Source organism: Microtus oregoni, unplaced genomic scaffold (assembly GCF_018167655.1).
Source record: "Microtus oregoni isolate MIOR12 unplaced genomic scaffold, Mior012 000024F_ref0000369, whole genome shotgun sequence".
NCBI lineage: Eukaryota > Metazoa > Chordata > Mammalia > Rodentia > Cricetidae > Microtus > Microtus oregoni.
This window is the reverse complement of record NW_024543083.1, coordinates 1,884,305-1,955,119: the sequence shown is the minus strand read 5'-3', so window position 1 is coordinate 1,955,119 and position 70,815 is coordinate 1,884,305. Positions and strand designations below refer to the sequence as shown.

At 45.5% G+C, this 70,815-nt stretch overlaps 4 protein-coding genes across 4 annotated transcripts in view; 2 read left to right on the top strand and 2 right to left on the bottom strand.

Annotated features, from left to right (window-relative positions):
* Positions 1–636: 636 nt before the first annotated feature.
* Positions 637–20,069, bottom strand: Dctn6 (dynactin subunit 6). Its single transcript, XM_041673824.1, has 7 exons — positions 19,953–20,069; positions 13,711–13,775; positions 6,250–6,355; positions 4,965–5,053; positions 3,696–3,743; positions 2,650–2,792; positions 637–1,068 (listed from the first exon to the last, which is right to left on the bottom strand). The coding sequence occupies exons 1-7, from the start codon at positions 19,976–19,978 to the stop codon at positions 970–972; spliced, it is 576 nt and encodes a 191-aa protein (XP_041529758.1). The 5' UTR covers positions 19,979–20,069; the 3' UTR covers positions 637–969.
* Positions 20,070–23,141: 3,072 nt separating this feature from the next.
* Mboat4 (membrane bound O-acyltransferase domain containing 4) lies at positions 23,142–31,101 on the top strand. The gene is made up of 3 exons (XM_041674046.1): positions 23,142–23,326; positions 26,850–27,074; positions 30,109–31,101. The coding sequence occupies exons 1-3, from the start codon at positions 23,208–23,210 to the stop codon at positions 31,073–31,075; spliced, it is 1,311 nt and encodes a 436-aa protein (XP_041529980.1). The 5' UTR covers positions 23,142–23,207; the 3' UTR covers positions 31,076–31,101.
* A 9,294-nt stretch (positions 31,102–40,395) lies between these two features.
* Leprotl1 (leptin receptor overlapping transcript like 1) lies at positions 40,396–53,510 on the bottom strand. The gene is made up of 4 exons (XM_041673963.1): positions 53,061–53,510; positions 44,531–44,606; positions 41,778–41,964; positions 40,396–40,684 (listed from the first exon to the last, which is right to left on the bottom strand). The coding sequence occupies exons 1-4, from the start codon at positions 53,074–53,076 to the stop codon at positions 40,568–40,570; spliced, it is 396 nt and encodes a 131-aa protein (XP_041529897.1). The 5' UTR covers positions 53,077–53,510; the 3' UTR covers positions 40,396–40,567.
* A 6,550-nt stretch (positions 53,511–60,060) lies between these two features.
* The window catches only part of Saraf (store-operated calcium entry associated regulatory factor), a 16,816-nt gene continuing 6,061 nt past the window's right edge, over positions 60,061–70,815 (top strand). The window contains exons 1-2 of the mRNA XM_041673496.1: positions 60,061–60,317; positions 66,530–66,708. Of these exons, the coding sequence (XP_041529430.1) occupies positions 60,212–60,317; positions 66,530–66,708 (285 nt within the window). The 5' untranslated portion in view covers positions 60,061–60,211. The remainder of the gene's footprint in view (positions 60,318–66,529; positions 66,709–70,815) is intronic.

Genomic DNA, 70,815 nt, shown 5'->3' with positions numbered 1-70,815 from the left:
AGGACAGCTTGCGGGAGTCACTTCTCTCCTACTGCGCGAGACTTGGTGGCACGTGCCTGCAGCTTTCACACACTGGGCCACCTCCCAGCCCTCACACGTATTATGATTTTCTTAGACTTAGTCACTTTTTATGTGTGTGTGTTTTGCTTACAAATATGTATGTGTCCCACTTGCATGCCTGGTACCCTCAGAGGTCAGAAGAGGCTATCAGATGCCCTGGACCTGGAGTTACAGATGGTTGTGAACCACCATGTGGGTGCTGGGAATCAAACCCAGGTCCTCTGGAAGAGCAGCCTGTGCTCTTAATCACTGAGCCATCTCTCCAGTCCCTCACCTCCATTTTCTAAACAGCTATAAATATACAAGACGTAAAGGAAAGAATCTCAGCTTTGATGTATCATAAATATTAATAATAAAAATTGAGGCCGGGCGGTGGTGGCACACACCTTTAATCCCAGCACTTGGGAGGCAGAGGCAGGCGGATCTCTGTGAGTTCGAGGCCAGCCTGGTCTACAAGAGCTAGTTCTGGGACCGGCACCAAAGCTACAGAGAAACCCTGTCTCGAAAAACCAAAAAAAAAAAAATAAAATGAAATAAAATAAAATAAATAAATAAAAATTGAGGCAGCAATTTGGAAGATTAATGCAAGTAGCTAAACCTTTATTTAGTTATTATGGTTACATTAGAATATAAACACATAACATGACATGTCATCATGGGCAGTCTTTTACAGAATAAATGCATGGCTAATATTTGTATCACAAAAGAAAAACCGAGTCTATAAATGACCAGAACAAGGATAGGGAAACAATACAGTCCACATAAATTAGATAAACAATTCAGTCCACATAAGTTACAACGGGGCCCACCTCTCTCCTTAACTCAAGTGTCCAACATAAAGTCACCAGGACGTAAAGTACTGGGTGTTTTCAAAAGCCAGCAGAGACGGATCGCCATCTGGACCACCTCTTAATTCTTAACTGGAGTTGAGCCTCCCTTCATTGTCTTCTTTAGGTGGTGGTAATTGGGCAGGATTTTCATCAAGAAGTCCAGCTGCAGTGTCTGGGGCTGAAAAGAGGAGAAGATGAAGATGGCAGAGGCACAGTACACACCACCAGGTAGAAATGCTATGAGTTGTGGAGTTCAACATGATTTCATTGACTGATTTTTCTTTACCCGCCCGTTTGCTGTCTTAAATCTCTAATGGTCATGTCTTAAGACATACAGCCCAAGACTTTACCATATAAAAACATACAGGAACACCTTTTTGAATTTCTGTCTATACATTTTTATTTGGCTTCTAAACATTAAGAGTGCTTCCCACACAGCCTGTGATGCCCTCAGCTGAGCTCCTCTCTGCATGGACCAGCACTGGCCATCTTCCGACTGTCAGCTCACATGCGGGAAAAGCAGGGGTTCCACCCTAGAGACCGGGTCAGAGTCTGAGGAACCTGTCCTAATAAACGGTCATTATGTTACTACTGGTGACACTCCGGAGACCACACCTACAACTAGACTTCTGATGTTCCCGTTCATGTCACTAATTCCTCCAATTCTAGCTTTATCTCTCCTCCTTTAGTCACTTTTGCTATTACACAAAAAGATAATTAAAAAAACTTAATTTCCCCTTTAGCCTATGGAATACCAGCTAATAATAATAATAATAATAATAGTATTAATAATAATGCCAAGACTACAAAGGAAGAGTGACCCACGGGGGTGAGGAAGTCAGTAGCTCGACGCTTAGCATGTAAAAACCCTCGGTTTGCTTCTCAGCACTGCATAAATCAGGCACAGTGGTGCATGCCAGTAATCCCAGCTCTAGGGAGTTGGAGTCAGAAGGACAGAAGTTCAAGGTCATCCTTGGCAGTAAGTTCCAGACTGGCAGGGGCTATATGAAACTCTGAGAATGGAAAAGTGGAATCATCTAGAAAGAACTGGTTTTAATTTATGATTAAAAATATGGTTAAGAAAGGTCAAGTATCAAATGTCTTGAAAATATTTTCTTTGGGGGGAGGAAAGGGAAGCTCAAGAAATCTATACTGAGCATGCCAAGAAACGGGTTTACAATTGCAGCCTGCACGTCTGTGCCTACGGGACGCCCAAAGGCCTAAGCCTTTCATCTCCTAGTCTAGCATTACTCTCCATCTGGGTTATTAGGAGGGGAGGATTTCTTGTAAGCCTGGGAAATATCTAGACATACTTCCTTTATTCATAAGCTGTGTTTATGATCCAGTCACGGTACTTTCATAAACTAACTTGGGAACCCAGCCTGCCATAGTAGGGTCATTCCTCATCTTGAAGATTTGTATTTTGGAAGTGATTATCCGTGAATTAATATTTTGGTGTGAGGGTCAGTGGTGCATCAAAATAACAATTCCCGATCCTCCCCACCACACAAACTTTCTATACATTTGATGTTAATCTAAAGATCCTGATTGAATTGCAAATAAATCCAAATTTGGGGACTGTTTCTCTAATGTTTTATTCATTTGCCTTTGGGAATGGAGCCCAGGGCCTTGTGTGCTAATCAAACCAGAGTCCCGCCCCCAACCCCTGATCATCTGGTGCCCACTGAGGCAATCACACGGACTCTGGGAAAGTTAGTGGCCCTGGATGAACTCCTTCATTAGCGAGAGGTCCTAGTACCTGTGGCCGCTCCGTCTGCACCCTTCGCAGGCAGTCTGCACCGTAGATCACCGTGTTCTCAGGGATGACTTCGAAAGTGTTTAGATTGCAGCAGGCCCCGATGATGCAACCACTGGTCAAGATTACGTTTCTGCCCACGTACGCTGTGATGAAGATGGAATTACAGCTTAAGACAGCAAGTGAGTTCTGACATTTCTCACTGTTTACTCTTTCCCACAAACAGTAGGAAGAAACTGAAAGGCAACGCCTAGGTATGGAGAAGGCAGACAGCACAGAAGCAGGCAGGGTGTGAGGGCAGGTGGGTTTATTAGAGTCCCTGCCCGCAGGCTGTGGGGTGCTGGGCACGTCAGTGTAGATCCTGGAGCAGGGAGTCTACCCTCCTTCTCTGCTCCTTTAAGGATCGACAGGCGATGAGCATACAGTGCTGAGCACATGTCTGACCCTCAGAAATACAGCAGAACGGCCGTTACCGCTGAGCAGGTGAGTGTTAAGGGCACTTTCGCTATTTCCGAGAAGCGGCATTCTCGTTCATGTCAGTCAGGGTCAAGAAAGCTGAGGCAGTGTTCTCTCTGAGCCTCGGGGCGAGCTGTGGGAGCTGGTTCCCACCAGGGTTGGGGACCTCACATAATCCCCTGCCTGGCTCTAATTTTGGTAAGTAAATGCCGCTTGTCTCTGACTGGCTAGAGTAAAGCAGGTCTGAAATTAAAGAAGGCAATTCCTGGCGAAACTGCCATTTGTCTCTTTATTCTGCAAGAATGCTCATCAACTACAGCACAGCCAACACCTTTAGCAAAAGCCCATCTCGGGTCTTTCAGTGGAACCTTAATCCAGCGTACACAGCTGGCCTTTCAACTTAATGCAGTTATAACCACGTTATCAGATGACCACGTAACTAGGTTAGGGTCCTTTGAGGCAAAGAATTAAAGTGCCAGTGACTCTGCTCCGACCCAAGCGTTCCACCTTGCTTGTACTTAGGTCGTTTCCCCGGACACAGCAAAGAGAAAGGCGGCAATTATTCTGAAAATAAAACTCAGGACACAGCTTACCTTTTGATTCAATGACATTATTGTCTCCCATTTTCATGGCTTGGGAATCTGTGAGCCTGAATTAAGTAAACACCTTTTCCCATGAATGCAGAATGTCCTCACAGTGTACTGAGGACAGAGGCGTGAGGAAGGCTGCACAGACTCAGTCTTGCCAGAATTCTCTGCTTAGGGCCAATCTACAGCACAGCAGTGATTCCCAAACACAAATATCCCCAGGTATAAAGAAATGACCCATAAGCCTTAAATATTTGATTACATTTACTTATTTACTACATTTACTTATTTACTGCATATATGTGAATATTTGTGCCTGGGCACGTATGAGTGCCAGGTCTATGCGTTTAGATCAGGGACAAACTGAGGGAGTCAGTTCTCTCCCTCACTTTGTGGAACCGGGGACTAAACTCAGGTGGTCGGGCTTGGGGGCAAGTGTTCTGACCCGCTGAGCCAGTGTGCCAGCTCTTACTTCAGACAGGAGCTAGAATTAGCTTCTCGGTGTCTAACGAGCAGTCCTTGTCAATGACTTTCAAAGTGTTAAATCCGCTGGGCGGTGGTGGCGCACGCGTTTAATCCTAGCACTCGGGAGGCAGAGGCAGGCGGATCTCTGTGAGTTCGAGACCAGCTTGGTCTACAGAGCTAGTTCCAGGACAGGCTCCAAAGCCACAGAGAAACCCTGTCTTGAAAAACCAAAAAAAAAAAAAAACCATCAAAGTGTTAAATCCGTGCGTGTGCGCGAGCGTGTGCGTGTCAGGGTCAATATTTACCTTCCTGAGGGACGTGTTTCCTGTGGTAACAGGGATGAAGCACATGGTAGCCGTGTGTCCTACACACAGCCCCATCCCAGAAAGGCAGATCCATCTCCACCACTCTGTCCCCCTCACTCGCCCCTTTCCAAGGAAAGAATTCTTTTTTAAAATTTTTAATGATTTATTTTTATTTTATGTGAACTAGTGTTTTGCCTGCATGTACTATCTGTGTGAGGGTGTCAGGTTCCCTAGAACTGGAGTTACAGACAGTTGTGAGCTACCAAGGGGGTGCTGGGAATTGAACCCAGGTCCTCTGGAAGAGCAGTCAATGCTCTTAAGCCATCTCTCCGCCCCGAGAGGATTTCTTAACATACCACAAATGGATATGCTGTTTAAAGTCTTGATGGCCTAGTCTATACATATTTTAGTGTGTGATAGATAATTATGTCAGTTTCTACGTGGGGAGGGATCTGAGCAACAGAATCATCTGGAATGACGTGTGGCAGATTACAGCAAAGGATACGACAGCCAACTTCAAACACATTGTTGGTGCCAATGATCATTGGCTTGGGGTCTGGGTCTTCAGTGTCTGGGATGATATTATCTGGATGACTGAAAAAAGAACAGACAGATCATTAGAGACCAGTCACACAGTAAACAGCTGCCACCCTTTCAGAATCTGGAGCAACTGTCCCAATTTTACCTGCATCAAACTTCAAATCCACAGCTGTGTTTATCTAGAAGGCTGGGTTCTGAGGTGTACAGTACAGAAATGTAAGACGTCACAGACAGAAAAACCACCTCAGAAGAGGGTGCTACACCTTTAATCCCAGCACTTGGAAGGCACGGGGAAGTGGGTCTCTGTGAGCTCCAGAACAGCCTGGTGTATAAAGCGAGTTCCGGAACAGCCAGGGCTACAGAGCAGCCCTGTGCCCCCCATTTAAACTGTGAAATGGAAACAGTCCCCCACATGAAGCAATGACTTTGTGAGATGGGTACTTAGTGAAGTACGTGGAACAGAAACTCTGCTGTAGGAGTATGGCTTTATCCAACGGCAGACTCACCGCCAAATAAAGGGTATTAATATGGGGGGGAGGGCCTCACACCGTAAGAAACGCCCACATGTCCTGTGTAAGTGTCAGACAAATCAGTCTTTTTATCACAGCCAAACATTTTCCCACGCAAATTCCATACATGGCTGCAACAAATTAGGTAAAAGCATGAATTTCTTGCCAAAATTTTATCTAGAAAAATTTATGCCCACTCTTGAAAACAGACTGGGTGCTGCAGCCCAGCTCACAGAGATTACACATCGTCTAACACCACGTTTTTATCTTGAAAGTTTACGAATCGCTACAAGGATCCCACACTGTGTGAATGTAAGTCTGGGTGTCACCCATGTGGAACATGGGAAAAGAGTTAAATTCACATAGGGACATCAAAAGAGAGCCAACCAAAAATGTCTTCAGCATGGCAGGCACAACAGAGGATACTGGATGGATCAGGAAGAAACCACTGCGGGTTTGATGACGGATAAAAAAGTGTCACGCTGGGAGACTGCCAGACCCAGGGTGGCCGCTCTGGTTTCTCACCTTGGGCAGTTTTTTTTTTCTGGTCTGGGTTTTGTTTTGTTTTTTTCCAGGGTTCCTCGCAAGCCTTAACCACCCCCTCTAGCTCTGACGGTTGCATTTCTGAGCTAAAGCTGTGAGAGGCTCCCGTGCAGCCATGTTGGAAAACGCCCCCCCCTCCACCACCACCCCCCCCCCCCCCCCCCCGGGCGCTCAGGTGGGAGCACCTGCGAGCCTTACGCGTTTATGATGAGGGCCTGCTCTTCTATTAGGTTACCTTCGCCGATAATTATGGGCCCGGCCTCGGCAATAATTCGTGCTTTGGGGTGGATCACCGTCCTAGGGCCTGTGAAAGGGGGCAGGTGAGAAGAAATTGTGGGTGTAGGCGCTGCTTCCAGGGGGAGGGTGGGAGGTGATGGAGCTGGGTGAGGCTGCTGGGAGGAGCATTCTCTAAGTCTGCGCCAGGCACCATGCTAGGTACCTTACCAGTGCCATCTCCGACTGTTATCAGCAGCGGGCAATGCCAGATCTAGAGCCAAAGTGAGCGGAAGGGCACATGCAGCGGGGCAGACAGTCCAGCCTCCAGCCTTCGGTGGCCTCTGCAGGACATGCGGGGGACGAGGGCAGCAGTCCAGCAGGACTGTGGGAAGGGCCAGATGCTGGGACACTGAAGACACTGTGGCTCATGGCGCTGCTAAAACTAATTCCCATCTTTTCTTCAGACAGGCCAGGCCCTGCTTATAACACAGAACTTCCATCTTTAACCACGTGATTTAGATCTGTCTCTGGCTGGCCACTGGTGGTGCACACCTGCGATCTCTGAGCTGTAAGTGCACACCTGCGATCTCTGAGCTCCCAGCCTGGCCTACAGGGCTAGTTCCAGGACAGGCAAGGGTGCGCAGGGAAACCCCATCTCAACAGCAACAACAACAACATTCTGTCCACGGTCTGTGTTATCTTCAGCCTAGTTCTGTGTTATCTGAGCACAAGCGTGTTGCTGGAAGCCGGCAGGCTGTGACCGGACAGAAGAGGAGGAGCTAGAGATGAGTGCTGGGCCAGCCACACTGAGGTCGGGAGACCTGAGACAACTCCAGTCTCAATCTAAGGGCACAAGTAGGGCGCCCTTGGAGAACTGTGTGGAAGTGAGTGGGCACAGACACACCCGCACCCCCCCCCCACATACACACACCACACACACAGACAGGCATACACGCATAAACACACACACACACAGACACACACACACAGACACACACACACACAGACAGGCATACACGCATATACACACACACATACAGACACACACACACACACAGACAGGCATACACATACACACACACACACACACACACACACACACACACACAGATACACACCTGCCCTCAGGCCTAGTACACTGGTAACGGAGAAACCACTGATAAGAAAGCATTTCTAACTTCAGGCCCACACCCACCCACCCTTATCTCAGCATCGAAGCTGTTTTTCTTCCCTGTTTTGTTCTGTCTCTTAAGGCAGGCTCCACTCTGCAACCCAGGCTGGCCTGGACTCTGCCCAACCTCCTGAGCCTGAGCGCTGGACTATACTCTGAGGCCATTTCTATTTGGAAACAAACAGTAACTCACTCACAAAGAAAGGTGGACAGAAGGATCAAGGGGGCAGAGGTGACACTTCCCAGGGCTTTGTGGTATAAACCGTTAACTTTTAGATAAAAAGTTACTATCGGCTTATAAAAGGTAAGACACAATGTTGTATGTCACAGGGCAACAAAAATTAACATATGACCGGCCAGGAGTGCAGCTCAGCTGGTGAGCAATGTGGGTAGGGCAAGGCCCTGGGTAGGTTCCCAGCACCAAATCTCTCTCTTTCCTCTGTCTCTGTCTCTGTCTCTCTCACACACACAGAATGAACACAAACTATTTTGTCCCTTTGTCCCTTTGAGCTTCTCTTGGAAACTGGGAATACTTAGTGCACCAGCTCCCAAACCTTCCTGGAGGCCTTCCTGGTGAGATCTGGAAGGGACCTCAGCGCACCTCATCTTTTTCCTAAGACGAAGAACTAAGGGGAATTGATAAAGAGGGTGGGGGTCCAAAGCAGGCCTCAGAGCCCCACAGCACGCAGTAAGAAATAGCATAAGTAGTCTTGATAGTCCCGTGACACCTTCACTACTAAATTCCCAAATAAAGCCTGCGATTCAGGAGAGAAGATGGGGTTGCTGAGATCCCTGGGAAGATTCCCAAGTCGACCACGTGCCTTTTCCCCTCATGTGTATCTGTACATGTACATACATTGCACATACGCTTGAGACCTGCAAATACCAGTACATACAAAATCACTAACGAGTTTAAAAAGAAATAAAACGTGGAGGAAAGTATTCAAATGCTTCTTTCCACGGCTACAAAACATCCCACATTCCGTTAATACAATACCACCCACCGACTCATTCCTAGCAATGGCCGCTCAGATTTGTACAGTCTCCAGGTGCTCAACAGTGCGATCACAAATACTGGATTCTTCCGAAATAACAAGTTCTAAATCGTCCAGTGGCACAAGCCAATAGAGAGCTATAGCTCCCTCAATATGGATTTCTATTTTGCTTCAAAATATTCAAAATATAGGGCCGCAGTCTATTGTAGGCTCTTTGTAACTTGTAGTAGGCTCCATCACTGGGCTCTGTCACTCCTGCTATGAGCCTGCACTCTGAGGGCCCACTTTCACGTCTACAAAAGGATGAGATCCTTAACAGCCAACCTACTGGGTGGAAATGCGGCTGTATACTAGAAACAGTGTTTGAAAGGGGGTATCACAGGTCCCGACCTACAGTTCCTAAGGTGGCATTCAGGGGCTGACACAGTGGCCCAAGTAAAGACACTGCCGCCAGGCTAGTGACCTGCATTCTGTCCCTGAAGCCCACACGCTAGAATGATTCCTGGGGCTGTCGTCTGACCTCCACACGCTTGCCCACACCAACAAACAAACGTTCACAATGGGAAGTCCACCATTTGCCACAAGTGCTAAGAACTTCTGAAGAATAAACAAAATGGTTAAGTTAGGCCTGCTTTTCTCCTTTACGCAGGCATCATGGGAACGGCTGTTAGCTCAGGAGAGCTCCGGTGAGTGCTGGCTAAGCAGCCGGAGGTGCCAGGCCTCCTGGTTATGAAGATGAGGGGCCGATGGGGACATGTGTTCTCTCCTTTTTAACACGCCTCCAATGTATACCTTTGGAAATAAATGGCACTGTTTTTTCTTTCAAAAAACACACGACACAGAACTGAGAGCTCGGTCGGGTTCTACAGCGTGAAAGGTGGGTGCCTGTGACACCTGAGGTCGTCCTGATGTTCCCGGCATTCAAACACACACTCGACACCCTCCCATACACAGTACAGCCTGGCATGGTGGCACTGTAATCCTGACACTTAGGTGACAGGCCAGCCTAGACTGCGTGAGACAGGCTCAAAAAAACCCAAAGCCAAACAAGCAAAATAAAATGAAGCTATTATATAACAAAACCAAATCAGGATGAGTTTTTTTTTTTTTGAAGCAGGGTAGTCCTGGCTGGCCTGAAACACTTTGTGAAGACCAAGCTGACCTTGAATTCAGAGATCTGCCTGCCTCTGTCTCCCCTCCCCGAGTGCTGAGATTAAAGGCATGGGCCACCACTGTCTGGCGTCAGAGCAGTTTAAACTGGTGTTTTATTATCGTCAATATATATATATATATATATTTTTTTTTTTCTTTTTTTTTTTTTTCGAGACAGGGTTTCTCTGTGGCTTTGGAGCCTGTCCTGGAACTAGCTCTGTAGACCAGGCTCGTCTGGAACTCACAGAGATCCACCTGCCTCTGCCTCTGCCTCCCGAGTGCTGGGATTAAAGGCGTGCGCCACCATCGCCATTATTATTTGTTAATCATTAGTTAACAACACGTAACTGGAAAGCACCTGGTTATAAATCTCAGGGACTTTCCCGAGGAGCTAACGCGGATACAGCTTAGGTTAGGCGGTTGATTTTGACACTACTGCCACCAGCTGGTGTCACGGCCCAACTGCAGGTTGCGGCACAGGGCTGGAAGAGCCTGAGGTAAACCAATCTGCTTTGAATTGAGCGATGAAAACAAATGTCGGGGGCAGCGATAACTGATCAGAGCGTGGCTGGCACAGGTGACAGCTAAGAGTGTGGTCTGGAGAACGGGAAGGAGGCACAGCTGTCTGCAGTTTCACGATTGCGGCTGCAGAGCGGAGGCAGTTCGGGCAGAACCGGCTGTATGCTGTTCTCTGGGTTTTCCAGTTCATGAAAACTTTTACCTAGACTGGGTCTGATTTAGAGCCATGTTTAAGGGTCTTGAAGTTAAAATGTTTTAAAAGACAAACAAACAAACAAACAAAAAACTAAACTGTCACCACGCAGAATCCCTTTCCCCATCTAACTCCGGTGCGGACCTTCTTGGCGCTGCTCCTGGCAGGGCAGCTTGTGTGTTTTCCTACTGAGTGTGCCGAAAGGCCCTTTGGCTTATCTCCTTGTTTGGACAAATGTGTCTGGAGTCGGAGCTGCCTTAACTGGCGGATGAATTATTTTTCTAAACGGCTGGCCGGGCTTCCGGAGCACGGCCAGGAAGACATTCCTGCACCACATCTCCTTTTCCCTCATTTGGTAAAGGGCGCTCTTCACCTTTGCCACCGGCGGCAGCCATCTCTGGGTACGCTCTCATATGTCAATAAGTGGTTTTTAAAATAAACCCACCATCTTTCTTTTGAAAATTAAACAACCCCCGTGACAACTGCTCTGCAAACTGAAAAAGACTCCAGCAAGGAGGCTTGGGTCTGAGTGCGCTGGCTCCACCGGGGACAGTTTCCCACTGTGCCCAGTCGGCCCCCTCATGCCCACAGTGGGAGTTCACTGGCACAAGCCTGCGGGCCAGGACTCTCCTCACATGCTAGTCAGCTCTCACAGGAGGATTTACAGAAAAATAATTTTAGAGGTCTAATGAAAACCAGGCTTGAAGCTATGAAAATTAGCAGGACTCTTAGGTCTAAGCACCCTCCAAGGGGGGGTGTGCTTCCTCAGAGCCTTAAGCCAGAGCCTCTCTCTCTCTACCTCTGGCATAAGAGCCCCCCCTTCCCTGCTCATTTCCAGACAATGTGCTGTAGGGAACTCTGACATCCACACAGATAACTAAATCTCTAGAAAACCGCAGGTCTGATTTAAGGTTCCAATGACTTTAAACAGGGCAAAAGACACACCTGCCCTCTTTAAACTAGTCAACATGTGAAAAAGGACAGTCCAACACGGAGCGGCCGGCATGGATCACCTGAACACAGTTCTGTGACTGCTCCTGAGCTGTCTGTAAGCAGTCTATCAAGTGCCCAAACTGCCATCTCCACAGCACAGCAGGAAGGATACATCAATTAAGCCAGCAACCCGAGCAAAAACCAAAAAGCTTGAAAAGGAAAACCAAGACCTGGTGGGAGAGCTGGAGCCAGATAACTCCGCTCTGATTAAACTTTATAACTGTGTCGTCTCTCAGGAAGGTTTGAATCAGAGGTGTTATTTCAAAAAAATGACTAGCTGCCAAAAGACTAGAGATAATGTAACGATAGAAATGGTTATCTAAGCACAAACTCTGGGAAAAACATCCTCATTTATATACACAACCAAAAACACAAGGCTTGAGTACAGGGTGGAGGAAAGATAAGAAACATTCAAAACAGGGCTGGAGAGATGGCTCAGAGGTTAAGAGCACTGACTGCTCTTCCAGAGGTCCTGAGTTCAATTCCCAGCACCCACATGGTGGTTCATAACCATCTGTAATGAGATCTGGTGCCCTCTTCTGGCCTGCAGGCATATATGCAGACAGAACACTGTATGTACATAATAATAAATAATAAAAATCTTTCAAAAAAGAAATATAACAAATATGAGATAAGCTGTGGGAGACGACACTGTAGAACTACATCACGACATCCCTCTCTTGCATCCTTCCCTTGCTTTAATAACAGAACTGTTTGCTGGGCAGTGGTGGCACACGCTTTGAGCCCAGCACTCAGGAGGCAGAGGCAGACACATCTCTGTGAGTTTGAGGCCAGCCTGGTCCACAGAGTTCCAGGACAGCCAAGACTACACAGAGAAACCCTATCTTGAAAAACAGAGGCTGAGGAATGCATCCGAGGAACCCCAGCACTGGAATGGCAGGCTGTCCCGGGTCTACGGACTCCAGGGTGTTAGAGTACAAACCCCACACAGGCAAGTTCTTTGTTTGGCTCACGGCTGTCGCTCCAGGGCAGGCAGTGCTGGCACATGTCAGGTAAACAACAGCTCTCTCTCAAGTCAAGCAGTGTCTGAGCCACACTGACTCACTGCTATTTCCCACAGAAATTCTAACATGGCCCCCATCACACCGTATCGTTTTGTAAGTACTAAACACTTAATAGAAGTAAAAGAAATTGCAGGCTCCAGTGAAACAAACATGGAAGACAGGAAGTAAAGGTGGAGCACTAGAGTCAATCACACGGCATGGAGCACTAGAGTCAATCACACGGCATGGAGCACTAGAGTCAATCACACGGCATGGAGCACTAAAGTCAATTGATCACACAGCATGGAGCACTAAAGTCGATCACACGGCATGGAGCACTAGAGTCGATTGATCACACAGCATGGAGCACTAGAGTCGATTGATCACACGGCATGGAGCACTAGAGTCGATTGATCACACGGCATGGAGCACTAGAGTCGATTGATCACACAGAATGGAGCACTAGAGTCGATCGATCACACGGCATGGAGCACTAAAGTCGATCACACGGCATGGAGCACTAAAGTCGATGGATCACACAGCATGGAGCACTAAAGTCGATCACACGGCATGGAGCACTAAAGTCGATCGATCACACAGCGTGGAGCACTAAAGTCCATCGGTCACACAGCATGGAGCACTAAAGTCCATCGGTCACACAGCATGGAGCACTAAAGTCCATCGGTCACACAGCCTGGAGCACTAAAGTCCATCGGTCACACAGCATGGAGCACTAAAGTCCATCGGTCACACAGCATGGAGCACTAAAGTCCATCGGTCACACAGCCTGGAGCACTAAAGTCCATCGGTCACAGAGCATGGAGCACTAAAGTCGATCACACAGCATGGAGCACTAAAGTCAATTGATCACACAGCATGGTGCACTAAAGTCTATCGATCACACGGCATGGAGCACTAAAGTCAATTGGTCACACAGCATGGAGCACTAAAGTCGATCCCACGGCATGGAGCACTAAAGTCCATCGGTCACACAGCATGGAGCAATAAAGTCAATTGGTCACACAGCATGGAGCACTAAAGTCGATCACACGGCATGGAGCACTAAAGTCGATCGGTCACACGGCATGGAGCACTAAAGTCCATCGGTCACACAGCATGGAGCACTAAAGTCCATCGGTCACACAGCATGGAGCACTAAAGTCGATCACACGGCATGGAGCACTAGAGTCAATCGATCACACAGCATGGAGCACTAAAGTCGATCACACGGCATGGAGCACTAGAGTCGATCGATTACACAGCATGGAGCACTAAAGTCGATCGGTCACACAGCATGGAGCACTAAAGTTGATCACACGGCATGGAGCACTAGAGTCGATCGATCACACAGCATGGAGCACTAAAGCATCACCCTCACAGCATCCTGTCTAGAGAATCAACACGAATAATTCTTACCTATGGTCACATCTCCTCTAATTTCACTTTCCACACACACAACGGCTCCAGGAGCAATCTTCACACTGCAGGGAGAAAGAGATAGGTGACACTCTTCCTCAGTAAGGTGTAACTGTCGCGGGCTGGTGAGACAGCGCCACTGATGAAGCATGGCTGAGCCAGCCTGGTGACCTGGGTTCAATTCTTGGAACATTAAATTTCAAAATGTATTGTTATGGAAAGTGTGCTGGGGCCGACAAGATGGCTCGTGGGGTAAGGAGCTAATTAAGGAACTTACCGCCAAGCCTGATGACCTGAGTTCAATCCCTAGGTCCCACATGGTGACAGGAGAAAACCAACTCCCCATAAGTTGTCCTCTGAGCACCACATGCACACGATTGCATGTGTGTAGCCCCAAACATGTAAACAACCCCAATAAATAGATAAATGTATGTACATATGTGTACGATTACTTTTCTGTTGTAGAAACACCTTGACCAGAGAAATTATTGGTAGAAAAAATTTGTTTTGGCTTAAGATTCCAGAGGGATAAGAGTTCATCATGAATGGCTCCGTGGTTAAGAGCATTGCCTGCTCTTCCAAAGGTCCTGAGTTCAATTCCCAGCAACCACATGGTGGCTCACAACCTTCTGTAATGAGGTCTGGTGCCCTCTTCTGGCCTTCAGGCATACAGACAGAATATTGTATACATAATAAATAAATAAGTAAATAAATAAATAAATATTTTAAAAAAAGAGTTCATCATGGGATGGGGGTGGGGGCTGAAGAGATGGCTCAGTGACTAAGAGTACAGGCTGCTCCTCTTGAGGACCTGTGTTCAATTCCCAGCACCCACATGGTAGCTCACAACTGTCTGTAACTCCAATCCCAGGGCAAAACACATACAGGCAAAACACCAATGCACATAACATAAAAATAAATAAATCTGCTGGGCAGGGCTGGTGCACCCTTTTAATCCCAGCACTTTAATCTCTGAATTCGAGGCCTGCCTGGTCTACAGAGTGAGTTCCAGGATTGTCAGGGCTACACAGAGAAACCCTGTCTTTAAAAGCAAAAAAACAAAAGAAAAGAAAAAAAAGAAAGAAACGAAGGAGTCCATCACAGTGGGGGAGGGCAGCAAGTGGCAGCAAAACTAGAAGCCGAGACATCACACCTGGAACCAAGTGTGCACCTCAGTACACAGAGACAGACAGAGTGAACACGTGCAAGCACTCAGTGTCAAGAAATGTCAAGAACCTTTGAACTCTCAAAGCCGTCCAGTTGTTGTGGAAGATTGGTTTAAGGTGTGTTACATCTGTTTATGCTGCAGAACATTTCTTTCATGACGCAAAGATGTGCTGCATTCTTTTATGTTGCATTTGTTTAACTCTGTAGAGCTGTGTTACTTTACCTGCCTAAAACTCCAGACTGACCTAATAATGAGCTGAACGAGCAATAGCTGAGCAGGGGAGAGACATAGGTGGGGCTGGTGGGCAGAGAGAATAAATAAGAGGAGAAATCTAGGGAAGAGGGAGGAGCGAGACAAGGAGAGGAGGACACCAGGGACAGACAGACACACAGCCAACCGCTGAGTAAGAAGGAAAGAAAGATACCCAGAACAAAGAGAGGTAAAAAGCCCAGAGGCAAAACGTAGTTAAAGAGAAATGGGATAACTTAAGTTAGAAAAGCTGGCTAGAAACAAGTCAATTTTGTTTCTAAGGCTCGGCATTCATAGGTAAGAATAAGTCTCCCTGTGCGCTGGGCGGTGGGTCCCTAAAGAGTTAAAAAAAAAAATCCTCCCACAAGGTCACGCCCCCCAAACCTTCCTAAGTGCACGACCAACTGGGGACCAAGCATTCAAACACAGGGGCCTACAGGGGATGGGGTCAAACTACCAAAAAATAATAATAAAAATTCTTTAATGAAGGTATGCTGACTCTGTAGTTAAGAAAAAGATTTTAAAAATTCATAGAAAAATTGGAAAATCAATGTTTACAGGGCTTCATATATTACAAGCTTCTCAATGCACACATAGTCCTGTAGGCCAAACTCACATGCTTAAGAAAACAGCTTTGGATCTTTTCTTTGAATTTAAGATCGGCGCTGTGTCTAAACAAGAACCTAACCCTGCTCCCGAGATGTCCATCAGAAGGGGCTGGCTAAGAAGTTATGATTTGGACTAATAAGCAGTGGTCAAAAAGAGCAATTCCTCATATGAAGATTTGGACACGGTAGGACACGCACATAATCCCAGCAGTGGGGAGAACAAGACAGGAGGATTGATCGTAAATTCATGGGCCAGCCTGAGCTACGCAGCGCAAGAAAAGAGGGGAGACAGGAAGGGAGGAAGGGAGGGAGGGAGGAAGGGAAGAGAGAGAAAGAAAAGGAAGAGGGAAAGCGGAAAAAGGCACGGGCAGGCAGAAGCACGCTGGCAGGATGCAATGTGCCATTGTTTCTGTAAACGGGTGGTGGTGGTGTGCATTCTGTTTAATAGGCAGCAAAGCAACAGGTCAGAAAGGTAAAATTAGCAAATATTTCTATTAATTTCCAACAGGAAATAAAAGTTTTATCTTTTATTTATTTTTTATGTATACAGTGCTCTGCCTGCATATATGCTGGTTGGCCAGCAGAGGGCACCAGATCTCATTTTAGATGGTTGTGAGCTACCATGTGCTTGCTGGGACGCGAACTCGGGACCCCAGGAAGAACAGTCAGCACTCTTAACCACTGAGCCACCTCTCCAGCTCGACAAATGCAAGTTTTAAAGCTACCTACCAAATAATAAAAACTATAGTACAAACTGACTAAAGACTAAATTTTAGTCTAATTTGAAGACAATTTCTACAGAACTTGCTGGTGCTTTTGGATACTCTGCCAAGACCTAGCTCTGGCTTCCGGGGCTGATCACTATTAAACAGGCCTCAGGAGACTGTGCCTCTTCGTCTTATTCCCAGTGGCGGAGGTAATACTTCTGTAAGCCACTAACCCTGGAAACCCTCTTAGGCCCGGAGTTTCATGATTCCCAGGTGAGGACCTGGTAAGTCCAACAGTCGAAGCACTGCAGGTGCTGAAATCATCAGAAGGTAAGTTTCCTATCGGGCTTGAGAAGAGAAACCACGCGTTCTACCTGTCCTAGCTCGCTTTTCTGTTGCTGGGAGAAAGACCATGACCAAATGCATCCTGGGAAGGAAAGAGTGTGTTTGCTTTACACTTCCTGGACCCAGTTCATCGAGGAAGTCAGGGCAGGGATTCAGGCTGGGGGTGTGAGCAGAGTCCAGGTGCGAGGCTGCTCTCTGGTTGTCTTGCTAGTTTCTTACACAGCCCAGGCCTGGCTGACGCAGGCGGTACTGCCCCCCAGTGGACAGAGCCTCCCATACCAATCATCCATCAGGACACTGAGCGGACCATCCTGATCTGGGTAGTACCTCAACTAAGACTCCCTCTTCCCAGGTGGCAAAAAGTAATCGGGCCATTAACCCTAGTATTTTTAAAGATGATCAAACGGAAATGCATACCAGAACTTTCTGGAAGCAAACCCATTCCTGGGGCACCACTGTTCTCTCAAGGGTATTCTCTGCTGTCAGCGAGAGTTGCCCAGAAGCCCCCGTGCCTGCAGATCTTAGTCCTGTGGTAACTGGATGGCTCTCTGTGACGGGCCCACTGTTATTTATTTACTACTTAGTTTGTGGGTTTTTTGTTGTTATTGTTTGTGTTTTTGAGACAGGGTCTCTTAGTGGAGCTCTGGCAGCACGGAAACTCACTGTGTAGACGAGGCTGGCCTCAAGCCCAGACCTGCAAATTCACCTGCCTCTGCCTCCTGAGTGTCGGGATTAAAGGCGTGGGCCACCACACTGCCCAGCCCAGCCCAGCTCATCACTTTCAAGTGTCATATATTAGATGCTTTTTCGTTTAAAGTGGTTTTGGTGTTAAAATACAGCACAGGTTAAAGCTCTGCTCAAATAAGCTAACCTGTAACATGTTGTGGAATAATCTTCTTGCTCACTGTGAAGATTTGTCACTTGGACCGGCTTATAAAAAGCTGTGTGGCCAATAGCTAGGCAGGATTTTCAGGGCAGAGAGGACACTGGGAAGAAGGCGGAGATGAGCAGAGACAGAACTTGTAACATGGGCATTACAAAGGAAAGGTACAAGGCAGGAAGTAAATGAATAGAAATGGGTTCATTTCAGTTATAAGAGCTAGTTAGAAACAAGCCTAAGCTATCAGCTTTAATAATTATAAGTCTCCATGTCATTCATGGTTTGGAAGCTGGAGGGCAGGACAGAGAAAGACTCATTATAGTAAACCCTCCACCCAGTTTCACCATGAAGCCCTGATTGGCCTGGAACTTGCTATGTAGACCAGGCTGGCTTCAAACTCAGAGATCCTGCCCCTGCCTCCCGAGAGTTGGTATTAAGGTTATTTGACCCCTTGCCTAGCTTCCGTAAGCTCCAATTTTACCTCTAACTTCCTGTCACAACTCGCCTCCTTCAAATAAATAATAATGCTCACTCCCACTCACAAAGGAAGCGTTATGAGCAGCTAAAGGTAGAAGAGATTCCAAAGTACGTCCTGCTTAAGGCCCTAAAGAGAAACCCCAAGTATTGTTCATGTCCATCAACACACTTCCCAGGGAGGCAGAACATTAATTAATACATTTATTACTAGATCAACTGCATTTAGTAGTAAACACTGTTACCAACGTCTCCCCACGGGTCCGCTGCACCTTGTAATGGGTGGTGGGACACAGTGGGAAGCAGGCAGCTGGAAGGTGGGGCTCAGACCTAGCAAACGACAAAACAGCCCCCCCACTCTCTGAAGGCTGTGTGAGTGTATACTGTAGTGCAAGCGACACTCAGAGCAGATCTGTTTCTCTTCAGCTCATGAAAAGGGGGACAGGGAGCTGGCACAAATAGAAGAAAAACTTACAGAGTTTAGTTTACAGCACTGGGTGCAACACAGGCTTTTTTTTTTTTTTCGAGACAGGGTTTCTCTGTGGCTTTGGAGCCTGTCCTGGAACTAGCTCTGTAGACCAGGCTGGCCTTGAACTCACAGAGATCCGCCTGCCTTTGCCTCCTGAGTGCTGGGATTAAAGCGTGCGCTACCATCGCCTGGCAAACAGGTTTTGTTAAGTCAGTACAAGAGCTGGAGAGATGGCTCAGGAGTAAAGAGCAACTGCTGCTCTTCCAGAGGACCAGAGTTCGGCTCTCAGCATCCACGGGAGACAGCTCACAACCTCCTGTAACTCCAGCTCCAGGGGGAGCCCTTGCCCTCTTCTGGCCTTAGGGACACCTGTATTCCCATGCGCACACACATAACTTTAAAAACAAACAAAGAGGGCTGGAGAGATGGCTCAGAGGTTAAGAGCATTGCCTGCTCTTCCAAAGGTCCTGAGTTCAGTTCCCAGCAACCACATGGTGGCTAACAACCATCTGTAATGAGGTCTGGTGCCCTCTTCTGGCCAGCAGGCATACACACAGACAGAATATTATATACATAATAAATAAATAAATACTTTAAAAAAAATAAAAAAATAAAAAAAAACAAACAAAGAAACAAATGAATCTAGGCCTAATGGTTCAAGACGTCACAGCAAAAAAGAGGCAGAGGCAAATGAATCCCTGTGAGTTCAAGGCCTGCCTGGTATACATAGAAAATTAAAAAAAAAAAAAAAGCCAGTGCTATATACTGCAAACTATCTCAAAAGAGGGGGGAAAAAGAGTTAGAAAATTACAAAAATGTCTGACACAGAGGGTGCTCAACACCGCTGCTGTTGCAAATGGTTCTCTATGCTTCTTAGTCATCCACGCAGTCTCTTCCCAAAGACAGACAGCCCCATCAGTGAAGACCCTAAGAGAAGCGGCCATAGCTCCCAGCCCCGGGCTCTCAGTTGCAGGGTAGAGAGAGGGTGATTGTGCCAGTGACATCTTCCAGGCCCTTCCCTCTTCCCGATAAGAGGCAGGGCCGATGGAGCCGCCACCGCTGGGCGGCGTCTCGGTCGCACAGAGAGTCTACACAGGCGTGCTGGGGTGGACTGGGTGTCTGTGTGTTGTGTGGGGGTCTGTTTGTTGGTGTGTGTGTGGGGGGGGTCCAGGAACAAACCCTCCCCGCCCCCGCCCCCTGCGATCGCCAAGTGTAGGATTCTGGAAACCATCCACCTAAACACCGTCTCAATCCCCCTCACTCCCCCTAAGTGCGACCAGAAACAGGTTCCGCCCTTTCGGAGAGCGAGAGCAGGCTCCAGCCAGCCGAGCAGCACACGCACCTCTTTTGAGTTTTCTCCGCCATCATCAGACCCGGAACTCAGGATGAGCCGAGATCGACCCTGTTGCCTGGCTAGAGCGATGATCTCTACATCCGATTGCAGAGCCTGGCTCGGCTGGTGGGGCGGGGCCTGAGAGACCGGCTCGCGCTTGCGCACCGCGGATGGTTTGCTTTCGGCCCGAGTGGACTTGGCTTGTTACACTCCAGCAGATGAAATCCACCCGCAGCTCCTGCGGGCTTTTCTCCCGGGAAGTCGTTCTTCACTTGGCAGTGTTTACTCCAAGTCTGATCTAACCCCGGATGCCCTGTCCCTTATCGTTAGCTCGCTCCACCTTTAGTGTCTAGATTCCCGTTCCCAAGCCTCCTCCTCACGCCTTAGCCAGGGCTTTTCTCGTCAAAATTTCTTTTGAGTGTGTGTGTGTGTGTCTAACGCTAGGACCCTTTAATACAGTTCCTCATGTCGTGGTGACCCCCAACCATATAATTATTTTCTTTGCTACTTCATACCTGTAATTTTGCTACTGTTAGGAATCATAGGGTAAATATCTGTGTTTTCCGATGGTCTTTAGGCGACCCGTCATTCGACCTCCCAAAGGGGTTGTAACCCACAGGTCAAGAACTACTGTTCTAATTCTTCAAGTCCCAGATGACGTAGTCAGGATTCATTCTGAGAAACAATCAGCAGAAGATATGAATCATGACAGTTTTGTAAGTAGTTGGTTTCTTCAGGACCTGCTGTGCAAGATCAAAACCTGTACATCAAGCTGGGACTTTACATTTGGATGTCTAAGTTGCTCACCAAAAGTGAGCCCCCCCCCCAACTCCAAACATTGGTGCTGCCCAGAAGAGCTTCAGTTGATTGAATCAGGCCCACCCAGATTACCTGGGAGAATTTGTTTCCTAAAGATAATTTAAATTTAAAGACAATGGGCTTGAATCACACCAAGAAATGCTTTAATGGGGGCCAGGGGTTTGGCTTAGTTGGTAACAGTGTTTGTCTAGCCTGCATGAAGCCCTGAGTTCATTCCCCAGAGTCACAAGGAACTGAGCATGGCAGAACACACCCATAATCCCAGCCCAGGGGGCTCACAAATATTAAGGTCATTTTTGTTTAGTCAGAATTGTGTATTGCTCCTGCCATATTTGAAGGAGCCACGTTGATTTTTATAGGGGTGTTTATCTCCTCTGATTGCTTAGCCTTTTTTTTTTTCTAGTATGGTTGATTTGTTTGATTTTCGAGACAGGGTTTCCTCTCTGTAGCTTTGAAGCCTATCCTGGAACTTGCTCTGTAGACCAGCCTGGGCTCAAACTCACAGAGATCCGCCAGCCTCTGCTTCACAAGTGCTGGGATTAAAGGCGTGTGCCACCACCACCGGGCTGGTTCGGTTCATTGTTTGTTTTTTTGTTTTTTGTGGGCTCTGGAGGGATTTGTTTCTATCTTCAGTAGCTATCTTCTGGAGAGCTGGCTTAGTTGTCTTGGGTTCCTTTAGACTGTTTTTGTTATGGAAAGTTTTTATTTTTCCTTTAGTTACAACAGGTAGCTCTAATGGATGCATTATTCTGGGACGGCAGTTGTCAGCTTTCAGAAATTGAAATACGTCATTGCAAGCTCTTCTGGCTTTTAAAGTTTCAGTTGAACAAACTGCTGTTAATCTGATGGACCTGCCTGTTCATGTGGCACGGTGCTTCTCTTTTGCAATGTTCAGTATACTTACTTTTGTTCCGTAGATTAGTGTTTTAATTACAATATGGTAAGGGAGGTTCTTTTCTGGTCTGTCTAGTGTCCTAAACTCTTCCTGTGTGTGGAACATTTTCTTTGTCTCCTAGAACCTTGGGACACTTCCCATTGTAATTCTTTTGAAAATGTTTTCTAAGCCTTTAGGATGAGATTCTTCACCTCATATGCCTATAAGCTGTAGATTTTGTCTTAGAATGCTGAGTAGATCTTGGAATTCCCATTTATACTGTTTTAAAAAGTCCTTATTGGATTGTTCTTGTTTCTACAGATGTATTCAAGATCAAATATTCTGTCCTCTCCTTGGTCTGTTCTGTTGCTGAGGTTTTCCATGGGTACTTGTTGGGTTTTGTTGTTTTGAGGCAGGGTCTTACTGACCCTGGCCCTGGCTGACCTGGAACTGGCAGTGTAGACCAGGCTCGATTGGCTTTGAACTCTCAGAGATCTTCCTACCTTTGCTTGCTGAGATTAGAAGCATGTGGAACCATGCCTAGCCTTTCACAACTTTTTTTTTTAAACTTTAAATGCATTACTATATATTACCTTTTTCTTGCTAAGATAAAACATCATGACCAAACGCAACTTAAGAGTTTTGTTGAAGTTGGCTTTCGACAGAGCTGTCTCCCTCAGAGCGGGGAGTAAGACCCTGAAAGCTTTTGTTCTTTCTTTAGCTCCAGTGTGTCTGATGTGTGGTGGATAACTCCCTCCCAAATGTGTTGAGCCCTACTGTGTACGGACAGCCCTGCAATGTCCCGGGCTCAGCAGACAGGTCTCCACTAGCTAAGAGACGGCTTCCCACTCTTGTCTCGCTTTGAGGACATCTCCTCAGTATTACCCTCAAATAAAATACTCTCTTAAGTGTTTCCTCCCCACAGTTTTTCGTCCTTCAAATCTTAACTTCTGTAAATGATTACTAAATACAAAATAGGTTTGTATTCCTATTCTGTGTGCTGGAGATATTGCAATAAATGAAACAGGGCCCTGACCCTTGTAGAGCTCTCACTTAGGTAAAGCGAAAATAAATTAATCAGGATACAGGTACATGACGGGGTGGGAGGGTGCTCTTATGGAAGACAAGGCACTGTGCGAGAGGCAGTTGAGAAGAGGAATCTTGTTTTCTGTCTTGCGGCTCTGCCTTCCTTTTGTACTTAGTCCGGACCCTCTTGTCCACAGCAATAGATTTTGTTTCCATTAACTTAGTGAAGAAAATATATGACGGCGTGGTGGCTGGAAAGGCAAATAATGTGCCGCGTTGCCCGCGAGGTACAACCTCTGAGAGTGACTTTTCAGTAAACACAGCAAGGAGCGGGAACACCGCAGTGTGATTTGGTTTCCATAGCTCTGGTCCCGTTATCAGGAAGCCAGCCTTTCCACTGCTTATCTCCAGAGCTTCCATTTCATTGTGCTCCTTCAGGCCTTTCTGCACCCCGTATAGAGGCCAGAGAGGGCCCGGCTGTGACTTCTCTTGCAGGAGGGCACCAGGGCAGGACTCTAGGAAGGACCGCGTGCTCCAGGTTCACAATGGATCGGCTCTGGATCTTCTTCCTCCATCCCGTGTCGTTTCATCAAGGGGCTGCTTTCCCTTTTGCACTTCTGTTTAATCATCTCCGCACCGTGGATTCCTTTCCCCCCCGGGCCAGGTAGGCGGAATGGCTAATGCTGCCTTTCCATCTAGAAGTACAATAATACGGTAGAAAGACAGAGTGTTCTCTAAACGAGAAGGCCACCCATTCACTACTCTCAATTTGTTCTCTATGCACGTGTGTTGTGCTTAGTAGCCTTGCTACCAATCGTTGGCTGCTTGATAACGATTGCCTATAGATTAGCAGTGGCTCTCCCTAACGCTGCGACCCTTTAATAAAATCCCTCGTGTTGCGGTGACCCCCACCCATAAAATTATTTGGTTGCTACTTCATAACTAAATTTGCTATTGTGATGAATCATAGTGTAAATATCTGATATGCAGGATATCTGACCTCCGAAGGGAGTTGTGATCCACAGGTTGAGAATCTCTGGATTAGCACAAAACCGATTCAGAGATTAACTTCATGTTTGCATTGACTCAAAAGTGGATAGGTTTGTGTGAAATGGGAAATGGAGAGACATTGAGATGAGTGATAGGGGAAGTCTCAAATGTCTGCTTCTGTGCTGACCACAGATCCTGGTTAGTTTCCAGCAGTCTTAGTTTTGTAGGATTATGCGTGCCATGAAATTTAACTGTATGGAAAATATAGCTTGTGTATACATCTATAAAAAAGTAGGCGTGTTAAAATTTGCCTTTGGTTGACTTTTTGTTTCTTTGTTTTTGAGAAATAAGTCAAAACAAATCTTGGTAAAGTTCAGCTCAGTGTGATCTAAAATTGTCACGGAAGAGCCAATTAGACATTCTCCTTATGAAGCTCAACGCATTAGAAGCACATTCTGTTTTGAAGAGGACTTAGTGGAAGATCCTTCTGAAAAGCCCACAGTCTGCTGCCCAAAGCAGTAGGCCTCCTAATTTTTCTTATTTAGGAAGCTAAGGTTTTTATTTAGTGCAGCTGTGTGTGTCCCCATGTGTGTGCATGTGTGTGGTTTTCAGGGTGGAACCCAAGACTACACATGCTGAAAATGTTCTCTACCGCTAAGCACCACTTTTTAGACCTAGGGGATCATCTTAAGTAAAATCTAGCTGCACTTATTATTTGTAATTATTGAGTTTGACTAAATTAGGGTGTGTTATCCTGTGTCCACAACTTGTAGATGGCCTTTACCCTTGTTTCTAGGGGATGACGATAGGGGAACAGATTTTTTGTTTGTTTGTTTGTTTTCTTTTTTGTTTTGTGAGACAGGGCTTCTCTTTGCAGTCCTGGCTGTCCTGGAACTCACTCTATAGACCAGGGTGGCATCAGACTCAGAGATCTGCCTGCCTTTGTCTCTTGAGTTCTGGGATTAGAAGCATGCACCACCACCACCAGGCTTCAGGAGGATAGTTCTAAAGAAACTTTCTATATACAAAGATTCACAAAGCATTAAAGCAAGGCGAGCTTAAAAGTAAGGATTAACTCTAGGGCGGAGATTGTCCTTAACTCTTGTCCTGTTGAGGGTTTTTTTGGAAATATTTATTTTCTGTGTGTGTGTATGCGTGCGGGTGTGCAAGAGCTGATAAAAGTTACAAGAGGGTTATCAGATTCCTGGAACTGAAGTTTCAGATGTTTGTGGTCCACCCTGTTTGGAGCAGGTCCTCTACAAGAACATAACCACGCCTAACTACTGAGCCATTTCTCCAGCCCCAAGACTGTTGAGTCTTAATTTTCTCAATAAATTCTTGTATATGGGAATAAGCTTCCTGAGACACCTGTCCTTACCTATAAAACACACACACACACAAAGCCTGTCTCTTGTACCTTGCAGCCAAGTTCACATCCGTGCTGGGAATTGGAGCCCAGAGCCTTGGACATGCTATCAAGGGCTGGCTACCAGAGTCACAGCCCTAACCCTCACCTTTGTTTACTTGTTTGTTTCTGAGGTAGGGTCTCACTGTATATATACCTCAGGCTGGCCTTGAACTCCTGATTGTGTGGTCTCAGCCTCCTCAGTACTGTTCATTACTAGCAGAAGGTAGAAATAAAATCAATTAAGTTATACATCCCACACTGTAGACACGTGCAGGTATTTGATGTTTCTATGTGCACGCGGGAGTCATTCTCATTCAAACCGCCACACAGAGCAAGGGAGGGCTTAGGTCATAGTGTTAATCGGGGTGACGAGGCGGAGGCTGAAAAAGGAAGGCCTACGAATGGTCTGGAACTTTTATGTCATCGAGTTGCTCACACTGAGGCATCTGCTGGTGTCCCAGGAAAGTGTCTGTGGTCGACGCATGTCAGGCACTGTACCCACACCCTGGGATGTGTGTTTCTGGGTTCCGAGTACGAGAGAAAGACAAGCTTTGATCACCCACCTCGCTGCGCCTGGCCTAACCCACTTTGCGGGTATTCTGATGCCTGCCTCCAGCTTTATTCATTTGTCAAAATAGAAATAAAAGCCTTCCATCTAATGCAGAAAGAAGAACCAAGTCCATATGAAATGGACTCTCCCAGACTTTGCACACCTTCCCCCTTGAGGTTTCTGAGCAAGAACTGGGACAGATACTGTTGCTTCGAGGTGGGCACCTTCAGTGCTGAAGAAGACACTATACTTTTCTTCCCTGGCTATCTGAAGACTGTTCGCCGTCATGGAAGACACATTGACAACGTGACTACTTCAGTGGCAGTGAATCTTTACACTAGGAAGGCAGCGATGTAAGAAAGAAAACTGGGGGAAACTGACTAAAAGGACAAAGCCATGCCAGATGGCTTCTTTCTTTTCTTTCTTTGGGGGTAGGGGGACTTGCTAGTTCCTCCACACCCCCCACTTTTGTTAACAGTGCTTCTCAGTTAGATCGTGAGCGGTCCCATCGGCGAGCTGTCTGGGACTGTCGTAGTCATTGTTCTGTTGCTGGGGAGAGACACCATGACCAAGACAAGTCTTATAAAAAGAAAGCATCGAACTGGGGGCTTGAACGGTTTCAGAGGGTTATATAGTCCATTATCAGCCCGTCAGGAAGCATGGTGGCAGGCAGACAGGCATGAGGCTGAGAGCTTACATTCTGATCCACAGGCAGAGAGAGACAAAGAGAGAAGCTGAGAGAGAGAGACATACACACAGAGGCTGGGAGGCGGGGTTGAGAGAGAGAGAGAGGAGACAGAGAGAAATAGAGACTGGGCCTGCCATGGGCTTTTGAAACCTCAAAACACACCTCCTCCAGTAAGTCCATACCTACTCCAACAAAGCCACACCTCTTAACCTTCCCCCAAAGTTCCAATAACTGTGGACAAAGCATTCAAACATATGAACCGAGGGGGGTGGGGGCGGCATTCTCATTCAAATTCCACAGGCTCTTAGTGGTTACAGTCACTTGTATGACGCACATGCCAGAGCCACCAGGGTCACCAAGGGAGGAAGCAGAACTTGTCTCCTGCGGCGGGAGTTTACAGGGGACGTGGGCTTTATTCCCTTCAGAACGGATGTCTCACTGAGGCGACACACAGCCTCTTTACATGTTGTATGAGATTCCTGGGGACGATGACAGTGGAATTCATTGCTGCACTATCTTAAGCGTCACCTCTGTGGTCTCTTCTCTTTCAGGTACCTCTTCCTCCTGGCTGGAGGAGGTGTCCTGGCCTTGGCGGCCATGGGTCCCTATGCTTTGCTCGTCTTCATCCCTGCCCTCTGCGCCGTGGCTCTGGTCTGCTCACTCAGCCCACGGGAAGTCCACAGGCTGACCTTCGGCTCTCAGATGGGCTGGCAGACCCTGTGCCACCTGGGTCTTCACTACACCGAGTACTACCTACAAGAGTCTCCGCCTGTGGGGTAAATGTGCCTGTTGGTTTGGTTGTACTGAGCTGAATCTAATATCTGGGGAGCATGCTCTTGGGCTATGTAGCTTCTCCCAAGACTCAGTCTCTTTTCCTAGACAAAGAATAACAGAGTTGGCAGTAGCGTTAGAGATAATCAATGCAGCCGGGCGGTGGTGGCGCACTCCTTTAATCCCAGCACTTGGGAGGCAGAGGCAGGTGGATCTCTGTGAGTTCGAGACCAGCCTGGTCTACAAGAGCTAGTTCCAGGACAGGCACCAAAACCACAGAGAAACCCTGTCTAGAAAAAAAAAATCAATGCAAAAGCAGCTCCGTCACTGCACAGAGCCATTCCGTGCTGCTGTCTAGAGACTCAGTTATCTGGCACTTGCTGTGATTGTCATTGTGCCTGGCGGTGATGACAGTTTGCTCGACTCAGCGTTGGCAGTTTGGGCCCAGCCAAACCACAGAGGGCCTGGCTGCCTCCGCCGTGTGTTTTCTTTACTCCGGCTCAGCTCTTTCATCCCTCCTCCCACCCCCAAGAAGGATATCGACCCCATCTAGGGACCAGTAAAGAACAAAACCCAGAGCTAATTACAGACTAGAGGCATGTCATGAACCAGGGGAGTTGACAAGGTTAGGGGGATGAGAATCTTTGTCTGTGTTCCTGCCACCTAGTGTTCCTGGTGCCCCATGGCTGTCTGGTGGCATAGCTCTGTGCCACTCAGGAAATACAGGCTATGACAGCACAAGGCAGGGCCCCTGTCTGCTTCTAAGCTATTAGCTCACTGGATTTGCCACTCCCACTGCATCTAGAATCTTTGGGAATTATTATGACAAATTAGACTTGGTGACACCTGCCTGAAACCCCAGCACAAGGAAGTGGAGGCAGGAGGATCCAGAGCTCAAGGTGATGCTCATATAGCAAATCGAGGACCAGACTGGGATAAGGCCTTGTCTCAAAAACAACAAACAAAAAAGTAAGGCAGTATTGGCCAAGACTTCAGACTTGCAGGCTAAGGAGATGGCGCAGTGGGCAAGAATGCTTGCTGTGCAGATCTCAGAATCTGAGTTCAAGCCTCAAGAATGCATGGACAAAGCTAGGCATGACTGTGTGTGCACTTGCCGCCCCAGCTCTGTGTGTCTGCAGGGGGAGGAGAGGTGACAGGAGGACCACGGGTCCTGATGACAACCACTCCAGGTTCAGTGAGAGACTCTGTATACCAAGGGAAAAGGGTAGACAGTGGTAGAGCAGACACCCATCCCATATTCTCCCTTGGCCGCCACACATGCATACAACACACATACAGACACACACAGATACATCTCTCTCACACACAGAGACACACAGACATGTACACAAATACACACAGACAGAATACATCTCACACAGAGACATCACACACATACAGACACACACTTAGATTCACACAGACACAGACATACACATATACACACTCACCCTGATGCATTTTCCAGTGCACATTCCAGTCACCAGAATATCACAGCCAGGGCCTGACTTTTATTTAAAAACTTCAACTTCCTGTAATCTTTTCACTACTAATTCTTGTTTATTTTGTATCAAATGTCTTCCATATCTCTAGTCTCAAATTTCTTTTTATTGATTTTATTTTATTATATATGGGATGTTCTATAACTTACTCTATAGTGTAGCCAAACCTCCAGCTCACTATCCCCCTGCCTCAGCCTCCTGAGTGTAGTAATACAGGTGTGTATCACCACACTAGCTCTGACTCTAATATTTACAAGCCATTCTTTTTAAAAAAGGAACACTTTAATTAATTAATTATAATGTATTTATTGCCGGGCGGTGGTGGCGCACGCCTTTAATCCCAGCACTTGGGAGGCAGAGGCAGGCGGATCTCTGTGAGTTCAAGACCAGCGTGGTCTACAAGAGCTAGTTCCAGGACAGGCTCCAAAACCACAAAGAAACCCTGTCTCGAAAAAAAAAAAACCAAAAAAAAATAATAAAAATATAATGTATTTATTGTATATGACACAGCACTCCTATGGAGATTGGAAGGCAACTTTGTTGTTGTGGTTGTTTTCAAGACAGGGTAGCCTTGACTGTCCTGAAACTCTGTAGACCAAGCTGGCCTCGAACCCACAGAGCCTGCCTCTGCCTCCTGAGTGCTGGGATCAAAGGTGTGCGCCACCACTGCCAGAATCAGAAGGCAACTTTTTTTTTTTTTTTTTTTTTTTTTTGGTTTTTCGAGACAGGGTTTCTCTGTGGTTTTGGAACCTGTCCTGGAACTAGCTCTTGTAGACCAGGCTGGTCTCGAACTCACAGAGATCCGCCTGCCTCTGCCTCCCGAGTGCTGGGATTAAAGGCGTGCGCCACCACCGCCCGGCTAGAAGGCAACTTTTGAGAACCAGTTTTCTTCTTCTTCTTCTCCTTCTCCTTCTTCTTCTTCCCAGGAGGTGGAGAGAAGACTCAGTGGTTAATACTTGTTAACCTCAGCGGCCGCTCTTGCAAACAGACCCAGATCCAATTGGCAGCACCCACATGACAGCTTACAGACATCCATAACTCCAGTTCCAGGGGCTCTGATGCTCCCTTCTGGCCTCCTTGGGCACATAAGTATTACACAGACTTACATGCAGGCAACACATCCATACACATAAAAATAAAAATTTAAATACATTATATATATATATATATATATATATATATATATATATATATATGAATGATAGCCAGTCAGATATGGTGGCACAATACTTTAATTCCCAGCATTCAGAGACAGTCAGGAGTAGCCCTGGGAGCTCCAGTTCAGTCAGAGCTACAAGTGAAACCCTATGTCAAAAAATTATCGTCAATATTTTTCATAGTATTCCTCATCATTTTTTCCCCCATTTCTAACCATGAGTAGTGCTTTTGCCCTGGACTAATGTGTGTGTGGTTCTGATAGATTCTAAGAGTCTTTGTGGAGTATGATTTGCTATGAGATCTGTAGGCAGGTCGGGCCAGGAGCGAGAGAATAAGTCCGGTGTGGCTTCCAACATGTATTAATTTAAGTCTCTTTCAGATTCTACGTCGCTCTTTCTTCCCTCATGCTCTTGACGCAGAGAGTCACGTCGCTCTCACTGGATATTCGTGAGGGGAAGGTGGAGGCAGCCTCGGGCGGCACGGGGAACAGAAGCTCTTTGTCTGAGTGCCTAAGCAAGGCTTTGCCCTACTTCAGCTACTTGCTCTTTTTCCCTGCCCTCCTGGGAGGCCCCCTGTGTTCCTTTCAGAGGTTTCAGGCTTGCGTGGAAAGATCAAGCCCTTTGCAGCCCGGTCTCTCTTTGCGGGCTCTGACCTGGAGGGGTCTGCAGATCATCGGGCTGCAGTGGCTCAAGGTGGCGCTGAGGAGGGTGGTGAGCGCAGGGGCCGGGCTGGACGACTGCCAGCAGCTGGAGTGCGTCTATGTCATGTGGTCCACAGCTGGGCTCTTCAAACTCACCTACTACTCGCACTGGATCCTGGACGACTCTCTCCTCCATGCGGCGGGCTTTGGGTCTGAGGCTGGCCAGAGGTCTGGGGAGGAGGAGGGATACATCCCCGACGGGGACATATGGACTCTGGAAACTACCCACAGAATCTCCTTGTTCGCGAGGCAGTGGAACCGGAGCACGGCTCGGTGGCTCAGACGGCTCATCTTCCAGAACAGCCAGCGCTGGCCGGTGCTGCAGACTTTTGCCTTCTCTGCCTGGTGGCACGGGCTCCACCCGGGACAAGTGTTCGGTTTCCTATGCTGGTCTGTGATGGTGGAAGCCGATTATCTGATTCACACTTTTGCCAGTGTATGGATCAGCTCCTGGTCCCTGCGGCTGCTCTATAGAGCCCTCACTTGGGTCCATACCCAGCTCATCATCGCCTACATAATGCTGGCCGTGGAGGGCCGGAGCTTTGCCTCTCTCAGCCGGCTGTGTTGTTCTTACAACAGTATCTTCCCCGGGGTGTACTGTATTTTGCTTTTGCTGTTAGTGAAGAGAAAACAGAAACGTAACTGAAATCTTTCCTCTGCCTTCTATTTCATTCAGCCACGAAACAGAGGATGTCTTGATGATTAATGTACTTCAATTTTTTTCAAGATAAAAGTTTTTAAGTATTGGATGGATAAACGTGATGGCTGGCCACAGACCTGTACTCTCTGGCTGTGATGGTTTGAATAAGGGCTCACATAGGTTCAAACGGAAATGCTTAGGGCGTGGCACTATTTGAAAGGACTAGGAGGTGTGGTCTTGTTGGAGGAAGTATGCCACCAGGGGTGGGCTTTGAGGTTTCAAAAGCCCAGGCCAGGCTCAGGCTTTCTTCTGCTTGCCTGTAGATCAGGATGGAGGCCTCTCAGCTCCTCCTCCAGCACCATGTCTGCCTGCATGCTGCCATGCTTCCTGCCATGATGATAATGGACTGAGCATCTGAACTGTAAGCCAGCCCTAATTAAATAGTTTCCTTTATAAGAGTCGTCATGGTCATGGAGTCTCTTCACATCAATAGAACAGCGACTAAGACACTACATTTAACAGGCTATTCTGTTGCTACTGGGGTGTGAAGCAGAGAAGCATATGGACTTACTTTTCCATAAAAGTAAGTAGGGACGGCAGCTCACAACTCAAACAGCAAACCAGAAAGCTGCCGGGTCCAGCATTAGCTTTTCCTAACAACCCTTTTAAGAAAATACTGAGGTGTCACCTGAAAACTACCTTCAACTCTTTGGGGGACATGACCCTATTGGGGTCCACACAGTGAGACCCTGCCTTAAACAGACTTTTGCCCCACAAAGCAAAAGTGACAAAACTCAACCATGTCCTATTACTCTGTCCCACGAACTCATTGCTAGCCACAAGTTTGAAAAATTTAGTCTATGTGGCCATCCAAATTCTGAAAATGTCTCTTACATCCCAAGAGACTGGGACGTTTGCTGGACCTCACAGCTGAGTTAATAATACACCTTGAGGTCACTGCAGACTTATGTGGGCTCTCTTACTGTATACTTAGACTGTTGGTTTAACCTGCCTTTAAGAGGACAATGTAACAACCAACTTTATTTGCCCTGGACTTCCCGAGTAGCCAACTTTTACAACCTAAGATAATGAGTAGCTATAATCTTAAATTATATGCTCTTCTGTGTCCTTGACCCAGGTAATGTGGGTGTGTCAGGTGCTGTAAGCAGCTGTCTTTGTTAGGGTTGCTATCGCTGTGCTGAGACACCAGGACCGTGGCAACTTTTAAAAAGGAAACATTTACCAGGGGGCTGGCGTACACCAGGTTCGGAGGTTTAGTCCATTACAGTTATGGTGGGAAGCATGGTGGTATGCAGGCAGACATGGTGCTGGAGAAGGAGCCGAGAGTTCTACTCTGGATCTTCAGGCGGCAGGAAGAGAGAGTGACAAGGGGCCTGGCTTGAGCTTCTGAAATCTCAAAGTTGAGAGAAATCTCTTAAGATCTACCATAAACATTGATAGCATCCATTTATTGGTTGATAATAACACTTGCTATCTGGATCAGCTGGGAGCCAGAGACTTAATCCCTGTTAAGTGTTTCTGCAGATTATCCCATTTATTCCCCATGGGCAAAGCCCTTTGTCAGGGACAGACACAAACAAAACAGACAGATACACAGGGCAGGCGCAGACACAGCCTCACAGAGGACAGAAAACATAGAGCAGGAAGCAGATTACCCAAATCTGGACTCGCTGTCGGTTAATTGTCTCCAAGGGGAGGTGCTTTTCTTTCCCTAATGAGACAGCAATGCATTACTGGTAACCTGAAGCCAATCACTAATGTGTTTAATCCATGCTGGACTAAACTTGGAAATTTGGATAGAAAAATAGAAAGGCTCTTATCATTCCCAGAGGAGAAAAAGTGGAAAACCAACCTGTGTCGATTATTGCGTCATCTAGGTTCAAAGCAGAGCCATCTGGGAAGAGGGACCCTCAGCTGAGGAGCTGTCTCCATTAGGCTGGATGGAGTGTGGTCTCGTCTATGCTCCTGAGCTGTAAAAGAAAGCAGGCTGAAGAAGTCACGGAAGCTAAGCCTGTCTGCAGCACGCCTCCATGGTCTCTGCCTTGAGTTCTAACCTCAGCCTCCTTCAGTGACAGACTTCATGAAGGAAGGTGAAATAAGCCCTTTCCTCCCCAAGTTGTTTCTGGGGAGGAAAACAAAAATAAAAACAGCAACAGAAACCAAATTAGGATCCCACCAAACACTTAGTAACTACTTACATAGTTGGTGAAACCAAAGCCTACTGAAATGTACCAAAGGGAGAAAGAACGCCCGCAGGAGGCAAACACAGTCTCTGTAAGAACTGTAGGCAGCGGTCTTTCCTTCCTTCCTTCCCCTGGCTCACTCTAACAAACGTTTCTTATGTTCAACATATACCCACTCATGGTATCAGAACCTCCAACGTAGCCAGGAAGTAACACCACATCTGTGGGCACCTGGACTATATATAATTACTCTTTTTTCTTTAAAAAACAAAAGGCATGTGTTGTGTTCACAGGCATATGTGTGAGTACTGGGTATCTTCAATTGTTCTCCGCTTTATTGTTTGAGACATGGTCTCTCACTGGACCGTGAGCTCAAAGGTTCAGCTAGATTGGCTGGCCAGCGAGTCCAGGGATCCCCTTGCCTCTGCCTTCCCAGCATGGCTGTTCCTTCCCAGTGCGGCTGTTCCCTGCTTTCATGTAGGAGCGGGCAACTGAACTTGGGTCCTGATGCTTGCTCCCCAGGCACTTGACCTAATGAGTCGTAGCTCCAGCCTGACTTTTCTTTAAATTGGCTTTACGTCAACTCACTTTTTCTTCACACTGTTGGATGGTTTTGAGAAACCATCTCACTGTGCAGCCCACTTTAGACTCAAACTAGAAACCCCCTGCTTCCATTTTCTGAGCACTGGGGTTACAAGCCTCATCGCCATGTCCAGTGCATTAATTTTAATCCATTCTAGTACACGCTAAAAGAAACACATGCTTGTTTTAGCTAATTTTCTGAGAAATCACCACACTGACATCCAAAGGAGTTGTACCAGCTTGCATTCCCACCAGCAATGCAAAAGTGTTCTCTTTTCCCCACAACCTCTCCAGCATAAGTGTCATCAGTGTTTTTGATCTTGGCCATTCTTTCAGGTGTAAGATGGAATCTCAGAGTTGTTTTGATTTGCATTTCTCTGATGACTAAGGATGTTGAACATTTCAGCCATCTTAGATTCCTCTGTTGAGAGTTCTCTGTTTAGGTGTGTACTCCATTTTTTTTTTATTGGATTATGTGATCTTTTGGTGTCCAATTTCTTGAGTTCTTTGTATATTTTGAAGATCAGACCTTTGTCTGAGGTGGGATTAATGAAGATTTTTTTCCCATTCTGTAGGCTGTCATTTTGTCTTGTTGACCGTGTCCTTTGCTTTACAGAAGCTTTTCAGTTTCAGGAGGTCCCATTTATTAATTGTTTCTTTTAGTGTCTGTGTTGCTGGGGTTCTGTTTAGGAAGTGGCCTCCTGTGCCAATGCGTTCAAGTGTACTTCCCACTTTCTCTTCTATAAGGTTCAGCGTGGCTGGCTTTATGTTGAGGTCTTTGATCTATTTGGACTTGAGTTTTGTGCATGGTGACAGATATGGGTCTATTTTCATTCTTCTACATGTTGATATCCAGTTATGCCAGCACCACTTGTTAAATATGCTCTCTTTTTTTCCATTTGATAATTTTTGCTTCCTTGTCAAAAATTAGGTGTTCAAAGATGTGTGGATTGATATCTGGGTCTTCTATTTGGTTCCTTTGGTCTTCCTGTCTGTTCTTATGCCAATACCAGGCTGTTTTCAGTACTGTAGCTCTGTAGAAGAGTTTGAAGTCAGGGATTGTAATGCCTCCAGATGTTCTTTTATTGTACACGATTGTTTTGGCTATCTTGGGTTTTTTGCTTTTCCATATGAGGTTGAGTACCATTCTTTCGAGGTCTTTGAAGAATTTTGCTGGGATTTTGATGGGCATTGCGTTGAATCTGTTCTATGCTTATTCTTAAGCCACAGCTACATTTACAGGACATTATGCAATGGCCATCTGCTTTTATATTAAATGCCAAACACATTGAAACTCATTTATTAAATAGCAATGTTTTTTAGCAATTGCATGGTGGCTGGAGAGATGGTTCTGTGGTTAAGAGCAATTACTGCAAGCCTGGCATTGTGGTACACACTGCTATCTTCAGCACTTGGAAGGCAGATTCTGTAACAGAGAGTTACAGGATGGCCAGGGCTACACAGAGACCCAGTCTCAAAAAGAAACACATGAGTAAACAAAAAGAGACTTACTGCTCTCGAAGAGGACTCAGGTTCCCAGGACCCACACCGGGTGTTCACAGTCCACATAGGAGGTTCACAACCCTCTGTAACTCGGGCTTCAGGGCATCCAGGGTCTCTTCTAGCCCCCACAAGCCTTGCATACGTGTGGAATACAGACACACATGCAGGCAACATACACATAAAGCAAAAACAAGAACAAATGCATGGAAGAACGCAGGTTTCTTCTTTCCCGTTTTATCCTATTTGACGGTTTCTACTGCCCCGTTTTATCCCATTTGACGGTTTCTACTGCCCTGAACTAAACCCTCCCTCACAGTGTTAACTACGGGGACTTCTCACCAGCAGTACTGCAATGAACACAAACCAGAAAAGTTTTAACTGAAAAAGCAATGCTTTGTGGTCCCTATCTCTCATTCATGGAAACCTAAATTATTTTTTGAATTTGATTCTACCTCATCTCCACAGGACTTAAAAAGTTTAACAATCTCATTTCTTTCTTTCTCCCTCTCTCTCTTTTAAACTATAGTGTGTGGTTTGAAATCCAAGAACAGTTTTCTAAATTATCTTCAGGAAGACGAAGCAAAACAGGGTAGTCACTTTCTTGTAAAGATAAATTTCAGTGGGCTTGAGGCTTAGCTCTGTGGTAGAGTGCTTGCTTAGCAAGCACAAGGTCATGGGTTCGATTCCCAGTACAACAAACCAAACCAAACCAAACCAAAATAATAATAATAATAATAATAATAATAAAACTACCTTAGAGGTCTGGGCAGATGGCTCAGAGGCAGAGATGAAGACTGTTCTTGAAGAGGACCCAGTTCAGTTCCCAGCTCCCATATCAGGTGACTCACTAGCACCCGTGAATCCCAGCTCCAGGGACTCTGGTGCCTTCTGGCCTTGGCAGGCTCCCATACTCATGGGCATGCTTCCTCTCATCCCTTGGGACTTACATGTAAATGAAATTAAAATAATCTTGAGAGAAAATTACAATAATTATAAACTCCATGGCCAGCGAGCTGTTGAGAGCACCTGATACCAAGCCTGAGTTCCATCCCCGGGATGGTGGAAGGAGAGAACCAGCCCTCCTAAGCTCCTAAGCTGTTCTCTGGCTTCCACCCAGACATCATGGTATACACGAGCTCACACACATACATACACCTATAAGAACTGTAACCGAACAAACCCAAACCTTCAGCTCTTACAAACGGTGAGGAGATACTTAATGAGAGAAATTCCGGTCTGTGAGGTTAAAGCGGAGGAGCGCCTACCTTCAAGTGTAGGAAGCTCAATTAGAGCTTCTGCCGGTGTTGCTCACGATCAGTTAAGGGCGACATCAGCAGGAAGAACACTGTTCACAAAGCAGTTCACTTGTGCAGGAGGTGAGCGGCGCCCAGCCCATGGCGTTGCGCTGTGATGTGCACAGCTGTTCTGTTTCTGGGTCAGAGTGTCGGATTCGCCATTTGCCCCACAGTGTGCCACTCCTCCTAACCTAGTGCGTGCTAGCCAATTAGAAACCAACTAAGTCAGGGAGTGCGAGGGTCAATTTTAAGGCAGCAGAAACATAATCTGTCCCCAAATACAGGCTGTAGCCATTTAAAAGGAGAAAAAAAGTTGAAATTGTGTTATTGGTGTATGTGGCATAGTGGACATCTGGACATCAGAGGACAGCCTGAGGGACTTGGGTCTCTCTCCCTTAAAAACTTGTTTTTTTTGAAGATTTATGTGTGTGAGTGTTTTGCCTACATTTGTGTATGCACAGTGCTGGCACACTGGTGCCCACAGAGGTGGAAGGGGGTGTCAGATCCCCGGAACTGTTAATATGGATGGTATGAATGGTTATGAGCCCTCAAGTGGGTGCTGAGAACCGAACCCAGTCCTCGACGAGAGCGACAAGCGCTCTTAACCTCTGAGCAATCTCCCCAGGCTCCAGTTTACTCCTACCGTGTTGGTTTTGAATTCAAGCTGTTAGTCTTTACTCGATGAACCATCTTGCTGGTTTGTAATTTTTAAAAATTACTGTGTGTTCGCACGCCTTTAATCCCAGCACTTGGGAGGCAGAGGCAGGCGGATCACTGTGAGTTCGAGACCAGCCTGGTCTACAGAGCTAGTTCCAGGACAGGCTCCAAAACCACAGAGAAACCCTGTCTCGAAAAACCACAAAAAAAAAAAAAATTACTGTGTGTGTGTGTGTGTGGCGGGGGGGGGGGTGGGGGGTGGGGAATCAAAGTGTGCCACGGCGGTTGTGTAGAGGTCAGAGGACACTAGCAGGAGCTGGTTCCCTCCTTGCCCCATGTGTGTCCCTGGCATTAAACTCAGGTTGTTCGTGGCTTGACTCACCGAGCCTCCCCTGTAGTCCTTAATAACCAATGAAAAAAAGCGCAAGTGTATGATCTCCTTCATGCGTCTGTCTAATGGCTAAAATAAAGCCAGAGCTAGCTACCTTTTCAAGAAGAGTAACTTCATCTACCCTGGTTGGGTTCAGTGAGGCAAGCGTTCTATACCCAGCACCACATCCCCAGCCGACATAGTTCCTCTAACAGGAGTTCCTGTCTTTACCAGAGGACAACACGTGCTTGTGTGGAAGAAACAGGAATTGGAATTTCTCACTGAAGGAAGCCATTGCAAAGTGCCCTGGGGGCTAACGCACAGACCGGGTAACAGTAACCAGCACTCACCAAGTCTCCCAGCACACCATGCAAATATGGCACAAGGCCAGCCCATTATCACCACTCCAGACCACCGAGCCTCATGGCACCCTTGTTACTATGGTTTCACTTTCCGCAGCAGGTTGGATCTGCTAGCACGCTTGCTTCCTAGTTTTTATTTCTTTATTGTTTTAGACAGGGTCCCACCTGGCCCTGTGTAAACTTGGACTCCCGATCCTCTTCTCAGCTTCTCTAGTGCTGAGGCTATGGGCTATGGGCCTCAGCACCAGAGAAGATACTGGACTTTTGTTATGAAAGCACCCACAAGCTAAAATGAATATTTAAAATCTTTATTATTTCATCATCAAAAGTTTTCTTTCTATCCACAGCAGAATGGCAATGTCGTGTTGGTGCATATTCATGAAAAACTCTCGAGTAACTAGCCCAGAAATCAGAGATGGGACTGATGTCAAGCCAGTGTCAAAGTCCGACACACAATGCTGCCAGCAAAATTAGTACCCAGAAAGAATATGCGGCTGATAGAAAGGGGTCTACGGCCAAGCGCACGTGCGGCATTGGCGAAGGAACAGAGAATGGGGAGGGGCCTGGGAAGGAACTTCCCTCTCCACCCTGGTGACAGGCAGAGTTCTGACCGTGATCGCACGTGGGCACAGGCACATGGGCGCGTGCGGACACACACACACACACACACACACACACACACACACACACAGCCCTCCATCAGCACTCCTCAGCAAGCCACGTTTGGTCTAACTCACAAATGGCACGGTTATGCTTGCACACTTCACGCAGGTCCCCACCTCGCAGCCAAGGGTCAGGGCAAACAGAACAAAACTGCCGCTTTGGGCATCTTTAGGAAAACGCTGAACAAATTTCGTATATTTTCCTTTTTTTTTTTTTGAGAAATAAAATTCTAGAAAACAACAAAAGACAGTTGTCATGGTTACCCATTTTCGGCTAAAGGCAGAACACTTTGCTATCGGCAGACTGGAGAAACATACAAATGTCCTCACCAAATACTGCCGACCAATGCGAACATTTTCAGAGCCAGCTTTTGAATTAAGTACTGAAAATCGAAGATGCGAATAATCGCTACAATTTGGTCAGCCCACTTTGGGATGTTTTTGGTTGGATTTAAGCTTGAAGCTGGGACACAGCTGGATTTGTCAACTCTGTATTAATCTGTACAATAAATACCTTTACAACAGCAAGTCTATCATGATGAGGCCAGACCTCAGGGAAAAGGTGCCAGGAAGCCTGCCTTCAGTGGTTTTGAAATACACACACACACACACACACACACACACACACACACAGAGCCGGATAGTGGTGGCACATGCCTTTAATCCCAGCACTCCGGGGGCAGAGGCAGGCGGATCCCTGTTGAGTTCAAGGCCAGCCTGGTCTACAAGAGCTAGTTCAGGGACAGACTTGATAGTCACAAAAAAAGAGAAAGAAACGCACACAGTCTCTGACCTCAAGAGACTGCTCTTATCACGGCCTGAGTCCCACAACTGTCCCTGTCTTACCTGCAAGACTAACAAGTCACCTGTGAATGGCAGCAAGGCCTTGAGGGGGAGGCGCTCTGAAAGTATGGCAAAGCAGTTGTTTTCCTAGGAGTCAAATGTTTCTAATGCTATTAAACTATATTTGAAAAGTTCTCTGACTTAATATATTACAATGTACAAAATAAGTTAAAAGGAGGGAGCGGGGGAAAGTTTTTGAGCATCTACAGTGCAAACACACAACTGTCCCATGCATGTCCACGTCCCCCTCGGAGCCACGGGACCCGTCGCTTACAAAGCGCCACTCAAACAGCGGAATTCCAGCTTTGTTTTCCTCGCTGGCTTTGACAGTAACAAACACGAATTTGGCTTGTTGTCACACTTGTACCTTAAAGTTTAACATAAACCCGAACAACTGAAGAGAAAAACACTCTTTTGTAGCAATCCCATAAAATAATTCTCCATTCACAAAACCAGCAACCCTTCTGGAGGGCATGGGCGGTGTTACTCGCCCCCCTGAGGTATAAATGCAGCGGTCTTTGCATTGAGTAAATAGTGTATACGGTATGTCAACACTCTGAATGCTTGCATTCACCTGCAAGTGACCTCATCCTGACTGAATGAAAACTTACTTACATATATATATTTATAATGGATTAACTGATTTTTAGAGAAAAATATGAACTTTAGCCCGTAATACAGCCAGAAGTTCTGAATTCCTGAACCAATGCAAATGGTATTACATCTGAAAAAGATTTAACATTGCATACTGATTTAAAAACAACCGAACAGGGAAAACACCTAAGTATTTTAGATTCAGCAGGATACCATGGAAAGCACAGTCTAGAGAAGTGGGAAACCAGTCAAGCTTTTCCAAAAGAGAAAATCCTTTTAATCCTTAGCAAGTCCCCGTGGAAACAGCAGGCGTACAAGAGTGAGAAGGGAGCGCTGGGGACAATTCAGCCTCACGGTCCCCATCTCCTGTGCGCGGACGGCCAACAGATGACAGAAGTCCATGTGACAACAGTCCGGTGGCTCCGCTCACCACTGCTGCCAGCTGAAGTCATCGTTGCTCCCAAAGACCAGGAAGAAGCCCAGGATAGTCGCGAAGATGACGGTGTTCCCCGTGAGAACGAGGGCGCAAGCTCCCCACTCAATCTGCGGCAGGAAGAAGGCAACAGTCAGCAGGTGTGCAGAGCCAAGGCCACTGGTAGCCAATCAATGCCCGGCGCATTGGCCAATCACAGAGGTAAGTAATGTGGCTTGTGATGACCGTCACAGGACCACACTCAACACTCTTACACAGTGTTTTTATTTGCCGTCATCGATTGATTGAAAAGTAGAGAGGTAGGGGATGATAATTATTCCGGAACATGCTTCACTTCGACAATGACCAACAGAGCTTTGTTTGGCTCCATCTGTAGCCCTGGGCATCTAGGGCTCACCCTGCCCCTGACGGGGATCCCGGCTCCACCTGCAGTTCTGAGCCCCCCCACCTCCCCAGGGCCCTGGACATCTAGGCTGCACCCTACCCGGGGTGGATCCCTGGGCCCGCATAGGATTCCACAGTTAATGCTTACAAAGGAAGTTACTCTTTCTTCGTCTCACAGTCTGGATGGAGCAGAGCGGGAGCCCTAAGCACCACTAATGCAAACATACTTTCTCTGGAAGAGGCTGAGGGCATAACTGCCTCCATCACACTTGAAGCTTGGCTAGTCTCCGCCCTTCTCTCCACCTTTCCAGAGCTCTTTCTCCTCTCTCCCACTTTCCCATCTGCAGAGAACAACCTTCTCAGATGTCTAGGCTTTAGAGGTCAGGGTTCTCAACCCGTGGGGCACGACTCTTTGGAAGTTGCCGGACAACCCTTTCCAGTGGGTCACACACATATCAGATACCCTGCATATCAGGTATTTATGATTCATAACAGTAGAAAAATACAGTTATGAAGTAGCGGCAAAATAATTTTAAGGTTGGGGGCCACCTCAACGTGAATGAAAGGGTCTCAACATTAGGACGTTGAGAACCCTGCTCTTTATAAAGCAGGCCCACGGGCACTCTGCACCGGGGAGTTACTGTGCCCTTTCTGCTGCAGGCCCACGCTTTGCCTTCCAACAGTTTCCCCTGACAGCAAAAACAAATGGGAAGTCGAGGTTTAAACCTGTCCTCTACACCTGTCTTTTACACGACGAAACTTTTTAAGAAAGAAACGAACAGTCTCATGTGAAAGCCTCCCCAGAAGAAGGCAGCTCACCAAGTGTGCTCTGGCGAAGACGACCGGGAGTCCAAAGGCGGAGACGACGATGCCTGTTGTGAGGAAGATGGCGAGCTCCTTGCAAGCGTTACTCATGGCATCGGTGTCGTCCACTAATCTTCTTGCTATGCAGTATGGAATGGGTGAGAGGACGTAAAAAAACAGAACAAAGAGGGGCCAGTATTGGCTGGAAGAGAGAAAGAAGTTAGTGCAGTTTTCGCCAACCCTGTCACTTTCCAACATACTAAGCGCGTGTTTGTTTAAAGAGCAACGGGAAATGACAAGGTATCAAACAAGCTGCAGCTGAAACCAAAGCCACAGGCCTGGGGGGGAATGTCAGAGTCGATTCATCCCTGTACTCAATTACAGCACAATATTTAAAGGATCTACTGACAAAATGCATTATGAAATAGTGAAAAAATTTTTTTAAATCACTTTAGCTTAATAAGGAGACATACTGAAAATAAGAATATTTACACAAAACTTTAAAAATTAGGGACCCATGCCTTTGACATCCTGCCTTATCATAATGTTAGAACCCATGCTTCCCTTAACTGAAACCAAAATATAGGGCACCCACTGAAAACAGTATTGTTAAGCATGGTCTTTAGTTTGTGGTTAGCCATGCTGTGCTGATTTCATTTTCTGATTTCAGCAACTGCAGTGGGGGAAGCTGTGTGAAGGGGACAGATTCCTTCCACTTCTTTGTTATGTTTTAAAAGCATATTATCAAATTTGCAAGAAACAAATGGTCTTTAAGATTGACAGGCTTAAATACATACACAGCAGAGATTTGCTGAAGCTATTTGCTTTCTTTTTCTGAAGATTTATTTTTATGTGTTTGGCATGAATGTATGTGCATCGAGTGCATGTAATACCCAAAGAGGCCAGCAGAGGGTATCATATCCCCTGGAACTGGAATTACAGACAGTGGTGAGGTACCACAGGGGTGTTAGGAACCGAACCTGGGTCCTCTGGAAGAGCAGCCAGTGTTCTTAAGCACTGAACCATCTCTCCAGTCTGTTATGTTTTTCTTAATCTTTTTCTAAGTATTTTAAGAAAGCAAAAAAAAAATTTTAAGTGAAATTTATATGCTTAAGAAAAAAGCTCAAACAATATAGAAATGCAAAATTAAAACCAGAAGCTGCTTTTTAATTTTTTTTTAACCTAAGGAACTTCTTGTGGACCCTCCACAATCCATACAAATCTAACCAAGGTAAAGCTCCACAGAATAGCATTTACAGATTTCCAGTCCTTCCTCATTCCTTAAGGTTAAACTGTCTTCCACTATTTCCCAATAATTTGTTTTTTGGTGCGTGGCCGTTTGCAAAGGTGCGTTAGTGCATGAAGGTCAGGGAACAACCTTGGGCACTGTTCCTCCTCAGGCTCTGTCCACTTTTATTTGAGACAGGGTCTCTGCCTGGCCTGGGGCTTAAGGAAGAGGCCAGGCTGTCCCTGCCTCCCCAGCATTGGGGTCACAGGCATGGAACACTAGACTCTGCTTTGGCACGTGGTATGAAAACCAGTCAAGGAGGACTTGAATAATGAACTGTCTGTCCAGTCTCTACATTTTAACTCTGCGTGTGTGTGTGTGTGTGTGTGTGTGTGTGTATGTCGGACAGCCATCCTGGATGTCAATTCTCACCTACCATATTGTTTGAGACGGGGTCTGTTTGCAAAGCTTACACATCCTCCCGTCTTCACTTTCCATCTCATCAGAGGAGCCCTGGGATTACGGACATGTGCTACCACGCCCAGCTATTCCAGGGGTTCTGGGGATTTGAACTCAGGTCCTCACATTTCTGCTGCAAGTGCTTTATCCACTATAACATCTCTCTCAGCCCATAATTTAGTTTTGGATGGGCATTTGTGATGTCACCAGTTTTCCATTTCCGCAATTACAGACATGGTCACAGTGAACAGCGATTTTCTTACCCAGCTACATGTATCTCTACAAGCATTTGCAAGGTGTGTTTGTATGAGAATTTCATGGAAGTGGAGGGCCAGTTCCGCGAACTACAGGACACAGGCAAACAAACTAGTTCCAAGAAATGGCCCCTACTCACTTCCTAAACTCCTACCCGACTGAGTCCCCGCTGGCATGCAGCAGTGTCTGTCTGCCCACTTCCTTCACCAGTAGATTTCACGTAGCATTGAGCGGGATTTAGTGTTTTCATGTGATATCAGCAACGCAATCCACTCTCCAAGTTTGTGGTTCCCTTCTACTCATTTGTATTTTTAAAACTAAAAGTTACTTAGATGTTAATTTAAAGTTTTCTAAACTGGGCAGGCGATGAATATCTAGAATTCTAGAACTTGGGAGGCTGGGGCAGGCAGACTGTGAGTGAGGTCAGCCTGGGCTACGCAGTGAGACAATGTCTCAGTGGAAGGGAGTTCTTTCTATTCTAGGGCAAGAAATCACCTACCTTGTGTGTGTAGTCAGCTGTGTTCAGGAGCTACCTATGTTATTTTCTGTAATAAGATGTTTTAGATTTCGCTGGAGTATTATTGATGGGCAGTAGGGCCGGGATGCGGTCACCAGGCGTCACAAAAGCAGGTCACACCCCAAATCCCTCTGCCTGGGCACTCTGGTGTCTCTACAGATAACCCTTAAGCAGTGATTTTCAGGAAAGGGTTGTGCTTGGTGAACAGGCATTTCCACCAGGGAAAACAAAGCGCATTCGAAACTTTAAAAGCAGGAGAGTTTTATCTTTAAACACTCAAAAAGAGGAAAACAAAAATCCATTACGTACTTGTATATTGGAAGGGCACATCCCAGCATCAAAAACATCAGGCCAATTGCTCCTCCAAATGACAAGCTAATGAGAGCTGCAAAACAAACAGAAGCCCCAGAGAGTTCAGTAGGGAAGACACTAGTGCAGCCTTTGTTCAGGCCCAGCCCGAGCACTACATGAATCCCAGAAGTGAAACACAGCCTGCCCCCTCCCCTCCAAATTCCAGCTGTTAAAAGTGGCTCATGCCCAGTAATCTCAGCACTCAAGAGACTGAGGCAGGAGGATTACTACAAGCTAAATGTCAAACTATCTCAAAAATCAAAACAAAATGTCAACTGTCTTCAAAGCTGACAATTACAGAGTTTCAGAATCAGCTTCTATGGCGCCCTCAAAACAAAAGCGTTAGAGGTTGAGCTTCCTCCTTAGCCCTTTGAAAGGCTCTGAAATCTGGACGTCAGCCAGGCCTGCTGACACAGGTCTTAATCTCATCTCTAGGGAGGTAGGGATAGAAGGAACTCTGGTCTACATAGTGAGTTCCCAAACAGTCAGGGAAGCATCATGAAACGCTGTTGCAAACAAACACTTTGCCCCTCAAATACCTCATTATGGACATTAAATATTCCCAAATTGGAGGAAATCCACAAGCTGAAACACATTTGGTTCCAAAAACTCCCAATAAGGAATCCTTAACCTGTACATCAGTTTAGACCGACTGCTAACACACAGCACACACCCAGTCACCATTGCTCAGGTCTATTAGGCCCCAGGGTTAATGCCCGCCCCCACCACAGCGCAAACATTATATTTAATCCACATGGGAGTGAAACACTTGCCACACAATCCCTGGAATCCACACAGAAGTGGAAGGGGAAACGGCCGTTCTATCAAGTTATCCTCTGCCTTCCACACTCCTTACCCGTGACAGGATGGGAGGAGGGGCAGAAAAGTCTCACCAAAAACAAACAGAAACACAAAAGCACAAGACTGAGAGAAAAGCTGTTCAAGGCTATGTGTAGCCAATGTATGATCTTTTTTAAAAATTATTTTTAGAGAGGGTCTCCCCGTGTAGCCCTGGCTGGCCTGGACTTTGCTATGTAGACCAGATTGGTCACCTGCCTCTGCATCTCAAGAGTTGGGATTAAAGGTATACACCACCATACATGCCTTGTATTTGTTATTTTTCAAATGCAAGACATTTACTATATAGACTTCATAGTAACATCGTGCCTATAGCTTTATTGGAACCAATCAATTTTGTTAGTTTTTTTTAAACAAAAACTAACTTTGTTTCTTAATAATGTATTTATTTTATGTGTATTTTTTGTATGTTAGTCTGCATGTATATCTGTAAGGGTGTTAGATTCCCTGGGACTGGATTTACAGACAGTTGTGAGCTGCCATGTGGGTGTTGGGAATTGAACCTGGGTCCTCTGGAAGAGCAATCAGTTCTCTCAACCGCTGAGCCAAATTTGTTAGTCTTTAAACAGGTTACTGAAGCACAGTTTCTTTGGTCCTCATTTCCCAAGTCCCAGGAAATCTGAAGGGTGTGAGTACAGCCTGATGTGGACATGGTACACAAGGCAGCAGAAGGAGGAGAAGGAGGAGGGATACTATAGTGAGACACACCTCTGAAGTCCCCCACGCGTGTCTCGTGTACGTTAAAGTGAGAAAGGACTTTATTATATGTAACCAATGACCTAGATCTCAACCAAGAGAAAAGTGTTAGCTTCTACACAGCCTGCATTTCTGCATCCCCAGTGGCTAAGGACATGACTTGGTAAGATTTATTACATTTTTTATTTAGACTTATTTATTTGGTGTTGTGTCCTTGTGGAGGTCAGAGGATGACTTGCAGGAGCTGTTCTCTTCTTCCACCATTCTGGGGCTTTGGGGATTGAACTCGGGTCAGCTTCAGACGCAAGCACTCTTCCTTACAGGTTAAGGCAATTCACAGGCCCAGAAAGTAACTTTTGAAAAACTGGTATTGTTTATCTTAACAGAAAAGTTAAAATCCAAAAGGTAAGTGAAAATCTAAAATTCACCAAGCAAAAACCTACAACACACAAACCAAGATCAGCGGCGAGGGGTCGGACACTGACTAATATTACTGATAAGATGGCCATTGACATTGTCTTGGCCAACTGCGAGTCAGCTGGAATGCTGAATACAACACGAGTCAGGTCACCATGACAACAGTGTACTTGGTTATTAACGTCATTATATTTTATATTTCTGGCAGCAGTGGGGAAAAGTTGAGGAAGTATTTGTTTTGTTTTAAACAGCAAACAGAGCACCCCAGGTTTACGGGAAGTGCAGTAACTACAGAATACCGGGTTTCCCTTTTGTCCCTTTTGTTCCTCACGGACCTGTCTAGAGTCCCTGACTCATTTACACAGGCAGTAACGTCCTGGCTTCCTATACCACTCTTCACTGTTCTGGAAACCAGCGGCTACTTCCCCCAAGGCCTCGGTGCACGTCTATCATCCTATCCCAGGGTTTTCATTCAATCAAACGTCAAGCACACAGCAAGGAGCTGGCTGGCTCTCCTCGGCCCCTGGAGCCCGTGTTCCCGCCCCGCTCTGTCTCTCCTCTGCTTATTACTATTTCCCCTTCCGCTCTCCTCTCCAGCTCCTCAGAGCTACAACAACTCTGCTACTGCATTTATTACTTACTGATGTGCAGAGGGGCTCGGGATCAGCTCTGCGGGACAGTGCTTGCCTGGTGTACGTGAGGCTCTGGATTCAACCTCCAAGGACCATGCATGAATAAGTAACACTCATTTACTGATGCAACAAAAACACCGAGCATTCGATGTGTGCCATATCGCCCCTGCTGCTGAAGGCACAGCAACGAGGAGGGAAAAACCAACAAAGCTTTTCCTTTTGTGGCGTATGCATTCTAGTGGGAGAACTAGGCAGGATTTTAAAATCATCCCGTTTTATTTACCGTGCGTTATCTGTGTGTGCATGCCGATGAGCCATCTGGCTAGTCCCTAAAATACTAAACCATGACCGTGTGGTGGTGCACTCTGGGAAACCCAGCACTGTGTGGAGGAAGCAGCAAGGACCAGGCGGTTAAAGCCAACATTGACTATATACTGAGTTAGAGGTTAGGGCTAGCCTGGGATACTTGAAACCCCATCTCAAAAAAATCAATGTCAATACACAAGCAAACAATGAGCCATCATCGATTTTACAGCTGTCGGGTCTGCCTTCTCGCTTACACATTTTCACTTTCTTAACTGTTCTGTCCCCTGAACAGGATTAGGCATCCATGGACATTATTTAAGATCTCTTGCACAAAAAGGACCCCCTTCAGGATGAATTAACGATTTATTTATCTCTGTAGCCTCAGGATTCTCTGTAGTAGCTGGCGAATAGCAGGGACTCGATAAACACTTCACCGAGGCATTACTGAGAAAGTGAGGTTAGACATTCTGCTTGTTTAGGAACATGAATTCTGGAAGAAGCTAGAGATTTAGAAAACAAAAGGCCAGTGAAGAACGCAAGCAGGTAGGGAAGGGGTGGGAATGCCGCTGGCCCGACAAGGCGCTCTGATGGGCAACGCTGGGCAGAGCTAATAAGTAAGAGGCCCGTGTGTGTGTGTGTGTGTGTGTGTGTGTGTGTGCGCGTGCGCGCGCGCGCGCGCGCGCGCCTGCCAGGATCTTTACCACAGCAGCAATCCAAACTGATCCCTATTCATCTTCCCCTCCCAACTGTTTCTGACTCCCAGATAGTCCGCATGCCCCAGCTTTAACACCCAGTAACAACTTAGAATGGACGTAGCCCAGTGGAGCACAGAACTGGGGAGAGAGGAGCCCAACAGCACTGTGTCCTGGCCTCTACTGGCCACAAACTGGTTACCTCAATAACTTAGCTAACTCAGTTCTTTTTTCTATAAATGAGAAGGACTGTATGGAAAAAGTAAGCAAGACCCAAAACACTGAAGATACTATTAAAAAAATAGATTCTGAAGAAAAAACACCTCTACTCTGGGAAATGCAGCCGCTAAACAGCTTTGTGCACAACTGTAAATACTGTAGAAAAGACAGACTTTATCCAGAAGTCATCTGGGATAACCTGTTCTACTGGAGGAAGCAAGAATAAGAGTTCGAGTTAGCAAGCTTCAGGCTAGCTTGGGCTACATGAGAACCAACTAACCAAATAGTTGACAAACTACCATCAGCACCAGCCTGAGAGGCCCTACCAGCAGCCCCAGCAACACCACCAGTACCAGCACCAGCACCACAAAACCCATCAAAACAAACAAAACAAAATCTAAAGCTAGGTATGGTGATCCATACTTAGCATTCACCAGAGTGAGGCAGGATAGGGTGTTCAGGGGAGCCCGTGACACATGACTAGTTCCAGGCCAGCGTGGCCCACACATCAAGAGGCTGGAAGGAAAGAAAAAGAACACCCATACTTAGTTTCATTTCTTAATAGTTCCGTGTACTCAGAACTAAAGCCCAGAAATCACTGTTACTTGAGTCTTATGATGTGAAACTTTGTAAAAAGTCTGCTGATTTGTTTCCCACGCTGAAATACATTAGAAGTGGCAGAAAGACTTGCCTGCAGTCAACAACTGCCCCCCTACAGGAGACTGGGGAAACATTGTTAGTCAGGCAGGAAGAGAAAAGTCTTTCTTAAAATGTGTTTGCAGTTTTCCTAGCAAGAGAAAGGGCTTAATGTGTGTGAGGTTAGCTCTATTCTGTGACAAAGAACACACGTCTAGATTCGTTTTTAAAATTTGTTTTTTAACTGGGTGATAGTGACTCAGGCCTTTAATCCCAGCACTTGGAGGCAGAGGCAGGTAGATCTTTGAGTTTGAGGCCAGCCTGGTCTATAGAGGGTTCCAGGACAACCAGGGCTACACAGAGAAACCGTCTTGAAAAAACAAACAAACAAAACCTCAACTAAAATAAAGCTTAGTTTAATAAAGAGAAAGCAAAAGAGCCAGTGAGAAGCTAAGCATGGTGGCACATGCGCATGATCCTATGAAGAAGGCTGAGGCACTGACTGTGGGTTCCAGGTCAGCCTAGACTACACAATGTCTCAAAAAAGCAAATACACAAAAGTTAACTTTAACCAAAAAATATCAAATGGAAAAAAGAAAGTATATTTAACAAGTGGTGCTGGCATAACTGGATATCAACATGTAGAAGAATGAAAATAGACCCATATCTATCACCATGCACAAAACTCAAGTCCAAATGGATCAAAGACCTCAACATAAAACCAACCACACTGAACCTTAGAGAAGAGAAAGTGGGAAGTACACTTGAACACACTGGCACAGGGAACCACTTCCTAAATATAACTCCAGCAGCACAGACACTGAGAGAAACAATTAATAAATGGGACCTCCTAAAACTGAAAGGCTTTGGTAAAGCAAAGGGCACGGTCAACAAGACAAAACGACAGCCTACATACAGAATGGGAAAAGATCTTCACTAACCCCACATCAGACAGAGATCTGATCTCCAAAATATACAAAGAACTCAAGAAATTGGACATCAAAAGATCACATAATCCAATAAAAAAAATGGAGTACAGACCTAAACAGAGAACTCTCAACAGAGGAATCTAAAATGGCTGAAAGACACTTAGGGAAATGTTCAACATCCTTAGTCATCAGAGAAATGCAAATCAAAACAACTCTGAGATTCCATCTTTCACCTGTAAAAATGGCCAAGTCAAAAACACTGATGACAACTTATGCTGGAGAGGTTGTGGGGGAAAGGGAACACTTTTGCATTGCTGGTGGGAATGCAAGCTGGTACAACCCCTTTGGATGTTAGTGTGGCGATTTCTCAGAAAATTAGGAAACAACCTTTCTCAAAACCCAGTAATACCACTTTTGGGTATATATTCAAAAGATGCTCAATCATGCCACAAGGACATATGCTCAATTATGTTCATAGCAGCTTTGTTTGCTATAGCCAGATCCTGGAAACAACCTAAATGCCCCTCGACTGAAGAATGGATAAGGAAAATATGGTACATTTACACAATGGAGTACTACAGAGCAGAAAAAAATAACGACAGCTTGAATTTTGCAGGAAAATGGATGGAGCTAGAAAACATTATTTTGAGTGAGGTAACCCAGACACAGTGAGTATCACATGTACTCACTCATAGATGGTTTTTTTTTCTTTTTTTTTTAAGTTTATTTAATTCTTTTATGTTCATTGGTGTGAAGGTGTCAGATCCCCTATAACTGGATCTTCAGACAGTTGTGAGCTGCCATGTGGGTGCTGGGAATTGAACCCGGGTCCTCTGGAAGAACAATCAGTGCTCTTAACCACAGGGCCATCTCTCCAGCCCTCATAGATGGTTTTTAAACATAAAGCAAAGAAAGCCAGCCTACAAACCACAATTCCAGAGAATTTAGACAACAATCCAGACACTAAGAGAGACTTACATAGATCTAATCTAAAAGGGAAGTAGAAAAAGACAAGATCTCCTGAGCAAATTGGGAGAATGGGGACCTTGGGGGAAGGTTAAAGGGGGGAGGGGAAAGGTAGGGAGGGGAGCAGAGAAAGATGTAGAGCTCAATAAATATCAATGAAAAAATTTCACTTTGGGGAAAAAAAGTTAACTTTAAAGACAAAAAAAGAAGGAAACAAAAGATAAGGTTCTGGCACTGAACACATTTAAAATACAAGCTCCTATTACAGACACTATATGAATACTGTAAGAAAATTATTATTTTAAAATGTTAAGCTAAAATCAATAATTTAAAAATATTTATTTCAGTATGGGTGTGTGTGTATGTGTGTCAGTGAGGTGCCTACTAAGCTGGAGTTACAGACTTTGGTGAGCTAGGATGGAGGTGCTAGGATCTGAACTTGGTTCTACATTGAGAGCGATAAGCACTCTTATCCACTGAGCCATCTCTCCAGCCCATAAAACTACGGATGCATTTATTTATACAAGAGCCAATTCTTTTGAACACTCACATATGAGAAAGCAAGTCCCATGGAAGGGAGGAGGGGATCAAGATACCCTAGGGTCATATTTCTAAGCATTCAATACTCGGTATTTAAAAGATGTCCAAATGCGACTGCACACGACATCTCATCTCTTAAGTCATTACAGATAAAAGCTGAGAACTGCTCAAAAGCGCTCCCCAAACCAGTAATGTTTCTTCAGTCTCATGACACGGGCAATGAGGTGGCTTATTTAATATAAATGGTGTGTTCAGTGACACACCAGTAAGGCAAGAATTCGTTCACCGAGTGATGCAACACCTGGAAGATGAAACAGGAGTGTGGTTTCTACTCCCAAAGCCTCCAGGCCAGGGATGGAACAGCCCAATTACCTAGCAAAAATTCTCTTGAGACAAGCTGATGATGGGTCTGTGACTACAAAAGGTGACAGGGTCAAATTCCCCAGTCTGGGAGTTAGCAGAAAATAGAATTTATAACAAAGTAACAGGCAACCCGCCTAAGAAATATATAATGATCTCGAGAGCCTTGCTACAAAGGCGATATAAAGGCGGACAGGATGACCAATCGTAACTTTAAAACCCATTGAGAGAAATCTTTAAAAATGTAAGTAAAATTCCGTTGGAGTCACTGTCCCTAGACTAGCATTACCCACTTTTGGAGAATCACAAAGCTGTTTTCTTGTTAAAAAGAGTCCCTCGTTAAAGACACTGAAGAAATGGGAGGAGGCACACAGGCAACAATTCTAAAAAAAACTGCAACATTTTACAATAATTTCCGTTCACATTAGGATTGAAAGGATCCATTAGAGTTCAAAAGGAGATCTGAAAGTAAGTTTCCTACTTGCTCAAATGACGTAGTTCTATATAGCAAACGAAACGTTTTTCCGGACACCGAGAAGGAACAAGACACCCTAAAAATGTGACCCTGGGAAAAAGCTCAACCCAAATCGCCCGCTCCAGCGAGGTGGGAGGCACCACCAACCAACTGTTTACTTCCTGCTTGGCTGTCTCCTCTACAAAGCAGGTCAAGAAATCAAAGCGACCCGTTGATAAGTAGACAGAAAACTTTCCTTCTAACCTCAGGGGGCAAGACTACCGAGCAACAACAGCCCCTCTCTCCAAAGAACGCAATAAACAAGTTATCTTTCATCAAGGTGTCAGTTACCTTATCTTAAAAAAAAAAATCACAACTAAAAAAGTGAAAAAGTGTCAACGTGCAACTGTGAGGGAAAGGCAGCCTTCGGGTGAGCATCCGGGCTCTGCTGCACCCTACAAACACTGACTATCAAGATGCATCCGATTTAGAGGCAAGGAGAAGATGGTGCACCGGGATCCCGGGAGTGGATGCAGAGCTCGGGCTTCGGAGAGGACCACGCTCGTGCCTCGGGTGGGAAACTACCCTGATGTGCGGGGCCGGGCATCCCTCCCGATCGCAGCCCTCAATGTCTCTGCCTGCAAACTCGCTCACAGCGTTCCGTGGCCGGCTGCCCGGCTCTGGTCCAGGGGCGGAGCACGGGGTACGGCCGGAGGAACCGAGGCTCGGTCGTCCCCCACACCGCCCCGCCCTACCCCCCGCGGCCCCGCGCCCCAGGCTCACCTTTGATGCCCGCCATGGCGGTGACGTTGCTCCTGGCTCCACGACCCGGGCGGTGGAGACCCGAGACGCGCGACGGCGGTCAGACAACACCCGGAAGTGCACGACGCAGCACTTCCGCCGGCGGCTTGCGCTCGCGCGGGGGCGTGGGGGGCGCGAGGGGCCGGTTCGGGGCCCGCCTTCCTCCGGAGCTGCGGGGCGGGCTGCGAAGTGCGGGGCCGGGTCTGTGGTTCCCATCGGACCCGGGAGGCGGCAGCGTCGGCCCGAAGTCCCCGCGGTCTCGGGAAAGGCGCGTGAGGAGCTCGCGAAGACGCGGGCGATGTCCTTGCGCGATAGCTTCAGGTTCTGCACGGCGAACCCGTTTCTCCCCCGCGCCAGCCAGTCTGTGACTCGGGAAATGGGTGGTCTCTGCCTCTCTCCTTAGGTTCTTATATAGATCGGGGCTCTGACGAGAACCACCCCCTCTTTTGGAGAGTCATGGATGGGGATAGTAAAGATGCATCCTCTTGGGGCTCGCTGTCTTCTTGGTGACAAAAGGGATGGGGGCTGGGGCGTCCCGCAGAGATCCAATATATTTTTGTAATCTTCCCACATATATGTTGGAGAACCGGGTAGGCTTTGGAATGAACAAAACCAGGTTTAGTTTCTGATCTCAGGTTGTTTGCGGACTAAAAGGGGGGAATACTCAATACTCCACAAGAGTAAAAGTTCAACGAAGATAATCGCTCCTAAGAAGAATCTTTACTCCAAATGTAGCACTGTGGCATAAAAGTTATTTTAGCTGAAACCAACAAAAAAGGGCAACAAAAAAATAGGCATCGACTGCTCTCTTTCCTGTACAAAAGCAGAGTAAGATTGATTCTTGTAAAGGTAACAGGAACTTCCCCGTGTTACATAAAAAGATATTTGCAACACAAATTTTCCCATTTGTAAATATTTTCATTTCTGAGGGTGAGACAGCTGTCTCTATAAGCAGCCCCAATTGGAGTCTGCAGAAATGTTACAAAAATAGCCTTTATTAGTTGGTTTCCCTCTGAAAGCTCACACTTCTTTCATCTAACCCGTTCCCCACTATGCATTGCCCTTTCTTAAAATGCAGTATAGACCCCCAGACCTAGCCCATTGGCTTTTCCCTTATTTGAAGCCTTACTAAGCCTGGGAAATACATTTTCCCTTTTAAATCTGCCTTGTGCCTGTTCACTATGCAAATCTCAGCTGTTGAAGCTAATTAAGAAGGCAGAGGAAACCTTTATCCTAGGAATATCTAGGAAATAGGAAAGGGTAGTTCTGTAGTCTGATCTGACAGCTTTCTCTTCATGGAAACACACGGTTGGCTTGTGTGTGTCTTGGGGTGTGTGAAATGGGGAGAGGTAGAAAGGGGAGGAGCCAATGGGTTGGTCAGGGTTGTTATAGGCCCTATCTAGAAACTTCTGGAATTTGTACCTGCATGCACTGAAAGGGAGTCACCCTATAAATTTATTGGGGAGAATTGAAACTGGGAGGCAGGAGCATCTGGGCATATTTAAATCATGTCAGGGAAACCAGGTCCAGGAATTTATGGGACAGAAAAGGTTGTGTATATAACTCTTGCCTGGGTCTCACAAAGCGTTGGCTACTTAGCACTGCGATGATCTGGCTCTATACCAACTTATTGTGGGATACCTGGTGTGGCTGTCAAGGACCAAGAACTTCCTGACTGTTCCCCACTGCTGACCCAACCTACTCCGCTAGCTGCCTATCCAGATGCCTGTTCATTGGTTGGGATCTGGACCTGATCCACTGTTTTCTGCTCTGGATCCAACTGGGCTTGTTCACACTGAAGCTGATTTCTGCAGCTTCTATCTCAAACCCGACCTCTGTCAGCACTGGCCTGGGTCCATGTCTTAGCAATCAGTACAAACTTAGTCCACTCCTGAGCCTCTTCAGCTCTGCTTCAGTCTCTTTAACATGCATTCGTTCTTTAACTCAAACAAGTATAGAGACATGTAAGTGTATGACTATGCAGTATGATATTCGAGTTAATGTTAGTAATTGCGAGTGGAATAAAGAACTTGAACTCATCTAGTACAAGATTCCAAGGTAGGCAGATTATATCGCAAATTACTGCCACTGAAATCACCAAACTTGGGTTGGAGAGATAGTTGAATGATTAAGAGCACTGGCTGCTCTTCCTGAGGACCCAGGTTCAGTTCCCAGAACCTGCATGGTAGCTTACAAATGTCTGTACCTCCAGTTCCAGAAGACCTGACACCCTTACACAGACATACACACAGGCAAAACGCCAATGCATATAAAATAATAAATTAGTCATAAAAAAGAGACCACTAAACTTCATGAATTTATTTTTATTCAATAAATTCTGACATTTCCACATTTTGGAAAGACCCCAAAATGCTCATCTCTGTTTCTGGTGTTGTGTGCTCCAGACATAAAACTGTGAGGAAACCAATGATTCCATTTCAAATGTCCCCACTCCATGTGCTCTCCTTTCGTGCTGTGGTGTTCAGCATCGGAAGCAGGAGTGCTTGCTGGTCAGTGTTGATGGCTGTGGTTGGAAAGTGTTGGGTTCACACGGAAGGCTTGTAGCTCGGCTCTGAGGAAATGCATTTAAAAAGTGCTTTGCGAGGTAGTTTCCAGAAGCTCTTGTGCTTAAGTTGTATTCCCTGGTTTATTTTGAATACAAATGTACCGAGCATTAGATGTCTTTAATGGCATCACAGGGGAAGTCAGAATGCTTACCTGGTCAGTGGGTTCTGCATACTTTTGCTCCCATAGTCACAGTATTAAAGGACTTTGCCCTCCTTTAACTTTCCCTGGGAATTCAGTCTTTGTAGCGAAAATGCAAACAAAACAAAACAAAACACACTACAGTGACCACTTAAAGGTCTATTTGGGTCTCCTGATAATGCCTAAGGAACAAAAATCAACCAATCAACCAACCAACCAAACAAACAAAAACAAACCAACAGGTCACCACTCATCACTCAAGTGACCCCTTTGGTTTCCTGATACTGCCTAGGGTCTGGAAACTTGAAACCTTAAAAATGGTGTTTTCAAATGTTGTATTCAAAGACCAGCTATAACAGAATTCTTCAGATGCGTTTTAAACTCCCAGGTTCTACTTTACATTACCTGAATTAGAAATTTTTGTGGACAAAGCCCAGAAACCTAAGATGTTAAGATGCATCTTGAATGGTTGCCATGCAAACTATGGCTTGAAAATCATTGGGGGAAATCCTTTGGGGAAAGGGAAGAATGGTAGGGACTTAGTGCAGTTTTTCAAGCAAATCCTTTATGTTCCTAGTGTTATATGTTTAAGCTATATCTTTTTAAAAATATTTATTGATTTATTATATATGCAATATTCTGTCTGTATATATGCCTGAAGGCCAGAAGAGGGCACCAGACCTCATTACAGATGGTTATGAGCCACCATGTGGTTGCTGGGAATTGAACTCACAGGACCTTTGGAAGAGCAGGCAATGCTCTTAACCTCTGAGCCATCTCTCCAGCCCTTTAAGCTATATCTTAAAGCATTTCACATAGTAGTGAATCCTCATGACCTTTAATGACTTCCTAACCTCCAAATTGAGCCGTGAGAGGTGGGTAAGAGGAGAGAGTTCTTTAGTGGGCAACTGCTGTGTTTCTAATACTTTAGGATACGTTTGACTGGCACTGGACAAGATGGCTCAGTGGTTAAAGCCCTTGCTGCTCTCGCAAGGGATCTGGTTCACTGTCCGGCACCCACACAGTGCTTATAACCATCTGTAACTCTAGTTGCAAGAGATCAATGCCATCTTCTGGCCTCTGAGAACACGGGGCACACATGGTGCACGAACATATATGCAAGCACTCACACATATTCATAAACAATTCTTTAAAAGAACTAGATCTATGACCCTTTTCATCACTATTAGCTGGGCATTCTAATTCTTATAGACAAAGCACAGAGAAATGTTTAGTTTTTGTTTAAACAACTTTTATAGCCGGGCGGTGATGGCGCACGCCTTTAATCCCAGCACTTGGGAGGCAGAGGCAGGCGGATCTCTGTGAGTTCGAGACCAGCCTGGTCTACAAGAGCTAGTTCCAGGACAGGCTCCAAAACCACAGAGAAACTCTGTCTCGAAAAACCAAAAAAAAAAAAAAAACTTTTATTATGGAAAAATTTAAATACTGCATATGAAAATTACCAACAATAGTATACTGAATTCCTGTATACCATAAGGTACTTTTGATTTCCAACAATGAGTTAATGTTGGTTTATTTAGTCTCCCTACCCATGTCCCCTCCTCCATATAGCTTTTCTTCATTTTATTCTGAAGCACATTCCAGATACTTCATTGGGTGTGTGTGTATGTCAGAGGGATGGTTGAGTTACAGCTGGTGAGTGAGAATCTTCTGTCAGTATGTGGGATTTGAGGCTGGCACCTGAAGTGTGGGGTAGCTGTATATACTTAGCCCTGAACCAATGAGATCTGACCCCATCTCGCAGCAGGTGTATCAGAATGGACACGGCGTTTAGGATAGCAGAGTGGTGTCCAACAGAGAACTGTTTGCTGCGTAGACAAATCTTTCCAGAACACGTTAGGTCACAGAAATGTTCTCCACTGTGACATCACTCCCCCCTGTGACATCACACACCCACATCCCAGAGGATCTTATCTAACAATCCCTTTATTATGACAATACACACCCTTCACATCAGCTGCTTTCTTCTTCAGGCACCCGTTATTTGTTTGGCTCATTTCCCATCAAAATATAAATTAGCACACCCTTCCATGTTGTAATCACAGTCTAGAAGTAGAAATGGCACCTAATGGGGGCTCAGAGAGCAGTTTCCTTGTCAAGGCAATTAGGTGATTCTCCATTGCAAAATCGCAAAGCCACTTTTGCTCTTGCTTCAATTCCCCAACAATCATGACCAGTGTCGACCACTTCCTCTTCCAGCCACCATGCTGCCACTTCCCTTTTCTTGTTTCCGTCCATTGCACCTTTTTATTCTGTCTGTGTGTGAGTGCGTGCGTGCACATGTGTGTATGTGTGTGCAGTGGGTAGGGAGAGGTCTACCATCTAGAGGTCAGAGGACAACTTTATGTGAGTTCTCTTCTTTCACTTTTATGTGGTGACCAAGTTTTCTTCTTTTATGGCTGTGATATCATATCCTGACCCAAAGTAACTTGAGGAGGAAAGAGTTGACTTCATCATCAGGGTTCACAGTTCCTTCATGAGGAAAGTCAGGGTGGGAACTCAGGGCAGGAACCAAAGGCAGGAGCTGAAGCAGAGGCCATGGAGGGACCCTGCTCACTGTTTGTTCTCCATGCCTTGCTCAGGCTGACCCAGAAGCACCTGCTCCAGCTGTGTCTCCGCCCCTGTGAACTGGGTCCTTCCACATCAATTATTAACCAAGAAAATCTTCCTACAGATTTGCCTCCAGACCAATCTGATGAGGTTCCCTCTTCCCAGATGACTCTAGTTCGTGTCAAGTTGGCAAAAACAAAACAAAACACCTAAAAAAAATCAAAACCAAAACCAAACAACAACCACCAGCCCATATGGGTGTCAGGGATCAAACTCAAGACTACGGTCTGTGGCTAGGGCTTTTATGGATTGAGCCACTTAAATGTCCCCTTCCTTCCTTTCCTTACCAGAGAAAGATTACTTTTCAGATTATTTTTCGGACCTTTCACTCCAGATAGAAACAGCAGTATTCTCATAGCTTGGGCTTTCCCCCTTCTTTGCCTTGTCTAAATTTTATGACTACCTGGCTCTTTCTATGACATTAAATGCCATCTTCATATTAATAACACAATGGCCAGATTTATATTGTCTTTGAAGTTTGGGTGTGGCTATCTTTTGTCTACTTGGCCTTTGTGCTCGGATACTTAACGCTCAGCTCAAATTCAACCAGTTAAGGATTAAATTCTCTATTATCTTTGCGGGTATTTTAAGGTTGCTGGGTTCCATTCGAAGCGCCCCATATCATGTTCTAATCCCTAGAAATTGACTTTTCCTCATCGACCTTGCTTGCCTATCTCACGCTTCCTATTTACAATTTACAAATTCTCGGCGGTATCTACATTACAGTATCTGCCTGGTAGGTACTGATAAGTGTGTTAAACGCTCAACCTGAAAAGGCTGAGTGGATGATTGACAGCTCCCCAAAACGGGGGGGGGGGGGGGAGGGCTAACTCACCGTCCCCTAGGTTAGGTTAGATCTCATTTTTTTTTTAAAGGAGCGGTTTTATTTCTTATCATTCATTGCTCAAGCTTCAAAGTCATTTCTTGAGCCCTGCCCTTCCAGAATTTGCCTCCTGGTGCTTATTGTTATATTTTTGATAACAAATTTACCATTACTTTTATTTTTAGTTTGTCCTGCTCTACATCAAGTTTTCCAAATACACAGACCTTGTTATTCCCCACGGCTAAAACAGTGTCTGTTTTATTATGTTATATTTTATTTTAGTGTATTAGGCGTTCAACGTATATCTGTTGAACGAACTCACCCAAGAAACTCAGATTCGCAGGATTCAAAGCCCAGGAAAACGTTTTGTGTGGGTGGTTATTTATTAGTTCAGGATTGCCTCCTCTTGGCTTCCTGTACATTCTAAAGGCGTTCATGTCTTAGGAACAGTGCAAGGTTCCAAGCTCGGAAATCACAATGTCATTCCCTTGTAACCTTCCACCTGATTCCTTTTTAGGACAGGGTACTAGAACACCAACCCGAAAAATAACGTCCTTTGGAAAGCTTACTGGTATTTTGGATATACGAATTACCTTGATTTCCCTTCCAGAAAGTTTTTAGCCTCCTAAACTGTGGTAACGTCTCACTAAAGGAACCTTCTGGAACCTTCCAGGGCTCCCCAGTCAGACACAACACGCCAGCCTAAGCCTAGACTCCGCCCACGCGACAGCACCTTGTCTGGTCCCGCCCTCATAGGGGCGGAGCGCTAGGGGAGGGGCAGGACGCGGCCAATCACGGACGTCTACGTGCCGCAGCGGTAGTGACGTCAGTGTGGCTCAGGTCGCAGAACCGTCGCGCCGTTCTGCAGTCGGTCGCTTTGCTCTCGGCTGTGGGTTCCCGGGGTCGCTGCGCAGCGGCGGGAGCATTTCCGCAACGGGTCTCGGGCCGCCGAGCGCCGTCTTCACCCAGCGCCATGGCCGTGGCCGCTGTCGGCCACCCGGGAGCCGCGCGCTGCCGGCTGTTGCGCCTGCTGTCATTCCTGCTAGTGGCCTGCCCTGCGCTATGCTGGAACGACCCTGGTGAGTGCTGCCCTACGGACGGGTGCCCGTGCCCTGCATCGCTGCCGTTTTAGATCAGTTTTCTCCCGTCTGTCCTCTCCTGGCTCTTTTATTTTTCTGTACCCACCCTGGCTCTTTTGATTTGATTTGATTTTTTTTCTCCCGGTGAGGACCTCTAGGAGTGGGCGGGGCTCAAGGTTCTGTTTTTAAAAGTTCCCTTTCCCAGTCCCTGGACTCGCAGATTGTCCGCTTTCTCAGACACTACGGCCCGCATCCTTGAGTCCTGATGACAAGTTTGACCCTCACCTGCGCATCTTACCTTGCTATCATGGCTGTTCGATGTCATCATCGCCCACTGTTGTCATGGCTGCCTGTTGCTATGGCTCGCAGTTACCATGCCACCAGCAGTCTCTGAGTCACGCTTAGGGGCCAGGACTGCGAATTTGGGAATTCTGGATTATATTGGTTTTGTAAACAGGGTTTCCGCTGGTTTTTTTTTTCTAGTTAGTACATTTTCTAAACTTTTAGGTGGTATGAGAATTGATTACTTGGGAGGGAGCCCTATATCTATTTAAATGTAGAAATAAACTATCCGTCATTAAAAATGACATTTTTGGTTTGGAGAGGAAAGCTGTCAGGCATGGAAAATTCAGCAATGGCAGAACATGCTTGGATTTGAATTTAGTAACAGGTTTATTTTTGCAAGATACTTTCTTCCTGTGTGCTCAATTCAGTGAGACAATCGGTCCCCACTTCACACTTGAGTAACCTTTAATTTGAGAAGGATGCTTTGTTGTTGGGAGTTAAGATGCCACTGTGGTTGTAAAATACCTGTTCGCTTTCCTTAAGTAATCCTAGAAGGTTGTGTGAAAATGAAAGACCTGATTAGAATTTATTTAAAACCTGGGGAACTTTAGAGATGTAAACTCAGGGGAATTAGAAGGAATAAAAAAAACAACAAAAAAAACCCAACCACATTTAAATTAATGGTGAACCACTTCCTGGTGGTTCTTAGTCTACCCTTGCTGTAAAATGTATTGTTCTGGATCAGAAAGCACTGAAATATTTTGCAGTATTAACTCGATTGGTGTCAACCTCATTTTAAGATCTTTAGGAATTGACTTATGAAGGGATCTGATTGGAATATCAATTATCACGACTTGGTTAAGCAACTCCCCAATTTATTTTTTGTTTACGTTGTCTTTAGGTAATATAGAACACACTCCAGTAATATGTCTGGGGAGGGGGGAGCACCATTCTAGGACTACTTAAAGTTTTTCGATTTTTTTCCCTTGATATTTCCTCCAACCCCCCTGTACCTTGAATTCTGAGAGTATAACTGTGAAGAACAGTGTCCTGCTCCCGAGGAATTTACGTCTGTGGAGGAGGAGTAGACAGTGAACAGGTAGATAGCTTGTCACGTGGTGGAATGAGTTTCGGACAGTGGTAAAACAATGAGCAGGCGAAGTGGGGACTTAAGAAATATCCATCGATCAGGGAAGAAGTCACTGTTAAAGTGGCATTTTTGAGAAACCTGGAGAGAGGGAGGCGTTAAATGATACGATATAAAATTTCAAATTTCATGTGGGTTAGCCTTTGGAAAATAGGCTGGAAAATGAGTGGGCCGGAAGCAGGAGCCCAGTGAAAAGCTGTCTACAGTAGGCGCCAAGAGCAGCGACCCCTTTAGGTCAGGGGAGAGCCAGTGCTGTTGGATTATCTCAACTGTGCTGAAGTTGGGTGTTGTGATGAGGTGTCAGTGGGGGAGATAAGGAAGGCGGGTGGCAATGGTGGTGCACACCTTCAATCCCAGCATGGGGAGGGGGTCTACAGAGCCAACCTGGTCTACAGAGCAAGTTCTAGGATAGCAGGACTACACAGAGCAACCCTGTCTTTAAAGGAAGGAAAAGAAGATAAGGATGGCGTAAGAGTTCTGGCTTGAGTGAAGTGTTCATGAGTTTCCTAAGATTCTGGGAAGTGTGGGGAGGATTGAGTTCAGGGGCTTTGGCTTCATTTGTCTTAAGTCTGACAGCTGAGAAAAGAGTTTGATTGACGAGTCGGGAGTTTGAGGGGATTCTGTGTGTGCTTTGCCTGATGTAACAAGGGGGTGGGTATAAGGTGAGCTTTTTATCCTTAGACCTGAAGGTTCTCTGGAGGATGCTGCTCTGGGGTTATGGTAATTATACTCCTGTGTGTATAGTTCCTGAATATCCTTGGAACTGTTTCTCATACTCAGTCATCTACTATGAATCAAATGTTCTGGCAGGCAATTTTATTAAATTATGCCGAAGGTTTACAATAAATTTAAAGATTGCTATCTTAATTTTACAGGTGGTGAAACTTTTTTTTAAATATTTATTTATTTATTATGTATACAATGTTCTGTCTGTGTGTATCCCTGCAGGCCAGGAGAGGGCACCAGACCTCATTACAGATGGTTGTGAGCCACCATGTGGTTGCTGGGAATTGAACTCAGGACCTTTGGAAGAGCAGGCAATGCTCTTAACCGCTGAGCCCCAGGTGGTGAAACTTATGAACCGACAAATTTATTGCCTTGGCCAGAGTCATATTAAGTTGGTGATGTCAGTTTAGTTCAGTGTTCTTTGCGTTATTCAAGCCTCCTATGGTAAATTCAAGTTATTCTTCTTATTTTGCTTATTCATAGTGTAATCCTTAAAATTATGGAACATTTTCATTATTTTAGTTTTTTATGTACTAGGTAGTAATTTGGATTTATTTATTTTTTGGTTTTTCGAGACAGGGTTTCTCTGTAGCTTTGGTTCCTGTCCTGGAACTAGCTCTTGTAGACCAGGCTGGCCTTGAACTCCCAGAGATCCGCCTGCCTCTGCCTCCCGAGTGCTGGGATTAAAGGCGTGCGCCACCACCGCCCGGCAGTAATTTGAATTTAGTATAGCAAAGTTTAATATAGTTCTTGGAAATTTTAGGGTTTTTTTTTCTTTTTTTGAGAGACTATTTTATATATAGTTTAGGGTAGCCTTGAACTTAAGGTGCTCCTGCCTGGGCTTCCCAAGTGTTTAGATTTTAGCTCTTTATCCCATGTTGAACTAAGTTTGTGTGTGGCTGCAGGTGGATTTTCTTCTAGCTGCACCAAAGTTATATTACTTCCATCATTAAAGACGATTTCCCCCCTTATTTTTAATGTCAGCTTAAGTATGGTGTTTGTCTGCAGCTGAGCTTGGTACCACTGTGTAATGAAAGAGCATGAAGGATAGTGTGGCTGCTTTGGATTAGGCCAAACATTTACTAATAGGGACTCTTCAGATGTCAGCTCCAGAACTTTGCTTAAGCCGGCTGGTCAAAACTGTCTGTCTGTCTGTCTGTCTGTCTGTCTGTCTGTCTATCCATCCATCCATCCATATCTATCTATATCTATCTATCTATCTATCTATCTATCATCTATCTATCTAGACGGGTTCTCTATAGTTTTTAGTTTTTTCAGACAAGGGCTCCTGTAGTCTAGGCTGGTCTCAGACTCCTTTAGCCAAGTGTGACCATTACTGAGAGCAGATCTTCTTGGCATCTGCTCACTGTTTTCTACACGCTGGTTAATCACTCTTTAAAGCGGCCTATCTTTCTTGTGAAGTTACTCTTTCCTCACTTGAATCAGAGAGCAATTTGTGTCCCCATCTTGGCACCATGCCAGAGTTTTACCACTAATTACTCCTTAGCTGAATCTGTCTCCTAAGGGTTAGAAAATGAAAGTGAAAATTTTTCTAATTCTGCCAGTTTTAATTATTAACTCACATTATAGGGAGTGAGGTGGAGCTCTCCCTTAACGGTTGAGGCTGTTTATGAAACTATTCCTGCTGGGGAATCAGGCTGCATGTTACTTTGTAATCTTTAATAACTTTTTAAAGTAGGGAAGTAATTGGCTGCCCCTTTAGCAATGAACAAATTCTTGATGTTCACTGAATATCATGATTTATCATTTCTGTAATTTTCATGATTTGATTCTCTGTTTTTAAAATACAGTATAATTTATATTTTAAATGAGAACAAATGATAGTATTTTAGAAGTTGAAAAAAGATAACAATTGATACTGAACACATTGCCTTTATTTTCTTTATGTTTTGAGAGTTTTGTGACTTATATAAAGAAGATGAGCCAAGTTATGAATTGAACTGTTTATTAAAACTTTTTAGGCAGGGCACTGTAGCACACGCCTTTAATCCCAGCCCTCAGGAGGTAGAGCAACAGTTCTCCGTGAGTTCGAGGCCAGCCAGTTCTACAAAGTGAGTTCCAGGACAGCCAGGCCTGTTCTGCAGAGAAACCCTGCCTGGTCGAGGCAGGGACACGAGGGACACGACACACTAGTTTCTAAACCAGAGAGAGGGTGCAGTGGGCGCAGGGGCCCGCTGCCAAGCCCGATGACCTGAGTTCCGGTCCCTGGGACCCACATGGAGAAAGGAGAGAGCAGTGTCACAAACTGTCCTCTGCCCTCCACACGTTACTGGTGCGCACTCAGACACATACACAAATACAAATTTGAAAAATCCCTGTCTGGGTTTTTGTTTGTTTAATTTTTGTTTTTTGAAACAGGTCTCATGTTGCCTAGGCTGTCTTTGAACTCAGTGTGTAACAGAATTGGGCTTGAACTCCTGGGGATAAAACTTCATTAATACTTTAATAAGTTGGTTAAAAAGATGAGGGGAATGCATAGTTATAGAACTGCGTGTCAGTCAGATCAGGTCCCTACAGAAGGAATTCCCGGCATGATTCATTTATCTGTGAGGACACAGCAACCACGTGCCTTGTCTAGCAGTTAGCTCCCATCTCTATCCCTGGAATCAGTTGAGATTCTGGAGCCTCTTCCTTCCCTTCTTCATCGTACTGCCGTTGAATTTTGAAAACCACAGACATGAACCCAGCCGTTGGCCAGAAGAAACCTGTGATCTGAGATCACAGAGATCACCTCCATGACTGTAGGACGGAAGGCCTCTGCGCCTGCTCCCCACGCGAGCAGCCCCCAGTGAGTCATCTCACCAGTCAGCCTTGCTTTGCTCATTAGTTGCTGTTGTTTGAGACAGGATCTGGATATTTAGCCCAGCTTGGCCTCCACTTCATAATTTGCCTTAGCTTCCTAAGTGCAGAGGTTATACCCAGCCAGAGACGAACAGTTGTGCATGCCATGTGGCAGGATCTGCTTTGGCTGTGCACACTCCACTACCCAGCTCTGTTTGTTCACTAACTTGTCCTGTCCCGACCCCCACCCCCGTAGAATGGAAGTGCCTCATAGTCGACCCACAATTCCGAGTATTGGATTCAGTTTATTGTTCAGCTTTTCTAATTGTGTGCCAATTATGGTATAATTTATATTTATATTTAGCTGTTATACACACACACACCAGGTGTTAGCACCATGTATGTGCTGGTGCCTGTGGATGCCAGAAGAGGGTGTCAGATCCCCCAGAGGAGCTTTAGCCAGTTAACCTCTCATGGCTGTAACCACTGAACCTGCTCTTGGGGCATTTCAGTTTGTAAGGCCAGTTTTAAGTTGGTTTTGATGTCGGTCTGACAGGTGAATTGTAAATGGAGATCTGTGTCCGCTAACATAAATGACTTACCATGATTATGATTAAGACATGAAGAGGCCCAGTGAGACAGCCCAATGGGTAAAGGTACTTGCCACACAAGCCTGATGAGTTTGATCCCTCAGCCCGGAGAACCGGCTCCCGTAGCTGTGCTCTGATTCCACACATGTGTGATGGTGTGGACACCTGCAAACCCTTTACACACATGAAGGAAAAACTTTAAAGGATGGAGCTTACTGTGTGTTCTAGTTTGTATTTGGTAAACTAATAAGTATCTAAGCTTTATATTTTTGTTATGTCTGATTGGGTATTTTTTAGGCTGGTAATCATGGTTATGACAGAAATGGGGAGCTGGAGAAAGTAAGATTGGCTTTTAAAGGGTAAAGGCGAGCTGGGTCTTGGTGGTGCACACCTTTAATCCCAGCACTTGGTGGGCAGAGGCCAGCCTGGTCTACAGAGCGAGTTCCAGGACAGCCAGGGCTACACAGCACCCAAGATGCAGTGACAGAGGTTTAAATGTGTGGTCATTGAGTTTTGTGTTTTGTGAGAAAGGCTGGGATACTGTAAGGATGACTTTGTGTCCCGTCTTCGTCACCTCCAAAGCCAAGAAGGACACTTGACTTTGAAACTGCTCTTCCTGTTCTAGTCTGAGGTACTCACTCTGATGTGTGTTCTTATTTCAGACAGAATCCTGTTGCGGGATGTGAAAGCTCTTACCCTTCACTATGACCGCTACACCACCTCCCGGAGGCTGGACCCTATCCCTCAGCTGAAATGTGTTGGAGGCACAGCTGGTTGTGATGCCTATACCCCTAAGGTGATCCAGTGCCAGAACAGAGGCTGGGACGGCTATGATGTGCAGGTAAAAGCTCCTGCTGCAGCAACATTTTCAACAGAGTTCTGGGGTGTGACACTGTTTCTGGGGACGTGAGCAGACATCCCCTCACCCCAGATAGGGAACTTAATGACAGACCACACAGTAAGGAGACCACTAACATTTATTGGGGTTACCTATAGGGGCTTGGATGTCAGGTTACTTAACAGGAGCAGAAATGACTCTAAGACAGCTACATCATCAAAAACCACCTCAGCCTGGGTCACAGCTCATGAGGCTGGGAGCCTGGTAGCTGGGCGGGTGGGAGGATGTCTTTTAGAAGTCCTCACTGCTTGTGTCCACTTCACAAGGAGAGGCCTTTCTATTTACTTCAGAGCTTAGTAAGTGTCTCTGCAGGATGCAGTGAGTCATCTCTAGTTAGAACAGTAGTCATGTCTTAATGGGCGTCCCTGCAAGGTGGAGGTCTTTTCTTGGCGAAAATTGATGCACAGCAAATATTAATCCAATAAACTGTTGTGACATCAGTATTTTAGAAAAACTAATATTCTTGCTTGATAAAACCTTTATGCATGGCCTAAGTAGTTCAGAGTTTTGTTATTTTGTTTTTGAGACAGGATCTCACTGGGTAGGCCTAGTGACCTGGAACTGGCTCTGTAGTCTAGGCTGACCTTGAACTCACAGTGATCTTCCTGCTTCTTCCCAAATGCTGGGATTAAATGTGTGTGCCACCCTGCCTGGCCCAAGCCCATGTTTGCTGGTGATACTGGTTCCACAGCTCCACCCTCCCATTATTACTAATTAGAATCTCCTGGCAAATACAGACATCTCACATCCAATTTTACATTTTAAAATACTTTTACATGGGGATGTGGGTGCTAATGATGTATATAAGTACCTATATACTTTATATATACCTTTAAGTATATATAAAATGTGTCATATACCAGTGACTAGGACAGTAGGAAAGTCATCTAGTAGGAGAGTGAAAAAAGTACTTGAATTGTGAACATGCAGCAAAGTGGTGTAGAGCTGTCTGGTGGAGGACACTGGTGCAGGCTCAGGAGGTAGGAGTGCTGTGCTACGAGGGAAGGCGTCACCTAGTGGAGCCTCTCCTGTGGGCGCATGCTCAGTAGCAGCGGTTTATGCGGAACCCCGGCACTCAGAGACTTCTCTAGCCTGCACTGTTGTAGTTCAGCTTGCTCTGTTTACTTAGACCAACAAAGTCAGACATCTTTTTCCAAGTGAAATCAATACTTAGTATAGTGATAACAACAGCAAAAAGAAAAATTGCATATTATATAAATAAACAACATTTGGGCTTCATAGAACTCATCAAGGAAAGCGCCCCAAAGCTGGGTGTGGTGGCGCACACCTTTAGTCCCAGCTCTCAGGAGGCAGAGGCAGGGCATCTCTGAGTTCAAGGCCATCTGGTCTAAGTAGTGAGTTCCAGACAGCTAAAGCTACCCTTCCTCAATCCTCCTCCGCCAAAACAAAGCAAAGCAAAAGAAAATAATAATAAGAAAAGAAAAGGAAAAAAAGATACCCCAATCATTTGACTCCTAGGAATATATCCAAGAGAACTGAAGACATAGTTCCCAAAACTATCCAAATATTTGCAGGACTATTGAGACAGCTGAAACAGCAAAGCCCAGATGTCCTTTACTAATGAATGATACAATGTAGTCTGTCATAAGGTGCAGTGCTTTTCAGCCGTTAAAAGCAACAGAGTGCTGATTCGTGCTGCAGCGAGGATGAACCTTGGAAATGGCACTCTGAAGCAAAGATGACAGTGACAGAGACCTGCATACCTATGATTCTCCTCTCAGCAAATGTCTCAGCAGGGGCAGGAAGAGCAGTTCAGTTAGGGTGGAGCGCTAGGAGCGGAAGTGGGTGGCTGCTCATAGGTGAGGTTTCCTTGGGGGTGATTGTTAGATCTTCAAGCTGTTAGTAAGCTATATGAACTTACTAAAAGTATTGAAGCATGAGAATCTTATGTGAATCACACTTCAGCAAGGCTGTTTCATAAACAGTGAAACAGTGTGGCCAACTCGAGAGAGAAATAATTTGAACGAAACCTAACAGAAAGGCAGTAGACCCTGTCCTAGCTTGTATCTCTAAACATTGTGAGGGAAGCATTTTATCTGTTTAAAATGAAGAATTTAAACTGAACTTATTGTTTACTTAGTTTTTGGTGGTGCCGGACACAAACCCTGAACGTTGTCCGTGCTCAGCTCCTGAGCTGCACTCAGTTTCATTTGTTTCTAGTGAGGTGAGAGCTTACCATGTTCCCTGGCTGATCTGGAACCTGGTGTTCAGCCAGGGCTGGCCTGGGCCTTGAGTCTCCTGTCTCAGCATTCCACACCACTGACATCATAAGTCTAGGCCATTGTGCCTGGCTGAGAACACCTGCTTCCTCTGTGTCTCTCATCTCTGTCTCTCTCTGGTAAAATTCAAGCTAATATGGATATTTTTTGTAGCTTCCTAAATACATCTTTAAAAAAGCTAGAGAAGATTATGTAGAATTTAGACCCTGTGAAGTCAGTCCATGGTTTTTACAAAATATGTGTGGAAAGTTTCGATTTGCAAAAGGTGATCTGCTATATGCAGTTATTAGATCTTATGTATTGGATGCTGATTTAAAAATTTATTTTACTGCATTTACATCATTTCCCCTTCCTTGTCCTCTCTCTCCTTTCATGCTCCCCTTAAATTCATGGCCTCTTTTTAATTGTTATCACATATATGATAATATATAATGTACATAATTAATATGTAAATATAATGTGCTGAGTCTACTCAGTTTTGCAGGCATGTATATTTAAGACCTGGCCACTTGGTATTGGATAACTAATTAGGGCCTCTCTCTTCCCTGATGCTGATTCTTTTACCGTCTAGAGAATCTAGCTGTAGAGGAAGTCCTTCGACAACAGTGGCAAGCAGGTGATAGTTTGAAAATTTGCCTCAGGTTTATAAATTATTGAATACTTAACACATACAGAAGAATCTGTAATGTATATTATGGAATACCTAACATGTGCGGAAGAACATGTAATGTATATTACAGAATACCTAACACATACAGAAGAACATGTAATGTATATTACAGAATAACATGTGCAGAAGAACATGTAATATATATTATGGAATACCTAACACGTGCAGAAGAACATGTAATGTATATTACAGAATACCTAACACGTGCAGAAGAACATGTAATGTATATTACAGAATACCTAACACGTGCAGAAGAACATGTAATATATATTACGGAATACCTAACATGTGCGGAAGAACATGTAATGTATATTACAGAATACCTAACACGTGCGGAAGAACATGTAATGTATATTACAGAATACCTAACATGTGTGGAAGAACATGTAATGTATATTACAGAATACCTAACATGTGCAGAAGAACATGTAATGTATATTACAGAATACCTAACACGTGCGGAAGAACATGTAATGTATATTACAGAATACCTAACACGTGCGGAAGAACATGTAATGTATATTACAGAATACCTAACATGTGCGGAAGAACATGTAATGTATATTACAGAATACCTAACACGTGTGGAAGAACATGTAATGTATATTACAGAATAACATGTGCAGAAGAACATGTAATGTATATTACAGAATACCTAACATGTGCGGAAGAACATGTAATGTATATTACAGAATACCTAACACATACAGAAGAACATGTAATGTATATTACAGAATACCTAACATGTGCAGAAGAACATGTAATGTATATTGCAGAATACCTAACATGTGCAGAAGAACATGTAATGTATATTACAGAATAACATGTGCAGAAGAACATGTAATATATATTATGGAATACCTAACATGTGCAGAAGAACATGTAATGTATATTACAGAATAACATGTGCAGAAGAACATGTAATGTATATTATGGAATACCTAACATGTGCAGAAGAACATGTAATGTATATTATGGAATACCTAACATGTGCAGAAGAACATGTAATATATATTATGGAATACCTAACATGTGCAGAAGAACATGTAATGTATATTACATAATAACATGTGCAGAAGAACATGTAATGTATATTATGGAATACCTAACATGTGCAGAAGAACATGTAATGTATATTAT

What these genes read in the sequence shown, in the direction of transcription:
- Dctn6 (XM_041673824.1), bottom strand. Translation starts at nt 19,978, where the DNA reads ATGATGGCGGAGAAAACTCAAAAGAG. An exon ending in CAGGCCCTCATCATAAACGC is followed by an intron (nt 5,054 to 6,249) that starts GTAAGGCTCGCA and finishes TTCTTTTTTCAG; the next exon opens with TCATCCAGATAATATCATCC. An exon ending in TGTGTTTGAAGTTGGCTGTC is followed by an intron (nt 3,744 to 4,964) that starts GTATCCTTTGCT and finishes TCAGGCTCACAG; the next exon opens with ATTCCCAAGCCATGAAAATG.
- Mboat4 (XM_041674046.1), top strand. Translation starts at nt 23,208, where the DNA reads ATGGATCGGCTCTGGATCTTCTTCCTCCATCCCGTGTCGTTTCATCAA. An exon ending in TCCTTTCCCCCCCGGGCCAG is followed by an intron (nt 23,327 to 26,849) that starts GTAGGCGGAATG and finishes CTTCTCTTTCAG; the next exon opens with GTACCTCTTCCTCCTGGCTG. An exon ending in CAAGAGTCTCCGCCTGTGGG is followed by an intron (nt 27,075 to 30,108) that starts GTAAATGTGCCT and finishes AGTCTCTTTCAG; the next exon opens with ATTCTACGTCGCTCTTTCTT.
- Leprotl1 (XM_041673963.1), bottom strand. An exon ending in TGTGCCCTTCCAATATACAA is followed by an intron (nt 41,965 to 44,530) that starts GTACGTAATGGA and finishes TCTCTCTTCCAG; the next exon opens with CCAATACTGGCCCCTCTTTG. An exon ending in TCTTCGCCAGAGCACACTTG is followed by an intron (nt 40,685 to 41,777) that starts GTGAGCTGCCTT and finishes TTCCTGCCGCAG; the next exon opens with ATTGAGTGGGGAGCTTGCGC.